General features: G+C 42.9%; 5 protein-coding genes and 1 long non-coding RNA gene across 12 annotated transcripts; 5 read left to right on the top strand and 1 right to left on the bottom strand.

Moving 5' to 3' along the window:
* Positions 1-4540: 4540 nt before the first annotated feature.
* On the top strand, positions 4541-6638 carry hoxa5a (homeobox A5a). Its single transcript, XM_026347726.1, has 2 exons — positions 4541-5244; positions 5863-6638. The coding sequence occupies exons 1-2, from the start codon at positions 4662-4664 to the stop codon at positions 6111-6113; spliced, it is 834 nt and encodes a 277-aa protein (XP_026203511.1). The 5' UTR covers positions 4541-4661; the 3' UTR covers positions 6114-6638.
* A 6688-nt stretch (positions 6639-13326) lies between these two features.
* On the top strand, positions 13327-32646 carry hoxa3a (homeobox A3a). Of its 5 annotated transcripts, none has more exons than XM_026347709.2 (4): positions 13327-13524; positions 23208-23268; positions 27116-27695; positions 29612-32646. In XM_026347709.2, exons 3-4 carry the CDS (start codon positions 27233-27235, stop codon positions 30406-30408), a joined length of 1260 nt encoding a protein of 419 aa, XP_026203494.1. In that variant the 5' UTR covers positions 13327-13524; positions 23208-23268; positions 27116-27232; the 3' UTR covers positions 30409-32646. The 5 variants fall into 5 exon arrangements, with proteins under 5 accessions (XP_026203494.1, XP_026203492.1, XP_026203491.1 ...); XM_026347707.1 differs by lacking the exon at positions 13327-13524 and adding an exon at positions 21097-21889; XM_026347706.1 differs by lacking the exon at positions 13327-13524 and having other exon boundaries at positions 22407-23268.
* Positions 14985-17095, top strand: LOC113153858 (homeobox protein Hox-A4). The gene is made up of 2 exons (XM_026347728.1): positions 14985-15463; positions 15979-17095. The coding sequence occupies exons 1-2, from the start codon at positions 15046-15048 to the stop codon at positions 16302-16304; spliced, it is 744 nt and encodes a 247-aa protein (XP_026203513.1). The 5' UTR covers positions 14985-15045; the 3' UTR covers positions 16305-17095.
* Positions 19645-27109, bottom strand: LOC113153879. 3 transcript variants are annotated; one of them, XR_003297992.1, is made up of 3 exons: positions 26189-27109; positions 24087-24260; positions 19645-20279 (listed from the first exon to the last, which is right to left on the bottom strand). It is a non-coding gene; the product is annotated as an uncharacterized LOC113153879 (long non-coding RNA). The 3 variants fall into 3 exon arrangements; XR_003297991.1 differs by lacking the exon at positions 26189-27109 and adding an exon at positions 24641-24695; XR_003297990.1 differs by lacking the exon at positions 26189-27109 and having other exon boundaries at positions 24087-24591.
* A 97-nt stretch (positions 32647-32743) lies between the features above and the next one.
* On the top strand, positions 32744-36882 carry LOC113153847 (homeobox protein Hox-A2a). The gene is made up of 2 exons (XM_026347718.1): positions 32744-35210; positions 35815-36882. Exons 1-2 carry the CDS (start codon positions 34847-34849, stop codon positions 36537-36539), a joined length of 1089 nt encoding a protein of 362 aa, XP_026203503.1. The 5' UTR covers positions 32744-34846; the 3' UTR covers positions 36540-36882.
* Positions 36883-40460: 3578 nt separating this feature from the next.
* Positions 40461-41899, top strand: hoxa1a (homeobox A1a). Its single transcript, XM_026347747.1, has 2 exons — positions 40461-41073; positions 41523-41899. Exons 1-2 carry the CDS (start codon positions 40464-40466, stop codon positions 41897-41899), a joined length of 987 nt encoding a protein of 328 aa, XP_026203532.1. The 5' UTR covers positions 40461-40463.
* Positions 41900-68890: the final 26991 nt, after the last annotated feature.

Raw genomic sequence — 68890 nt, 5'->3', positions numbered from 1 at the left:
CAGGCCAACATCTTTTTATCACCAGTGGCCACCAGAATGAAGATCTTTTTAAATTATTTTCAGATGAAAATATGTAACCTACCTCAGATTCATGCCTAATTGTACTGTAAACAGGAAGGATTTGTCTTACTCTTGTGCCGTGTAGTGAAAAATGATATGCTTTCATTTTCTTTTACTGTCTATTTGTCTCAACAACATCTGTCTAAACGTTTTACACATGTTTGTGATTACTGATAAGAAAAGAATGTACTTTTATTTTGACGACATGGTGTGTTCAAATCCACAATGTGAAAAATACTGTGATATATGCAGCTTCTATTCCCACCTCTCCAATATGAAGACACTGACATAAAAACAACAATATATGTATATTTTGTTGTAAAAAAAAAAACTGAGAATGTCTTTAAATCTTTAAATGAGCATATAATGATGGTGGTTGATTAATTTGTATCTACGATTTGCATTGAATCTTTCTGCAAACCGCAACAATCACAACAGTTCCAGTCATTTACGCGCCGGTTGACTGATCTCTTGCTCAGTCGTGAGCAGGCTGTGTGAGTGTCGCTCGCTGTCCAATGGACCTATTAGATTGCATGTAATGAGACATGTTGCAGTCCGTCATGAAGGTTAGGTAAACACTGCAGTTGGGGAATGTGAACTATGAGTATGCGAGATGGGACAGGCTGCAGATGAAGGGAAATTACTGTTCAACTCTGAATTCCCTCTCTTCCCTCGGTAAAATGGCGCCTGACGGTGACCTGCCCCTTCCTTCTGTCTCTTTCCCATCCCTCCCCCCCCCCCCCCTCCTCCCAGTCCCCACATCCAGCCCTCCAGCTCTCGCCCATAAATCCGCTGTTGTTTATGAAAATTTACAACATAGCAATACAACTTTACGACGCGGCTCGGCCTCCTATTGGCTGCAGCGCGTCACGTGGCACTGAGCCGTGAACATGAACTTTTTATATATAATTTCCAATAGAGGAATAGAGGAGCCTTTCATTTAACGCTCTCCGGCTTCCACGTTCGCTCGTTTCACCAGCGACCTTCTAGGTGTTTGTACCCCTCACATCTCCCTCCTCTGGACTTTAGAGCTTTTTTTTTATTTTCGCTCAGACAGAAGCTCGACGCGCAGGAGATATTCGTGGGATATGTCTGGATTGTTTAGCTGCCCCCGCTGTCGGTGCCCTGACACGTTTTGGAGAGATGAGTGGAAGGAGTCCCGGTGCGTCACTGACCCCCGGGAGCCACAGTTTCAGTCACTGGACTCAGCTGGAGGATTTCGTCCGTCACTGCTCGTTTGCACCTGCCAGCTCCCTCCCCTCACCTCTCCTGTTTAGAGAGCTTCCCAAGGTAAGAACACCTATCAGTTGTTTGCACTCTTTTGCTTTTGCGTATTTTACAAACCCGCACAGAAAAAAAAAACAGCTAAAACAAACAAGAAGCAGTTCATAATTTCAATGCTGCACCACCTTTGTTGTCTATGAAACTGAAATGCTGCGGGGGGAACTGTTTCACATCTCACCTTACAACGATTATGATGTGACTGGTGACATCTACACTGTAAATGTGATTAGTCTGTATACAAAAACAGAACCCTTTTTTTGTATACAGGTGTTCATATCGTCCTGCTGGGTTTTGCATGCCATCAAGACTTTGTTTGTTGTCAGGTTGGGATGGGCTTTAGGCTGCAAGAGCCGTTGGGTGAATGGTGGTCCAACGACCTGCTCTTTGACGCCCTCCTGTGGAGACACTGCAGTTGTTGGTAGTTGCAGCTCTCCATGTTCTGCTGCAAATTCCTGCGGTGCAGGCTGGACATCATGGACCAGTCGACCTCTATTTTCACCTGCGGTGTCATGCATTTGCTTGAAAGTTTTAAGTTTCAGATGCGCGCGTATAGGCGTTGTTGAGGAACTAGTCTATTAGAGAGCAAACCAAGATTACTATTTAGTCGACAAGCGGGTCTGTCAGAGTCATTTGTATTGTTAGAAAAATGTTTTATTTATATTTGTCAACTACTGCGTTGAGACAGTGTAGTTGTTTTTTTTGTGTGCACTATATTATTAGTCATAAGACCAACCAGTTCTGGGAAGATCTAAAAAACAAAGCATCCACTCATCCAGTTAAATACAAACAACGTAACGTTGATTTCCCGTTTGGCACACTTCACTGAATCCGTTTTATTCATTGAAAAAATTATTAGTTTCACACAATTGTGGGAACACGTGGCTGTCTTCATGTGCTTTGACAACTGTACCAGTCCTTTGTGTTTCAAACCCTTCAGTTGTTATGGGATTTGTCGCACTCCACCAAATGTCATCTTGAATTTGAGCACACTGGGTTTTGACCGTGCTGCCGTCGCGCGTAACGATGTTTCACAAGAAAAGAAATGTTAGTTTTTTTTTCTGGCTCAGGGCTGTTGGTGTGTGAAGCTGCCTGCAGAGTGCACTGCCCTCCTTTTTCCTGCAGCGGTGACCCCCTCGCTCCCAGCCCGACATGTTTGACAACTGTGCGCACTGGCTTCTTTCCTCTCCTTTCTTCTCGTCCTTGTTTAGTTACTGGGTGTGTCTCCAGCTCGAGTCGAAACTGTTTTCGTGGGAACTTTGTTGCCATTGGCCAGTCATAAATCAGCTGTTGGGGCATGAATGTTTAGCCAACGCAAACTCCACGTAGGTCTTCTCTTACTGTGGGCCCACTGGATTTGGGAGCACGTTATTCACCCTTCTTCACGTCGTGCCTTCTGGGGCTGTGTTACCTCAAAGGGCGCACATACCTGGAGCAGAATAAATAATCTCTATCTAGCTGTTTTTTTGTCAGTAACACAGGATTGGGCTTGTGCCGGGTATATGAAGCTGCTCTGGGGGAAAAGCATGTGGGGGGGGGGGAAACCAGAGGATAAGCGGCTGCTTTCGAGAGAGGAAGGTGCCATAAAAATTCCACAAGGAGAAAACCAAATGGAGAGCGCTGGGCCTGATGTGTGTGTCAAGCTCCTCTTGTTTTTCTGATATGACTGAGATCCCACGAGGACAGTAGCAGACAGCTTTCTCACACTTTTCAGTACATGTGGTGGTCAGTTTAAAACATTACGCAAAGCTGCATCAGGATCTGTCAAGGATTCTAAATACAGCAAAGATTTCACTGTCTTTTAAACGGCTTGCTTTAACATTTTTAACTCAGTTATTTCATGCTGCTTTTGCTTTTGTGCCCAATTATACAATGGTTTGTGGATTGTAGTCAAATACCACATTTAATATATTTAGATTTTTTTTTTTACAAAGGGAAAAAATTCGGGAAGTCACACGAACTCGTTACTTTGAATAAAAATGGCTCATGCAAAACACAAATTACATTATAAAAATCTGCATGTTTATTCTACCATAATGCAAAAATGGGAAGTGAATATCGTATGTTTTATGATGTTTGACAAAAGGCATTTTAAATGCACTAGTTTCAAACATTTCCATTTTCCGGTTATTTCATTTTTTCTTTACTTGTGTTTTTCTTGTTTCTTTTAAATTCCAACGTGAAAGCGCGCAGCTCCACGCTGGAGCTGCTCGTAAAAATGAAATGACACGCTATTCTCCATCTCGTGTTGACATCTCACAAAAAAAAAAAAAGAAAAATAGAAATGTAACTTGGTAAGAGTGAGCGTTTAAAAGTCAGCATGACAGAGGAGTCGCCCTTAAATAAGACCGAAATAGCGTCGGGTTACATGCTTGTAATTTCATCCAAATGTGTTCGGCATCGTTAAACTGTAATCAGTTTATGTAGACAGTAACGCGGGGATACGTGTGTTCATACACAGCCTATATTTACAGGCTAGTTATCAATTTCAAGTGCCATAAAGGGCAGATCTTGACTGTCAGTCTCTGTGGCATCATTCGATAAATGTGCTTTTATCTTTCCCCAAAACATTTATTCATTAGGCTTTTTCCCACATGGGTGTTTGTTCAGTTCTTTAATGATTTTAAGAAAAAAACCAAACTAAAAAGGTGCTGTGAAAACTCGGGCCCTGTTTTCAATGAGCTTTTATTCTATTAAGTGCACAGACGATTTGCACCCGTCGCCCATCATAACATGCATAAGAGATGCTGATCGAATTATTTCTGTATACTGTCCTCGGCAGAGATTGCACTCTCAGCATGTCACTTGTTGTATTGTTTAGGAGCCCGTTGGTTTTTTGCCGCAATGGTCGTTAACCTCGGAATGACCCCGTGCGGAGCCCACGCCTCAGAGAGCTCCGCAGACAGGCAGTGCAACAGTTGAGCCAGAGGATGGCGCACCACGACAATTCAAAACACCCAGAGCCCGGCTCAGAGTTTTGCCCTAGCCACGAGCGCTGGGAGGCGCGCACCCTTCACATCCCACCCAGTATTTCCTGCGTGCACGAGTTTACCTCTGGAGGTCATGAAGCAGGATTTACGACTGGTCAACAAAAGCACGTGATACTCCGCCGTACCCCATATTTGGGTGCCTACGTAAGAGAGAATCAAGTCCATGTCCCACTCATTTCCATAATTCATCATAAATTGTGCAAGGGTGCTATAGGACGCGCTAAACCATAAGAGCCACAAATCAAGTACACAGGTTTATGCTGTTTTACCTGCAAACATAAAACAACAGCAACAAAACGTGCAACGAGCAAAGGGTGGAATTGTCAACAAATGAGCTCCTATTTTGTGAACTCATTCTGCGGTCGCTATCCCAATGGCGCGGACTTCCAGTTACATAATTATGGAGACCATAGTACGGCAAACGAGCAATACAGGGACTCAACAGCCATGCATTCCAGCAGGTACGGCTATGGCTACAACGGGATGGACCTAACAGTCGGGCGGGCCGGTACCGGACACTTTGTGGGCAGCGAGCGGACACCGGGCTACTCCCCGAGTCACTCAGCGGCGTCAACACCGTCCGTGGAGCCGGTCAGGTACAACCAGTCCGCCAGCAGCACCGGCAACTCGTCTCTATCGCCTCCACCTGACCCTCTACCGTGCTCCTCGGTCGCCAGCTCGTCCCCAGTCGCGGAGTCTCAGTCTCAACACAGAGCCGCGAAAAACCCCATAACGACCCCGTGCTCCAGCTCCAACGGAGGCACGCTGCTGCTGAACCGGGACTGTGTGTCCAAAGCGTCCCCCCTTGAGGAAGAGAAGCCTGCGGGAGGCGCACCGACAACTCCTCAAAATGTCACCGACTCAACGCAGCCTCAGATCTATCCGTGGATGAGGAAACTACACATAAGTCACGGTAAACTGCTTCTTAAAAAATGCTTTTATACACTTAGCGTTGTGTTGTTGTTTGAGAAAGTAGCGATCTTGGACTTTTTAATTACAAGAAACGCAGATCTACTGCGTATTTGACGCTATTTTGCATTATTTTAACCTTTTTTTTAAAGACGCAAAATAAACCTACTTTCTATGGAGGCGTATGGCGCCTAATGCGCCCTCTCACCTGTTTGATAGTGTTGTCAACACAGACCAGGTAGCCTACGAGATCATTAACAAACATAACATATAATATTCAGCTTACTTACATGTGCTGAACATGAAGAAGGCAAATCCATTAGTTTCTTTAATAAACTGTAATTTATAACCAATCAGCGCCAGTTTAGACAGTTTTAGTGTTAATTCCTTACTCAGGGTGTAGATGAAAAGGTGTGTGTCTTACTTTGCCACGAGTTGTTTTTGATTTTGGGTTCTATAAGCGTCCTTTAAAACTTAGTCGTGTGCTAACTTCTACCTTAATTCTGCTTGCAGAAGTCATGTGGCGTATATTATAAATGCATATATTTTAAAGTTCCTAAAGTCATTTTACCATCTACCGTGCGCCTTGTTACCCTCCTCCTCTATTTTTTTTCTGTGCAAGATTTGTCTGGACCAGAGGGGAAGCGAGCCAGGACTGCATACACCCGGTATCAGACCCTCGAGCTGGAGAAGGAGTTTCACTTCAACCGGTATCTGACCCGCAGGCGGAGGATCGAGATAGCTCATGCCCTCTGCCTCTCAGAGAGACAGATCAAAATCTGGTTTCAGAACCGCAGGATGAAGTGGAAGAAAGACAACAAGCTGAAGAGCATGAGCATGGCCGCTGCAGGCGGGGGAGGCTACAGGCCTTGATATCCACTCCTCCACACCTGATAACGAGCACTATATAAGAATGAAAACAAAGATTGTCAACTTATCTTCCTATTTCAAAAAGCGCAGAGACTTTGCTAAGGGGCCGTGTGTGGGACAGGGGACACCCCCCACACAGCCCAGTGTATGTCCAACAACCGTCCCACTATATTCCTTCATATGATTTCCTTTTTATTTCCACCGTGGTAATGCTTACGTGAGTTAAAACTAAATACATAATGTACAGTCCTGTTTAGATATAGATGAGAAAAAAAAGAAACAAAATAAATGTTTGTTTAAATTATTTCTTGTTCAGAAAAAAAATATAATAATGGCGAAACGTCAAAAGCTTGCAATGCAACCTACCGCAAATAAATCCAGTAAGAAGTTGTGTGATGCACTCAAAAACAATACCAGCCTAATAAATAGAGGGTTGAGGTTCATTTGTGTTTAGCCTTCATTTTCTATGTATGTACTGTAAATGTATGTATTTATTTGTTTGATGTATTGTACCAACTGGTCAGATTACTTGCTTCCAAAAAGTAGAGCCAGCAGAGCCTTGTGTGGTTTTTCAGTTTTTGTGTGTGTGTGCGTTGTCAACACATGTATGGACAGATCTTGTATGTGCAGTAGCTGTGCCTTGTATCTATGTTATTTTTATTTTTCGTTATTACTATAATTTTGTTTTTTTTTTTTTTTTTTTTTTTTTTTTTTTTTTTTTGCAGGAGCTGCTGTTTGCGTTGTTACCTGGGCGCAAAAAAAAAAAAAAAAAAAAAAAAAAAAAAAAGTAAAAAGTGTTTCGTCTTTGTTTTCTAGCTGTTCTGACGTGGAGACTCCCACAGTAAAATCCCATTGCCTATGTGTATATCTCCATCGTGATAAGCTTTTTGTAAATGTTTTTCAAAGACTGGAAGTTAAGAATATACTATAATAATAATAATAATGATGATGATGATGATGATGATGATGATGGCCATTATAGCCTAATAAACTTTCTACTGGAACGGCAACCTCACAGTGAGTTTTTGTAAAGAGCTTTAAAGTTCATTTGCGTTTTTTGTTTTTTTTTTTGCCACGAGTTCGCTGACTGGTCTCACATCATTTAAGCCTCTTGTGTTCCGCGAGTTAAATCTCACTGAATTCAACAGGTCTCCTCGAACGAAAGCTTCTAGTTTCACTCACCTTTGCTGTGGAGCTTGGGGGGGGGGGGCTTCGGGGGGTCCTTGGCCACTAATAAGCACCGGGGCCGAGCGTCCCCTTCCGCACAGACTCCTGTGCCATTCCCGGAGAATCAGCTCGACTTTTCATGCTTTAAACTTTATTAGGGCTGATTCTGGCTCTCTGACATTTGGGTGCTAAATGAATGGGGCGTTTTGTCTATGAATTAGATCGTAAAAATCATCCGGAGCGCGGCCAGATAGGCTCACTGGCCATAAACGGTCACGTGGTAGCCATTAAAGTAAGTTTTATGGTTTTGGGGAGTTGACAGTATATTGCACATAACATATAATCGCTCTGACGGCGAGGCTTCGTCTGACTCTCTCTTTGCAGGCTGTAAGTGTTAGTTGACCAGTACAGACCGTCTCTATTGCTCAGTGTGCCTCACTGTGGACCGGACGCTTTCCAGGATGAGGACCGCGTCTCTGGGTAAGTTTCTGCAGACTAGACCGGTAGCCTGAGAACAAGCAGCCTGTGTTAAACAGCCTTATTATTGTATTCGCTCCCTCTATCCGTCCCTATTAGTCCATTACACTAATTTGTCAGTTGTGCAGTGCTGAATACTGGTCTCGGCAGATGTTGCGCAGGGTTGGGTCCGGCTCATGGCTATTTAATTGCTTCCTTCCCTGTGTAACTTGTTTCCCTCCATCTGTGGTGTAAGTCATAATCCATTTTTACATGTTGGATAATTATCTCAGTGTCCATTTCCACCCCCACAAACTTCTAGTTGTTGTCGTTTTATTACATTGGAGAATTCACAGACCGTGAGCCAGAAAGTTTCCAAAAGGGGGTGTGTGGAGTTTGTAGATTTCCTTGACAAAGTGAAGTGCTAATGTAGGCCTATGGATTTACAGCAGTTCCGTTTGATTGAGCTTTGATTGAATGTGCTGATGGGTTTTGCAAGTCGCTCAGTCCATCCCTGATAAAGTTGCAGTTTATTTATTTATTTCTTTTTCATTTTTTTTTATTTTTGCTGAGAGCTGCAGGAGCTCCAAGGCGCCGTGTATGGCTTTTCAGGACAGGCTGTAAACAGTGTCAAGTAAACACAACACGGGAACAAACAACAGCAGGGAGACATCTGAAAAGGAATTCCGTTTTGTGTCAGCCAAGACGTTTTGTGTTTGGGGTTGAAAAGTTCAGATGACCTCTCGAAAAGTCACTCTCGCTTTGTGGTGACCTCTTGTCCGAGCGCAGCCGGGGCGAAAGCGGTCACTACTGAATACTGATTCCAAAAAACATGAACTGAAAATGGGGGAAACGTGAAAAATGTTCCTGTTATCACCAAAGTGCGTTTGCTGCTGTCCTGATATGTTGCATCTGTTTTATTAAGAAGCATTGGACTCAATGCGCTGGTTTCTAAGTTGAAATATCAAGAATAAAGATGCTAGAAAATAACCAAATAACTTGATATGAGGGGAGAATTTGTGCCTCATACGTTGTGGCAGACAATATTCTTCCAAATTGCTTTGTGTGGATGCGCTCCTGCTTTGTCGGATTTGCGAAAGTTAAAAACCTAAATATTAATGTTTAATTTTTGGTGCAGAGGCCTCTAACACACAGAGGAGAACCATTCTCTTATATTTAGTCAGTATGTTGGCAGGTTATTGGAAACACGCGTATTTATCACCACAGAACTTTTAAAAACTTGTTAGAGTGAAAATGCATGTTTAATCTGGTCACGCTGGAGAGAAGGATTCTAGGAAAACAAGGTGATGTTCTCTGAAGCTGTGTCTCTATTTTCAAATCCCACAGAAAAGTTTGGTGTCTGCTTTAATCCTCGAAATCAGGGCTGCTTAACAAATGTGGCACATTGCTGCGTGGAGACGTCACCATCCCATCAACGTAGTGGTCTATTCTCTTTGCAGTTTGACATTTATTTTTTTTTTTTTTTTGCACACTGGAAATGAAATAAGACGCACATCTAGATTGCGGCTATTTGGAAATTAAAACCCCTGCCAACATTTCAATGGGAGAAAATTCGACAGGGCCCCATGTGCGGCTTACTGCCAGGCAGAGAGAAGAGCGCTGTAGGTTCATCTGGAGGTCAGCCACAGCACCAAGATAAATCTGCATCCTCTCAGAGCCACCAGCAGAGCTCGCTTTAGGCCAAGTTCACTGTCATCTTCCTGTATGGAGAGAGGAGGAAAAAAAAAAAAACACTCACACATCCACGGTGCCGCGCGCACACACACACACACACACACACACACGCCTTCACTTTAATGACGCGTTTGCTTGGTTGCCTATAAGCATAATGCGTAGAAATGAATTTTGCTAAGGACGGAGCGCCCGTGGTCACATCCTGCACTGGAGGAAAAAGACTGTGCAGCGAAGAGAGGGGGAGTCTAACCGAAAGTGTTGCCTCCAACAAAGATTTTAGCTGCTTTGGTTGCTCCATAACGCTAATGAATGATTTGCATATTTTACTACCCTATTAGTCTTGAGTGGGAGCCCGTTGGATTTATGTTTTCACTCCCTCGTTGCAAAACATCACAAAGCTACATTTGCATTTTAGGTCTTGTGCTGGCATCTTTTCTAATTATGAAATGTGTGAAAATGATCATAGCGATGGCAAAAGATATGCGCATTGTTAAAATCTTTTTTTTTTTTTTTTTACCCTTTCAAGAGATGCAGATATCTCACCGGGTTGGGACTGATGAGCTGCAGAAGAGGAGGAAAAATTGGGGTCAAAAGTTTAGGCGCTGAACAAGTCTCCGTCATCTGTTCACTCGGAGCTTGATGCCAGCCTTATAATAGCGATCTTGACTCTCCACACAAAAGACAGAATAGCTTTGAATTACATATGTTGCACGGTGCACTCCAGGTGAACCCTGGAAGCGCGGTGACCTCGCGTTTGGGACCGGGGGAGGGGACCCCCACCCGTCCCCGGCAACAAGATTGAGTGGCTGGCGTTTTATTAGGGCGGTTGATTGGTGAATTTCCTTTGAATAAATTGCATTTGATATGTTTAGGGACGAGGGCAAAATTTGCATTTTGAGGATTGATACTCTCGACCCGGTCACAGGGTAATGGGAAGGCCCACAGCCCCCAAACTGAGCCCCCGGACCCCTTAAAAAACATTTAGCCCCTCTCTTCCTGATCAGATAAATGGCACAGATGTTTTTGTGACCCATAAAGAAAAAACCTTTTAAAAATATATTGTATAAATCTATAAATATTGTTCTAACATTAGGAGTTTATGTAACTATTTTATTTTTCAACAGGCCTGTTTAAGGCCGTTTGAAAACGAACTCAGCTTTTAGTGGAAAGAAGTTGAAATAATTAACAGCTGCTTTTAAACGTGAAGGCCTAGTGGACAATAAAACAGACTCATACAAAGAACAAACTCATTTTGTCGACTTTTTGTTTAAGACGCCTAAAATTGAGTTTCGCCTAAATCGCACAACTTTGGAAACGCAAGCGACAACGAGACAAACTCAGTCCTGTGAAGTTATTGTGTAAAAAAAAAAAAAAAAAATGTTTATTTCACTTAAAACCACAGCTGAAAAACCTGCCAGCTGCAGTGCGCCTGTTGAAAAGTGCCACTAAAATCAGAATTCATTGTCACTTCTGAATTCAGAATTCACTTTTATGTTAAATGTTTTTAGTAAAAAAGACTCTTTTTTTTACCCAAACGTCAAAAAGTGAGGCTGATATATTTCCAGCATCTCCACCTGTACGTCTAACACTGTGCGCGGCTTCCGTGTGGTAGATTTTTCTTTGCTTTGCGAACGAGACAAGTGGTCAAATATAAAAAGTATACTAAAATGGAAAGAATATAAAACACATAATCAATTAATATATTTACTTTTAATGCTTTCATTTTAATTTACTTGAATATATCTAATTATAAAAATGATAAAAGCCTGAAAATGAAGAATGTACTTTTAGGTGAGGCGTTTGTTTTATATTTAACAACACTAAAGTCACTGTGTGTTCATATGTTTATATAGATTTTTTTTTAAATCTGTGAACCATTTTCCAGATGTTTTCCACCTTATTTTAATGCATGCATCGGCCGGATTGCATTAATTCCTTTACTTTACTAAATCCCTTTTAAAAACCTGCAGATGGAGGATTCTTTAACAGTATTTCTGCAGCAGACAGATGCGGACATTCACGTTTTTGTTTTTGGTTCTAGGGACATTAGCTGTGTCCCCTGTCTAAAATCTTAAATATTATGTCTCTAGACTTTGATTTGCAACAGCCTCATCACTCAGAGGCACACGGAAATTGTCCACGCACCTTTTTAAAGGATGTAGCTGCTTTTGTTCTCCCCGCAACTCAGCTATCAGCCCATTGAAGACTGGAAGGTCACAAGTGAAATCAAAGTCTGCAGCTGTAGATGGAACTCGTGTTGTCCAGTTGCGCTACAGTCTAAGTAAGTGTAGAGGACACTCAGATATGACACGCCATTAAAGAGAAAAATATTTTATTGCCAGTGCTTGCGCGTAACACAACATTTCCATAAAGGCATGAAAGGTGTTTTCAGAGAGAATTTTTTATTCCAGCTCGTCAAGCGGGGACTTTAGACAGGAGACCTTGTGAGAGCCATCTGCAATCTGTCACCATCGTCGCAGCACTTCTCTGATAATCTAAATTTACAGTAAACTGTCAGCATGATGTATATGAGTTAAATAGACCTTCACTTCACAGTATATGCTCTGAAAGGATACACCGTGATCTGAAATAAAGCCACACCGACCTCGACCCTGTAACGTTTTTTTTTTTTTCCCTTTTTGCTCACATCAAGACTAAAGGAGGTTTTTCAATTTTGTGGAAAAACGACTGAGATAGCGAAAACTGGGTCACCACCGTTTCCAAATGCTGCTTTTAAGTTCAACTACCAATTGGATGATGATCACCCCAATATAATGTGGTATAAATTGAACTGTTTGAGAGATTTCCAGTTATTATATTCCCACACACAGCAGCAGGTCCGTGCTATAGACATCACAGGTAGACTAGTGTTACCTAAAAATGCTTCTTTGGTGGTTTTGAATTGAACTGTTGATGATACGTGTTAATAAAGTTATTCACAGCTGAATATCAAAGAAAATGCGAGTCCAGCAACAAGTAGAATGACCTGTAATAAAAAGAAAAACATCACCGTTATCCATGCAGGGATAACTTCCACTAAGTGGATAATAGCCAGCTCGACCTGGCCCACATTTATACAGGACCTCCATATAATAGAATGGCAGCACACTGTAAATTTAGATATCATGTGAAGTCGTCTTACCGCTGACATGATGTTGACATACTGCCTCTCAGGTGGTCTCTTGGCCATATGGATACAGCGGATATATAGCGGAAAGTACATCAGCTGCCATTTACAATGAGTTAGGTGTGAGATGGCCTGTTAGATACACAGTGTAGCAGCGGCTCCGCCCTACAGCAACAGTGGCTGAGATGACTGAAATGGCATTTTGTGAACAGCAAAAACGGAGGCCTTCCTGTGTGGGTGTCGAGGAAAAGACGAATATACCTGTTTTAGCTCGTCCACATCAGCTCATCCAACAAATAGAGCATATACCCAAGCAAGAAGAAACGTAGCCTATTTAATAAAAATGTTTTAGACAAACCTCTGTAGCTGCAGAGACAACGCATCTCCACAGATGTGCGTTTTCACTCACAGTTCGAAGTCTGATTTTCTGCCTAGTTGCAGGTTTATGCACATTACTACAAGTCCTTTGGGGACTTTACAGAGTGTTGACCCCGCGCTAAGTGCTCCCCCAACTCCCCAGAGTTGAACAGATCCTGCAAAACTGAAGTCCAAGTCCGGGGTGAACCCCAGGTCACCGCGTCTAACAGATATGAAAATGTCGCCTCTTTGGAAAAGGGGCACGCCTTGTTGTTTAACAAAGACTGTCAATGGGTATGATTAATCAGAAACAAAATGGAAACGGTGTCACGTTGGGGTCAGGCAGAAGTTATCTCTGTTTAGGGGAGCGAATAGAATAGGGGCCACCAGGAAAAAAAAAGAAAAGCGAGAGAAAGAAAAGCTTTCAATATTTCCGAAGTTTGGCCTCTTTTTTTTTTTTTCCTCCACGCAGAGGCCTTGTTGACGTGGACAGTGGGGATCAGCTTTGTGAAGAGCTGCAGCATCTTCACGGGACACAGATACAGTGTGCCACCATCTCGGACGTGGAGAGGAGACGGGACCTGGACGTGATGGCTACTGGCGAGGAGCACGGTAAGAGACTTTAATAATTTCTAACTTAAAAAGAACGTTGTTTTAAAAAAGTAGTTTATTTTTTATTGCCTTTAAATGGATGTGAATGTGATGGTGGATGATGCTGGATTTGTGTAATTAATTCCTTAAAAAAATAATTGCATTAAATCTTCTTCTTCTGTTTATTATTATTTTACAAATATTACTATTACTATTGCAACTGAGCTTGGAAATTGTCCCTTTTAATCTGTTAGTGTCAGGTCTCCTTCACACATATTTTCACAGCTATATCGAACCTTTATTGTTTCCAGTAAAGTGAAACAACCAGGACGCGCAAGAGAGCTTCTCTCAAGCAAATACAAATACAAATACTAATTTGTAGAGAAATTCTGCAGGAATTTTGGCAAATTGCTTGTGGCAAAAGTTTTTAATTTACATAGTATATATTTTTAATCATGCTTTCTTGGGGTCCTGCGTGGAAATTCAGACTGCCATGTCTCACTGTAATTTGTGTGCTTGGGTTTAAAACCCCTCGCTATGTTTAGGCTGCTGACTCTAATGCAAGATGTGTGTCTACAAGTGTTTGGAGGAGCTTTTCAGTGGACGTTAACACAAGAGACCTGATAATACGTGATGATCGTGCATCAGTGCCAGACGCGCGTAATGTTGTATTATAAGACAAACGGGGGGATCCAGAATAGCTTGAAAATGTTGCCATGTCCCGGCAAATTGCATTAGACAGCATTTAGAAACCATGAGATGAACTAAACGGGTGCATTGTGCATGTGCATAGTGGTGCAACATGAGAAGCGAGAGTTATCTGTTGTTTGTGTGGGAGTATTGTGTGTGTGTGTGTGTGTTTCACAAACGAGCAATAACCAGGTTTTACTGATGCACAAGTCACATGCTTTACATGCAGGCTCGGATGTCCGCACAGCAGCGGTTCCTCAGCGTTTGGTCAGGAAAGCTTGTGCACAGTTTTCTCTTTCGATCACTTGAATAGATTTCTGTGCAACACGACACTTTGTGTTGTTGTGTCTTGGTTTGTCTTCTGCTGTTTGGACACTTGTTCACATTTTTATTAGGACGCAACACAATTTAAAGCCATATAACCCACGTTTCTCTCAACATGCCACAAAACAGCATTTCGTTTTGCGTGAACAGTCCGGGTTTTCTCAGGGCTGGAATTTCATATTCACTTTCAGTTTTCAGAGGATGTGGATGTGTTTCCCATGTAGTGAAGCCTCACCCACAGAAGTTTGTCCCCATGCAGTAAACAAGTTAGTTGATTGGTTTTGCTTTATATACTGGGATTTAATAAGGAAAACACCAACGTAAGCCAGTCCAAGCAGTGTTGGTGGTACCAGTGCCATGCTTTCCATTGGTTCCTGTTTACATGATGCCCACAGGACACGCGGTGATTGGTGGCGCTTCACACGTGACCAGGCAACTTTGTACATTTGACAGGGAGTAGGAGGGTTTTGTGGAGATCAGAAAAACGACAGCGCGATAAAAATTAGTATTGTTGCACTTCACAAATTAATGACCATGAGTTCCTACTTGATAAACTCCAACTATATCGAGCCTTCTTTTCCTCCATGCGACGAATATCAGCAGAGTGGATACATCCCCAACCCCGGTGATTACTACGAGCGGCCAAAAGATACGGGCTTTCCCCATCACGACGAGCCATCCTATCCGAGGTCAAACTACACAGAATCGGGCTACGATTACGGCAGTGTCCCCGCTACCGGACTCGATGATTTCAGCGATGGGCACCATGCACAGCCGCAACCGGTTCCACAGAGCCACGGTCCTCGTCTCACCGCGGCCCCAGATGGTGGCGCAGGGGCAAATGCCAGCAAAGACTGCAGCCTCGCCAGTGAGGTATATCCCGGCGTAGCGAAGGGCAAGGAGCCGGTGGTCTATCCTTGGATGAAAAAGGTCCACGTTAGCACCGGTGAGTTATCGTCACGGTTAAATAGCAGAACCACTGAGAAACAACCACTGGAACACACGCAAGCCCATTGAAGCAGCACTAGTAGCAGCCCTTACAACAGCAATTTACGACTATCGAGCAGCAGGGTTGGTAATTAAGGACCCTCGTAAATTTTATTGCCTGTGTTCGTCTGTCGGGGCCATGTGCCTTTGTTGCTTTTTAACCCAAACTACCTCCACCACTGGAGCCGAGCCAAACTGTAGAATCGAGCCCCGCTGTTTTGTTAATCATTTCTGAGCTTGATCTGTCCCTGGATGCGAGTGTTTCTGCACTCGGCATCTCCACGTTAAGGTCATGTTCGTAAAACTGAAACAGAACAGAGAGTAGACCAAATAAAGCGACTGCATTTTCTACCAAACCTAGTTTTCCATGCTTGCAATGTATTCAGTGGATAGACTATGTGGATTTGGAATAAACGCTATTAGCCTGCATGTAACACCTGCTTGCTTGCCTGTGTATGGCTTTCCCCCCTCTAGTCAATGCCAGTTACAATGGAGGAGTGCCCAAGAGGTCCCGCACTGCCTACACCCGCCAGCAGGCTCTGGAGCTGGAGAAGGAGTTCCACTTCAACCGGTATCTAACCCGGCGCAGACGGGTGGAGATTGCGCACACCATGTGCCTGTCCGAGCGCCAGGTTAAGATCTGGTTTCAGAACCGGAGGATGAAGTGGAAGAAGGAGCACAAGCTCCCCAACACCAAGATTCGCTCCTCCAGCGCGGCCTCGTCCTCAGCCTCGGGGGCCCAGCAGCAGATCAAAACAGGCCAGCAGCTTGTCCCCACGCCGTGCACCGCAGGTCTATAGTGCACGAAGATACCCCACCCCATAAAACCCAAATCCAGACTGAGATGGCAAGTGACACAAGTGGAATTTGAAGGACCGATTCTCAGTATTTTACACACATGGTGTTATCTCTTTCACCTTGCCTCTGCCATTGGGCCCCTGTCACTGTCTTTTGTACCCTTTCCCTCTCCGGTCGTCCTCACCCTCTTCATATAAGCTTGAAATTCGCCTTTAATTGCCACGGTGGCAACTGAAGTGTTATATATTTGTTTATTATTATGAAAGAAGGATTACGCACATTCAAACCTAGGACTTGGATCAAAATTTTATCATTACAGTTCAAATTTGAGTGAGGTAAAAGTAAGTTTGAAGTCGTTTTCTATGTTCTATTTGAATATTGATTTTTCAGTTTTATTATTGCTCATGGAAAAGTTCTAATATACTTGAAAGATATTTAGCGAGACTCTGTAGATGCCTGTTTAGAAACCCAGACGGCTGGATTAGAGGTATGGCATCAGTCAGAGTAACAGTGTAGTTTGTGTGTTTGAGTGGGTTGGTTTACTGTTGAATGTAGTCCAGGTGACTTTCACTTGTAATGTACATAGACAAATCATAATGAAGGCACAATAATGAAAGCATTTCGGCAAGTAGAATTATGTTTGTTGGTGTTGTGAGGTCTAGTTTTCTTTGTGCTAGTGCGTCCCATGTTGTGCTGTGTCCTAAACTGTGAATATTTGTATGTGTTGTCTCAGTAATGACCGTTGTGATGTAGGTTAGTGTAGGATCAATATGTCCCTGTGAAATAAATAAAAAACAACCTTCACTTATAAGGCTGACGTGGCTTTGGATATTTTTCTGTCATTGCAAATACTGACTTGAATCCAGTGCAGCATGTTTGGTTAAAGCCGCGCGGATGAACTTTGCCGTTTGGGTGCCTCCTTTTTCATGGATTTCTTATTTAGGGGGTGGCACTTTCACAGTCAAACATTTCCATGCTGTTTATTTTAATTTCGGCAGTTTAAGAGCTGTTCTTTGCGTTTGGAAAAGGCGTGCGTAAAACCACGAGAGCACGTCAGAGCACTGGCTGCAATTAAAATGTATTACAAAAGATCTTAAACCCTGTTCGCCACATTTTATAGTATTTGCAAATATGATTTACTGGTTAATCTGGGCGCAATGTTACGCAGTTTCATGAAGTAAGATGCGGATTGAGGTAAAACCTTTCGTGTGATTAAGTTTTTCTTTAACCAGTACATCCCCGTGTATGATACAATGCGTAAAAAATGTCCAAATGCAAGATTCTATTATGAGTTTCAGTGCTCAAGTGGCTAAAATCTAAATCCGTAAAATGTCCGTGAAAGTCACGCGCATTTCCACGGATTAAGTTATGTTAGAAATACGAGTCATGGATCAGCTGTTGTGCTGCTACTGACACGAGAATTAGACCAATCCCAAACTGTTCAATGTATCCGGCTACACATATTGTTCCTTCTTGACCATTATGAGAAGATCTCAGCCAACTTCAGTGCACCAGAGTGTGAGTGTTGGTCACTACCTGCTACATCCAAACAATAGAGAGTTCAACCAGGGGACACGGCCGGCTCTGTCCAATCACGGGCTCCGAGCACTTCTTCTGACCCCTGACCTTTCGACACACACACACACACACACAGCGTTCAGACCATACATCAGCGCTGAGACCTCCGCGAGCTTTTTCTTCTCTTTTAAGATTTACCAGGAGACAGCATGGAAACAAAAACGTTGTTTAGGTGCGAATCCGAGCCATGAATTTTCCCAAAATTATTCTAAGAGACACCTTTAGCGCAATTCATCACAGCAGCAGCCCTGTCAGCTCCGGTAGAGAGGGGCTGATATGAACAGAAACATACCGGTGTCGTGCTTGTGATTTAGGAGGATTTTCAACATATTTTGCCACTGATGCTTTCTTTAGAATATTTATGCCGGTGATCGCAGAATGAATGATAACAACAATAATAATAATGATGACAAATTTAACATCTGCTCAAATTCTCTGTTACAGACACATGCAGTAGGATTACGCATGTTTAAGGAACAGCCTCCCATCTTTTTTTTATTGTCAATTCGTCACATTTTTCATATTTCTCAACAGCATTTGTACATTTAAAGGACTCAACAGATAGGTGAAAGTCTTTTTTTTTTTTGCTATGCTCTGTGCAGTATTCACTGACGACATGGAAGTTCTGCAGGAGATGAGTTGAGGGTGATTGGCACAGATTGTGCGCAGACTCCAAAAAAGTCCCAACTAGTTAAATCAGACATTTCAAGTCATTTGATTCGCGAATAGAGGTCACTTCCAATGTACTGAAATTTTAATTCCCCCGTTCACGTGACTTGCTGAATAATGAATGCCCCAGGGTCAGAAATAGATCTGAAAATCTGCCTTATTTTCATTTGAAGTGATCCTCTGCAGAGCGCGAGTCAGATCTTACTGCTGGAAGCAAACCGTCATGACCTGTGAGTACATTTCACTGTTTCTTAAAAACTGTATTATAAAAATGTCCCGGAAGTGGAATTTATTTCATTCAAATCATAAAAATCAATGGTTATTGTAATATGTATTATAATATAATCTGCTTATTCTCATCTTGCAACGCGTGATGTGGCTTAAGCTCATTATTAAACTAAAATAATCTCTATTCTCTATTTTACTGCCATGTATTTTCATTTAAATATAAGTGTAATAGGCTACGTGGACTTAATTTGTGTTATAATATTATAACATTATGCATAGATTAACCTTGTGTTTCTGAATCTTGCACTAAATATGATGCATAAGAGCATAACAGCAGCAGGAATTTTTCATAACTACTAATATCCTCAAGATAAGACTTAATATGATACAATTCAACCTGCACTTGTTATGAGACTAGTGTGGAAATGGGTTTAAAATAAAGTGGCTACACTGTTGTAACAATACTATTACATGAGGTTGAAATGCACACGAGTAAAAAGAGCAATTTACATTTAGGTTTAGGCAAGGTTTGCTTCTGACACTGAAAATCTTATTTACCACTTCAATTAATTTAAGAATTTCTCATTTGGTACAAATGGCATGAAATCCATTTAAATGATAATGATAAAAATGAAACGGGCTCATCTGTTGCTCTTACAGTGTGTCAGGAGAACTCAGAATACAATAGTTTTTCAACAGGTTTGATCATAATGTTCAATTTAGACAGTTAAACATTAACAAAGTTATTATTATTATTACTCTATTTTGCACTTACCTTTAAAATTTAACCTCAGCTATCGCACACTTGCCTAGTATTTAAGTCCTGAGAACATTTTCACTCACAATAAAGACCCGCTAAGTTCATAATGACAATTCAAACTGCTTTATTTCGACAATCTATGAAAGCACAGTTCCCATGTCCTGGTCAGTCCCGGTGCTGGTCTGCGTCCATGAGAGATGGCCCCAATCAGCTTAAAGCGTTGAATTTCGCATTAGCCTTGAAGTTGGCCGGTGTAAACCTCGCAGAAAGAGTTATCTTCGGTTGAGTGTATCGGTAACCCAAGCCTGACTGTTAAGAGCTCCGAGTGTCAACATTGTGGGAAGATATGGAACACCGTCTGGCCAACCTCCAGAGGTCCGTGCCTCTAACTCCTCTTCGCTGACAGTGATAAGGTGCCTCGATTTGTATAAATAACACTGATTCATTTGTTTTACGCAGAAACAGATGAGATTAAAACACAATCAACTGCTACTTTTGTACAAAAGAAAAGTCTGGAATAGTGCAACACTATTTGATAATAAAAACAAACAGGATACCAGCTGGAGGCCCTTTGGGTCCCATCATCTTCTTTGTCTTCGAATCTCAAATAACTTCCCAGTCGACTCAATACGCTCAGCTCGGGTCAGGGAAAAGTTCAGGTGCAGTGACGAAAAGGCAACGTGGGATGAGCTTCCAGTGCAGTGTCATATCGAGCCAAATAATCCTGGTGACAGCTTGACAACTGTAGAGGAACAGAGAGTGAACAAAAGAACATGTTAGAGACACAAACTTTGTCCTTAACAGAAGAGAAGAGGCGTTCTTTTCAGAACTATGGGTTTTAAACGCTGTGCGTAAAAGGATCATTATAACCCCCATTATTCCTCCTTTCATCTTCAGTTTCACAAGTGTCGAAGGTAAATTAATAAAAGCTGGTCTGCTTCTGTTCCTGTCTTCAAAAGTTTACAGCTCAAGTTGTAGTTTGAGAAGACAAAGGCTCGTGTGGGAGTGGGATGCTGTCCGCGTCCGCCCCGAATGATTAATAGTTGTGGTGGGATTTTTCCACGCCCGCTGCTGGGTGTTGACGGAAAACAAGCGCCAAACGGTGCCACGAAGAGGGAAGCTCTTCCGGGCCAAGGGCTTTTGGCAGTACCTGGAGTGGCTGAAGCCACATATCTTCCGTCGTGTGCCACAGTGTTCCCGTAGAGTTCAGCTTATAATATAATAAGCAGGTTTTTTGGTCTCGCAGCATTTTTTCCTTTCCCATCCAACCCCTCTTCTCTCCAAAAACTCCAAATTTCCTCCCTTGCACAAACCTGTAATTTCTACCATCACTCAGCTGGTCATAGGAAACACATAAGTGCATGTAGGTCTGAAGGGGGTCCATGTACTGATCAGCGGGGTCGAGCAGCCAGTCTTTGGTTACCTCACCTCCACTTTCCGCCCACTGCTGACTGACACGCACCCCCCGCGACCACCAGGACGCACACACTCTTCCTGTGTAGGCCAGGTAAACTCGTGAGCTTTTGTTTCTATTTAGCCAGCAGCATGCACCAGTCTGAGTAAGTGCTACTAAAGCCTGAAGTCTGACAATGAAAACAGGGGGGCGATAGTGAGTTGGTTTCTCAGTAATGCACTATGCAACCCCGGCTGTGTTGGAAGGAGAATAGAGGATTGCTGGAGTAATGAGTAATCATCATGCCACACTTAAATTGTACTTCTGTAAGGAAAACTCTCTCCATGCCACGCTCTGGTTTCAGTGCTGGCTCGGAGTGTGGCTGCACTTGAAACTCAGCATAATGCAGCAGGATTAGCTCTTTCAGCCGCTAACAACCACCAAATATATGGCACTTTAAAACTGACAGAACAGTCTTTCCCCGTGAATGGGGCGACACGTGGAAAAGCTGCTTCTCTGCAAGAGACTTGCTCCTCTGCCAGATACATTGCAGTGTCACATACGCCTCTTTTTTCTCTCTCCAAACTGATCCGTTTCTCCTCAGGGGCAATGACTGCCTCCATTAATGATTCACGGGCTCAAATAAAAGGGATTTAAGTTGACGTTGCGTCACGTGAGCAGGGCGCATAATACTGCGCGATGTTATGGCACAGGGAAGAAAACCGGAGCCCCGGTCTGACCATATGATGCTGATTATATGCGGGTTACCCCCACTCTCCGTGAGGGGAGTTCGGGCTTTGTAGTTTGTTTATAGAGGAGAGATAAAGAAAAGCGAGGCTGACTGAAAGAGAGAGGATTCCGGGTTTGTGGATGTATTATACTGTTGTCACGGACGGATATGTTTTTCCACGCGGACAAAGTCAGAGCCCTAGCTTTGGGAGGATGGATTTTATTTTGAGGTATTTCCGCCGATTGTTCATTACTGTCGTGAGTTATTGCTACGCGAGGCAGAGGTCAGTAAAAAAATAGGGGGTCCTGGTTTTTTTCCGGGCGCGAAAACTGTGTAAAAGCTATCGATATTCACTTATTAGTTAATATCGCAGATGCATCACAGTTTATCAAACGGCCTCCAGAATGAACACACGTTTTAAAGAAAGGTAACCATTTAAGGATTTGTCCAGGCCATTAAGATGCAGGCATTGTTCCAGTTTATGCTTCCAAGGCTAAACAGTACAAATCCACCATTAGTTCCAGTCTAAACTTAGAACAGGAGAAAAAAAAAAAAAGAAATATTTTTTGATCTAATTACATATTTAATATGGTGAACATCCATCTGAATAAACAGCCCCGTATTCTGGTTTGTAAATACAGCTGCAAAATAAAGTAAGGAAAAACCCAAACAGAGCGCGCGGCCGGTGTCGGCTCAAGCTGCCCCATAAAACAAAACATCTTGTGTCTTTCTGTGAGTTGTTTTTTTTTTTTTTTTTTTTTTGTGCGTAAATGATACATCAAGATGAGCTCCATAAAAAGTAGGGGAAAAGCGGTGGGGTTGTGTCGCTCCGCCAGGGAAACGAGGATATAATGGAAGACGGAGTGCCATCCAGGACCGCGCGGCCGCGCTGAGGTCACGGCGCTCCTGCTTGATTTATGGGCACGGGGACTTGGGGAAGATGGTGCGCGAGGGCTAATGACTATTCGATCCGTTTGTGGAGAAAATGCTTACAGGCCAGCAGGGAAACAACAAACACGTCATTTGCATAGGATCATTTTGATGTTTTAGAGATATTCCGCTGATAGGCACCAATATCTGGTTGTGATGATTGTGTCCTGGAATAAGCTTTGTAGCATTTACGCATTTAGTATGTTTGATAATCCTGTGTGTTTTCTGCGGGTTCATTTAATTGTGGCTGCCTCTCATTCATTTGTGATATTGCAAAAAAAATCTAAAATAAATCTGTAGATCTGTTAATATAGATAAAACGGATCATGTTTATCTGTTCTTAGGTATAATCCACATTTTGACATAGAATAATTAAAAAAAAAAAAGCCTCGAATTTGATTTAATTGTTTAACTGGTTGCAAGACGTTTGTTTTGTGGCCATTTAAACACGGGGCCCAAGCAATGCTGCCTAAAATTTGAGCACCTTATTTCTATTTTTAACAGTAAATGCGGCATATATGAGAATAAAATTCAGTTAAGAAATGAATTACAAGCCACGTTACAATGTATTATGTTCGGGGAAGTTTCAAAAATATCTGTTCCACTCCTCATTGCAGAAATCCAGCAAAGTAAATTCAGGCCATCGCACGGTCTCGACGACACCTGGAGCTGCCTTCAGTAAGTCCATATATCTTTATTGATTTGTGTTATGAATGCTTGATGGTGATATCCTTATTCAATTTCTAATAAGTACTACACACGCCCACCAAAGCACTGGCAGGGACAGAGGAGCAGTCCATGACTTGTACATTTCCTTGTTGCAGCAATATGACCAGCCCGAGAGCAATAATTCCTTCTCTTCCACTTGTCTTTGTGGTGTAATTTGTCACTATAAAAGTGACGAGGGGAATCGCAGCTCTTGGAGCGGCGCCTTGCTCCTTTCAAAAACTCCTTTCTGCGAAAGCCATCTGCCTGTAACTACTGTAATTTACCACACTGAAGTTTTAAAAATGTTTTTTTTTTCTTTTATCAACATTTCACTTTTTTGTTTTTTGTTTTTTTTGTCTTTTACGCCTTATTATACACCGCAGCAGCCGCCCAACCGCCACCACACTGACATTTAACCCCCTGCTTTGGGGGCCAAATTAAAGAGAGAGAAGAATCAGCGTTTTTAGCAAAAGGCAAACGAGTAAATGATTATACAAAGTGGCGACTCTAGTTCGGAAAAGAAAAAGCCGAGCTGGCTAAAAAATAGAAGAAAAAAATCCTCACGCGTGAATTTTTGTCCCAGTCATCCTCCCACGCCGTCCGTGTGCTTTACCTTTTTTAATTGTGTCACTGAATTTTGTCTCAGAGCCTGAAAACCAACAGAGAAGCTGCAGCTCTGGACGTGTTTATAGCCGGGGGAAGCTGATAGGACATACATCCATTTTCCTCATTCTTTCTTTCTTTCTATTTTTTTTTTTTTTTTTTTGGCTGTAAAGAGACAGCATTACCATGCAGAGGGATTCCCCTTGCTGCCGGCTCTCTTCTCCCCTGCTCCTCGCTGCATGTTCTCCGCTTTGCCTTTTGGTGATGAAACTTCTTCCCATTTTTCACACCACGTATCCTGGTGGGGTTTCCCCTTGATATATACCGACTTTGATCAGATCAGAGGTTTGTTTGCTTTCCTAACGTTAAAGAAAAAAAAAAAAAACATTATGTTGTCTTGCTCGTGCAGTAAGACATGCAGGCGGTGGAATAGCTGACGCTGAAGTGAAAACGCATGGTGCAATTGTGGCAAAACTATTGAGGATTAAATGCAAAAAATGCGGGTTAATGATTAAGCCGTGGATAGAAGCCCTTTATGTCCCTTGGAAATGGAAATGCAGCATGGTCAGCGCCTGATTATTCCTTTGTACTCTCCAGTCTTTCCAACATCTCTTCCACCGGGCTCATAATTCCACTGCAGGACGTGGAGTAAATAAAAAAAAAAGATTTAAAATACTTCAGATTGACTCTGAAGCTATTTGTAACGATATATTATATATTTTTTTTCTAGACACACTACCTCATTTGGTTGGGGGAGGAGGAGAGACAGCCACTTGATTTGAACTGGCTTTCCAAGGCGCTACTTCATTTGCATAATTTTTCTTGTCTGTGGTGACGCTCTGGTTCGGGGCAGTTCACTGGTGTCTGCATGGTACTAGTGAAGGATCACATAGTCCAGCATAGCCTTGGCTGAGTCTAATATTGCTATGAAGCCCTGGCCATTGCTCTATAGCATGACGATAAATTCAGTCTTGGGGCCAGATAACTCTTATCTCGCTGACCTGACTGCTCACGCCTGCTTTCGTAATCTCGGCTTACCCGTCCACGTCGAGTAGGGAAAAAAAATATATAAGGAAAAAAGGAAAGGGGGTTCTCTCGGCTCTTCCCTTTTTTTTGTTTTGGCTACTAATGCCTGGTGTATGGCAGGGCGCAGTCTGCTGCTGCTTCACCCAGCCAGCCCTGCCTTTAAACTTTTCTCTGGATTACTGCTTTGATCGATTTCGTCGCTGAATGAGAAAATATTGCTTGGTGCTCTGCATTCGTCGTCACAGGATAAGGTAAGCAGGCCAGAAATAGGCTCCCTCGGTTGTAAATGGCGGAGTTTGTGTGTCGCGCGGTGATTTATCACCGTATGACTTAGATCTCGGTTCAGGAAGAGTTCACACACACACAGTCAGGCAGCCAGATTTCTCTAACGTGGAGCAGAGGGCTGCGCAGAAAGATCCAGTCTGTCTTTTGTCTATCTTTCTTCTGCCATTTATGAGTATCGCAATGGCTCGCCTGGAGATACACACCACAAAGCTTTCTGATATCTTTTCCAGGTCATCATGAGTGCAGATACAGTGAAGACACCTTCTTTCAGGCTGCGGTTTAGCTGCGTTGAGGGCAAGCTGGGGGCTCATTTTATACTGATTTGCTTCTTGTTATGCACGGCTGCACCAACCCAGAGTTTCCCTTTTACTTACATGTGCTCATTTTATGAAAATGCATTCAAATGACGTCTGCTCCAGGGCTATACTACTTCATATGGACTATGAAATTAATTTAAGTAATATTTTTACTGCAGCTTACTGTAACACCATTGCTGTTTTTGTCCGTTTTGCACCAGGCGCAACACCATGGCCCATTAGTTCCATCAGCTAAAATGTGGTATTAGATTTACAACCAAATATTTTAGATAATATAATTTTGTAATGGTTTTTCTGATTATCTGCTTTAACCGGGCACCGGTTAAAATCTATAGTGCAATAAAAGAAGTGCATGATTTTAGAAACAAATAAATGAATGAAGAGAAGATTTAATTTTGTCATTAAAAAATATTTACTGATATTTAAACTCATTATTGGTATCATTATTATTATTATCATTACTGTTAATGTTATTATTTACTTTACACTTGTACTACTTTTTACGCAATAGTTGAGATACAGAAACTCCACAAGACACTGAGCATGCTGCTGTTTAATTAGTAATGTGACATTACAAAAGATCTCCACATGTGACCTGTGGATCTGTTATGGTTTATAGTTTGCCTAACAATCTTTTGGAAGCAGATCCCCGCGGTTACCTGCGTGAATTATGGCGCCACAGCAGCATGTTCTAGCTGTGCTGTCCCCGGGTTTGTGTCCGCCAGAGTACCGAGCTTTGCTGCTCACCGGGCCGCTCATTCCGAGCAGGTCGTCCCGGCCCACTGACCCCCATATATCACCGCGACGGGCCGCGGCGCAGACAACACCAACAGCAGCCATTATTATGGGCCTTGAAGGAAAAAGTTCACACCGTGGTCATGGAGATGCACGGATGCCCGCCCGGTTTTTCAGGTTTCCTCGTGGCCCTTCCATTTGTATTGCAACATGCAAGAAAGAGAAAAAAAAAAAAGGAGAGAAAGAAAGAAAAGAAAAGAAAAACTGGAGAATGCGGTTGTTGGTGCTTTGAGCCAGGTGTCCGGGGGCAGCACAGCGCGGTGAGGTCTCTACTGTAGCTGAAGGAAGATTTTATTTTTATTAATAATGAAAGACAAAAATTGGTTTAAAGTTTGCGGGCCACGTGGAATGTTTTCACCTGCTACATAGGAAATTAGATACACTGTTGACAGCCCTGTTGGTAGAATAACATTGTAACAGAAACAGTATTTTCCTGTGTGGTAACCCGCTAATAGGCTTTTCATACAGCACGCTCTCTGTAACTCTATATTCCGTTTGATTGTTAATAGGCTCCGAGGTTTAAAATGTCACGCAGTTTCTTGTTAGGTCTTTAAAATTGATTTGCCAATCTGAAACACTTTTGAAAAAAGCTTTTTTTGTTTTGATGTTGTTTGGCATAGATGGTAATACAAGGTTAGTGCGTGCCCTTTGTAAGCCATAAGGTAAACGGTAATAGCCTACAGAACTGTTGGCCCTATCTTGCCTCTATAGTCTCTAGTGTCAGGCCTGTATTGAAAAGTAAGATGGATCGCCACCATTTCTTCTCCTCACAGTGCTTCTTGTAACCCTAGGTTCACCCGAGGAGGCCATTGGCGGAGAGGCGTCACGTGACCACGGGGTGCCAATGTTATTCTACAAGGGTGTCAAGACCCTGTCAGTTTCTGAAATAAATATTGGGAAACGGCGAGATGCAAAAGGCAACCTACTACGACAGCTCCGCAATTTACAGTGGCTACCCATATCAAAGCGCAAATGGCTTCAGTTATGATGCCAATCAGGTCCAATATCCCCGGGCCTCTCATGTGGAAAGTGAGTACCATCGACCTGCCTGTTCCCTGCAGTCTCCTGACGGCTCCGTGGCTCTACAGAAGCCGGGTGAGATGGCGGAGAGCTGCGACAGAACAGCGGCCATTCAGGCGGCGCAGTCCAAGGTTCATCCTGAAAGCAATCAAGCGCAGGTGCCGGTATCAGGCCCACCCCCGCCCTCTCAATCCCCCGGCGCTATCAGCCAAAACACAAGCAACGGGTCCAACCAGCCCAGTGCCAAGAACGGCTCACCGACCTCTACCGCTCGCAGCAAACAGATCTTCCCCTGGATGAAGGAATCTCGTCAGAACACCAAGCAGAAACCAACCAGTAGCTCCAGTTCAGGTACTCACAAAGTAAACACTGCTGCTGCTGCTGCTGCTGCTGCTGACACACACACACACACACACACACACACACACACACACACACACACACACACAAACAAACACGCAACTTGATAACGTCTGTCTACAAAGTTACATAAATGTTGTTGGGGGAAGAAACAGTGCATAGGGGGTGTGGGTAAGTGGTAAGGTAAGGGGTTAGGAAAGAGGGGGGCAAACCACAACAATACTTACAATACGTGTCAGACAGGCGATAATTGTACTCTACCATTATATGCCAGCGGTTTGTGGTACTATATTGCATTATTTTTATATTATTCATTCCCTCTGTGGGCCAAAGTTTTCCAGGAATGGAAGCCAATAAAATAAATTACCACAAAGTGCAATCAACACCCCAGAGACACAGACTACATACATATCAAATGAATGATTTAGTCAAGTCTTATTGAAAATTCGCATGATATAGCTATTATAAGGCTGTAGCCTGTGAATCATGTCGTTCAATGCTGGAAGCGGATTCCACCATTTGTTGTCACCGTGCCCTACAGCTGACCTGTCCCTACTGTAAACACGCATCTCCACTGATCACATAATGTTCCCGGGGAGACAACAAACAAACACGCACAACAGTTGTTTCAGTTTGTCCTGCTGTTTTGATTAGAGGATAGCTTGGCGAGTCGATGTGGGGGGCCTTGGGTTGGGAGGGGAGGGTATTTATTTACATAGATCCAACCTTAAAGTGTAGATATTCTTATTTTCCCATGGTCGCCTTAATGCCTGGCTTCATGTAAGTGCTCTTTCATGTTATATTAATCAGTAAGACATGCAGAAGCAATGTTCTGTGCACTCAGTTTGGTTTATGTTTAGGAAGTTGTCAGATTTAATGGGCCTTTAGACATTTTTACGCACGTAGGGAAGTCCGATCCTGCTGCTGAACAGTGGAACTTGGTGCGTAAAGGTTGGGAGTTTGGTTCTGGGAGACCTTTACATTAATCCAGCTTGATTATGTTCTTCTTATAACCTTTTATTTGTTTAATTAAGTGCGTCGTTTACTAATAAAGTAATATGTAGACTCCAATAGGAAACAATGAAAACCAAAGCGAAGAGGATTTTCACTTAATTTATTTATGTTTTCATAGTTTTACGCACGGGTACACCAGTCATCTCTGTAACAGCCTAATGGCTCAGGTTATGTCATGCAGCATTCCTTTTGCTCCGGGTTTGGGCGACAGGTAGTGAAATATATTAAGTGTTGGCCGCCTGCCACAGTGGTAAGTAGACCAACACCTTACTATGCTGCAGCCAGGCTCCAACCTATTAGAAAAAGGGGGTTTATCAGTGAGGGCAAGGCGGGCTGCTTTATACACCCATAGGAATACGTAATACTTGTGCTCGCATTGCGCGTGCGTTATGTGTGACTACGGGGAAGGATGAGGGTCAAAATGTTTTTGTGAGAAATCTGAGGTTACCTGCTTCTATATCATGTATTGACCTACTATTCCCCTGTCAATGTTTTTGCTTTGCAGTTAATGTACCTGCACAAAGGTGCAGTGCTGACTGTTAATTGTCTTAGGGAGCCCGGATGGTCACCCCTGTGCTTTACAGTAGGGAGCAGATTTATCAAAATGTTGAGATGTTTGCAGTACAAACACGCACGCACGAATACGCGCGCGTTAAGAAGAAGGGGGAGGAAGGAGTTGATGATTAAACCTCCATTTAAAACGCGGAGCAGGGCATATTTATCTAGTAAACGTTTCCCCACCCCTCTGGATGGTGGAGAGGTTTGTTATCAGCTGTGAGCGTGTTGTCATACAGCTTAGCTTTCACTCTCCCTCTCCTGTCTTTGCCTCTGTATCACTCTCTCTGTCTGTAATGGATTACTGACTGACATCTTCCTCTCCTTCTCCCTGACAGTAGACAGTTGCCCCGGAGACAAGAGTCCTCCGGGGTCAGCAGCATCGAAGAGGGCCCGGACAGCTTACACCAGCGCTCAGCTTGTGGAGCTGGAGAAGGAATTCCACTTCAACCGGTACCTCTGCAGACCCAGGAGGGTGGAGATGGCCAACCTACTCAACCTCACCGAGAGACAGATAAAAATCTGGTTCCAGAACCGCAGGATGAAATACAAGAAGGATCAGAAAGGCGTCGGGATGATGCCTTCCCCTGGCGGACAGTCACCTCGGAGTCCCGTGGGTCCTGCTTCCGGTGGTGGCGGCGGAGGAGGCGGAGGATACCTCAACTCTATGCATTCTCTAGTAAACAATGTACCTTATGAATCCCAGTCGCCGACGTCTTACAGTAAACCTCATCAAAATGCATATGGTATGGCCACGTCATATCCCCCTCCTTTGAACAGCTCCCTCAGCAACTGTCCGCCCTCCCAGAAGAGGTATCCCGGGACCGACTCGGCCACGCCCGAGTATGACGCGCACCCTCTCCAAGGCAATGGCAACTACGGGACGCACATGCAGGGTAGCCCCGTTTATGTCGGCGGAGGTTACATCGACTCAATGCCCAATTCTGGGGCTTCTGTTTTCGGTCTGACCCATCTCCCGCACCCGCCGTCCGCAAACATGGACTACAATGGAGCAATCACAATGGGCAACAGTCAGCATCACGGAGTGTGTGATCCGACACCGACATACACAGACCTAACTCCGCACTACTCTCAGGGAAGAATCCAGGAAGCGCCCAAACTGACGCATCTGTAGCCGTGGCGCAGCCTGGATCACTCCGCCCATTGTCTTATCCACCTCCAGACACATTACTGCTTTGTTTCTCATGGCTTCCACCTTCCCTCTGCTTTGTTTATGTTTTCTATAGTTTGATGTGTGAAATAGCGTAGGATAAATAATCACGATTTGCTTGGTTTTTTTTTTCTCTATTTGCTCGTGTCATTGTCTCACAGAGGCCTTTCTTTTTTTTTTCCCTGGGCTGTAGGACGTCTAGAGGGGGAGGGAGGGGGGGGGGGGGGTGCACAGTATATGCATAGACCTATTTAATCATTTTTAAACTCTTGTTTTACAATTGAAACTCAAACAGGGTATTATGAACACATGTTATTCATTTAATGTGAATTCGTCCGTCTTTTATTTATCCGCAGTTGAAGAATTGTGTTTTGCATTTTGTTGCACTTGTGAAAGGATCCTTCAAGAACCACGAGCTGGGATCATGAGGGAAACACGTTTTTGAAAAACAAGGGTCAAGAGCTTACACGCAGTCTCCCTTGCTATTTTTTTTGTTTGTTTGTTTGTTTGTTTTGATCTATTGGACTTTCGACTTGTTATTTATTTTGTTCGCTGTAAAGATAAAATGGTGCTTTAGTATTATTTGACACCCCTGCAATCTTTGTGTGGGGAGAAGGTTGGTGGAAAATTAGCGTCTCGGCCCTTTTCCAGCCCATACGTGTAGTGTGCAGCAGCAGCAGCAGCAGCAGCAGCAGCAGCAGCAGCACACCATGCTGCTAGTCTAGGCTATGTTTTCATTTTGTTTTCTTCTTTTTCTTCTTCTTCTTCTTCTTCTTCTTCGAGGAGGTGTTTCATTTTCTCAGCGAATGTAAAATCAATCAGTCATGCAATAAGGGTGGAAAGAAGGACACACGTTTTCTTTATTGGAGAGAGAGAGAAAAAAAAAAAAAAAAAAAAAAGAAACAGACATCATCATTTTTATTTCCCGATGTCACACATTCCATGCTGCTCCATTTCGAAGAAAGAAATAAAAGAATTGAAATATAATTGTAGCACATCCTCCAGTTTTAATTTAGGCACAACAGAAGCATTTCACATAGCGCCACAGAATTAAATAGGTTTCTTACTAAAATATGAAACACTTCTAATAGATTTGCTACCACTAGCCTACATATTGCTGTTAATACATTTTTAATATTGGTAAGAAATTGTCTAATTGATACGACAAAAGCAAAAATGCATTTGAGGACATGTTTTAATTGCAGTTAAATACAAAGCAATATTAAAACATTATAGGAAATAAGAAGAAACTATTTTAATTATAAAAAACATTTGATGACAATGGATAAATCTAGGTATTAGTATACTATTTATGTAATACATTGACAGAAAAGGATATAGATGCGGATAAAAAAAAACAACAACTACAGAATAAAAACAACTTGATTTTTATTTCCTCCCTCCTTTATGATTCAACGTGAAGAAAACTCTCGGGTGGCCTTTCCCCCCCCCTCCTCTCATCTGCGTGGGCACATCCATAATAATAAAAATGTCAGCCAGGCCCTTCTGGAGATTCTGCAAGAAGACAACAAGCTAAATGAGAAATCGTTTGTAAAATAATTTCCTGATATGTTCGGTCAGTCAAAATGCGGCCAGACAGGATCCACGCTGAAGTAGTAGAATCATAAAAAGGGGCTTATTTGTCTCATTATGCTGCAGATTTACAGATGCAAGAGTGAAGCTATATACGAAGGAGCTCGGTCATGATGCTGGTCCTAAAAGGAAGAAATTATTAGTGGAGAACTGAGCAGACTTTCTGTGTGTATTTTGCTAAAATGAGTGGGTTTTATAGAAGCGAATGTGTATTTCTTACTATTATTTGTGTAAATATATGTTCATAATTATTATTATGTCGTTATTTAATTTCTTTGTATTCTTAAAATATAATTAAGGCAAACACTACAGCTACAATGCTGAAATTATTTTTTTAATTTACTACAAAACTAAAAATGCAGATTTGTTTTATTTATTATTATTATTTTCAGAGTTTTCTACCTTTCTTATCAAATTAGCAAAACTCATTTGTATGCTTTTATTGTGCCCTTGTGTAGCTGCAGTATTATTCTTTGCACCAAGGAAGCATTTTCAGCACAATCTGACTGATATGAGGCCATGAACATTACCAGCCCTGACATATGGTTAGCAGGGAAACCTAGAACAATTGAACCATGATGTGTCAAAGCAAAAAAAAAAAAAAAAAAACTGATGCAGTCAGTATTTCTGCATCCAACACAGACTGACTCACACGCGCGCACACGCACGCACAGCAAGGCACTGATTTGACCCACATGCGCTATACACAGGTAGCGCACAAATAACGTTTTAACACAAACAGAAGCGTTGTATTTGTTTCGTTACATTTCCATCCGTGGGAAAGTGCTCTTAAATCAATCCTGCTGCAAAGACAAGTGTGTAGGACAGGCTGAGCTCCACCAAATGCCGCCACCCACTCTTTTCCTTGCACACAAAGCCTGTGCGTAATTCCAAAAAAGCCATCCATCTCTTCCCCTAGCAACTCTGTCCCTCGCCACACAGTCTAGTCCGCTTACAAACCTGCGCGTCCACCTAAACGACAAACACACGTCGTTGTGGAAATCGCGGCCACACAATCCAAAGATAAAAGCCAGGTGGAGAAGCTGCTTCGCGCTACTCACCGTTGGCGCATTACAGCCTTCCTCCAAAAAGGAAATGGTCGCATCTTGTGAAGCTGGATTCTTATTTATCTTCTAAAACAGCCCTCCAGCGACAGCATGGGCTATAACTGCGAACAGAAACTGGTTCTAATCTGAGTGGCCAGTGTTTCTCGCCGCTTCCTGGCTGCATTTGATCCGGGGGAGAGTTAGAAGCCTTAAATGTGTTGTGAGGGCACCGAGCTGTCAGACCTTTTGGCGAGTAAGATTGATCGCGCACAGGCTTCCAGGACTCTTTGTTTGGTGTATAAGCAACAAACTGAGAGAGGCCTACCACTTCTCTTCTTCCTCTCTCTTACTCACCAAAACCATTTTTTCTTTTTTTGAATGAAAATACAACATGCACTGCTTGATGAAAAACATCCCGAATGTGGCTTTCACAGATTATTCTGGAAGAACTACAAAACCAAACACTGCAGGGAACAGCCATTCAAAAAAACATCTGCACAATAACGCTGCAGATGAATTTCGTTGTCAATGTTCGAGTGTAACTGTGTTAGTGTTTGCTCCACTGTCATACCATGTAGAATTAATACTGGAAATACAGTGCAAAGTCTTTCTTGGCATTGTAGCAACTGCTAACCCCTGAACACTCTGGTCTTGTCTTGGGCATCCCCATTTTTTTAACATTTTAAAAGTCCTTCTTGGGATAGCAGCTATTTCAAATACAGCTTTAGTTGGACAGTTTGACAAAAAGAAGGAGTGCTTGTGTGTTTAACCCTTTGTTTATTGGTACACATGGGCGAGCTTGACCTCGTTATAAAACCGACCTTTTGTGGAATAAACGAAAAGAGCCACGATCTTCAATATCATATCTGCACATATGTTTTATTATGACATAATAAAACATTAGTGTTTGTGAGTGGGGTTCTGCACGCTATCTGTGAATGCTAAACTGCTGCTGTGTGATGAAATGGTCTGAAGGTGTCATATCTGTCAGTATTAACGTAATGAATGCTCTTTTTATTGCAACACATGTCAGTGGATGCGCTGCATATTTCATTATTACGCATCTTTGCAGAATCACATCTATTCTGGAGTCTGCACTCACTGAATTGTTGTTGGTTTGTTCCTGCCGAGGTGTCTCGATATCAGTTTTTAGGGTGGGTTTTTTTTTTTCTTTCCCCACTTCTGAAGTCTGACTCTTGCCTGCATACATAGCTACTGGCGTGAAATGTGTGTCTGTGTGTGCGTTGGTGGTGGGGGCGTTCTCGACTGACATCCTCAAACAATACGAGAAAGAGGAGTGCACGAATCCGCGCACCCTAGGCTGGGCTCCTTCCTTGTAATAGAGAGCGTCAGCCATTCTTAAAAAACACATTTTGTAGCTTAGTGGACTGGACTGGAAGGGCTAGAGGAGGATAAACTGAGCAGACAAAGATGTAAATAAAAACAGTCGTCCCCTAGCCGAGCGACGCGTTCTTCATCTGAGTTTTTGGATCAATCAGGCAGACAGTGGCTTCTTTTGATTAAACCCCAAATTGTCATTGGGCAGAGGTAATCATGTGACAGGCAATTCGGTCCAATTTCAACCTTGTCTCCATGAATTCAATAGTTTAATAGTAGCTCGGTCACCATACGGCCGTAATCAGTGAAATAGAAAAAACCCCACCAGGAGATTTTTTAAATGTTTTTTTCTTCCTCGTCCTCACTGAGCCGCAACATTTATAAAAACACGCGTGCAAACTTTCCTCGGCTCTCAGGGAGCGGAGATGAATTACGAATTCGAGCGAGAGAGCGGTTTTATCAATAGTCAGCCGTCGCTTGCTGAGTGCCTGACATCTTTCCCCCCTGTCGCTGATTCATTTCAAAGTTCATCAATCAAGAGCTCGACGCTTTCACGCCCGACACTGATTCCTCCTCCCTTTGAGCAGACCATTCCCAGCCTGAATCCGGGCAGCCATCCGCGGCACGGCCGGCCCAGACACAGCCCCGACGGATGCAGCCAGCTGCCCACCGCCTCCTTACCCCCGGAGTACCCGTGGATGCGGGAGAAGAAAGCTTCCAAGAGGAACCACCTGCCGACCTCCACCGCTACCACCATCTCCAATGGATCTGTGTGCTTCTCTCCGAAAGGTGGGTGATTACAGAAGCTGCAAAAAATAAAGTGTTCAGTGTCTGTAGTTAAACCAGAACCGAGCACACAGGCCTATTCCCAAGAAAAAGGGGCAATAATGGTTTTAATCTGACAGATTAATCGTTATTACTTTGCTGTGATTGTGAATGAACCAAGAAAAAAAAAAAAAGTTTGGGTAAAGTTTGGTGATGTAAGATGATTTATTCCCCTAGCCGTAGCATAGTTTTGATGTGTGACAGTAATGAAGAGTGATGGAGTGCCGTTGCCGAAGAGGGCAGCTGGAGCATTCATTAGTATCCCACAACAGCCTGGACCTCACTGCTTTTCCACTGCACCGTGTTTGCTTCGTGCTCACACTGGAGCTCATGTTATACCTAAAACAATCTGATGAGCATCTTTATGCAGAATTAATTTTATGTAGATGGTGCACAGGCTATGAGCTTGGGTCAGTAGCTCCAGCGGCCATTTTGCTGCAGCGTGTTCCAGGCCACTCTCTTCTTGTTTGTGACAGCCACAGCGTTAGATTCACGCACAGTGGGGTTATGTAACTGTTTTAGTGTCCCACATTTTTAATCCCATGCTACCGTGCTGCTTATTCTCCAGGCTCGCCTGAGATTGTGGAGAGCGGTGGGGGAGGAGGGGGCTCCCGTCGGCTGAGGACAGCGTACACCAACACACAGCTGCTGGAGCTGGAGAAAGAGTTCCACTTCAACAAGTATCTGTGCCGACCGAGGAGGGTGGAAATAGCGGCCCTGCTGGACCTGACCGAGAGGCAGGTCAAAGTCTGGTTCCAGAACCGGCGCATGAAGCACAAGCGGCAGACCCAGAGTAAGGAGAACCACAACGGGGAGGGGAAAGGGCCGGGAGCCGAGGACGGCATCCACAGCGAGGAAGAGGACGAGCCCCCCCTGTACGAGCGGAGCGGGGCCCTGCTTGAGAGAGATACCTGCTCCTTTCAGAACAACTCTCTCGGCTCCACGCAGCAGCTCCACAATGGAGAGACGGCGAGCTTTGCTGCTGCGCCGCTGAACAGCAATGACAAAAATCTGAAACATTTTCCCAACCCGTCACCCACTGTTCCGGGCTGCATGTCAACAATGGGCCCGGGCTCGGCATCTGGCCCGGACAATGGCGACAGTCCCCCGGCCCTGGATGTTTCTATACACGATTTTCAACCTTTCTCCTCGGATTCCTGCCTACAGCTCTCCGACGCGGCCTCGCCGAGCTTGTCAGAGTCTCTGGACAGCCCCGTGGACATTTCTACGGACAGTTTCTATTTTTTTTCAGAGTCACTAACTACAATCGACCTGCAGCATCTAAACTATTAACTGAAATCAATCAGAATAACTTTTTTTTTTCTCTCCCTGGACAATAAATATCTGGCTACGATGGTATTAACTCTGATGTTATTTGTATTTCGGCACATTTATTCTGTTGATATTTGACTTGACGATTAATTCAAGGTAAGGATGACACGAAATCACTTAAATAGCTCCACTCAAACGTGACTTGTAGTTACCATAACAAACTGATCTCTTGGAATGGAAATTATGAGTGTATGTGAATAATTATACAGTATTAGGCCTATGGAACCTGGTCATTTTTATTTTTGTATAGCTTCCAATGTCTTGGATATTTTTGTTAGAATACAATTAACTTGCTACAATCTTTCTTCTGGTGTTTGGAGTCGTTTCTTTTTTTTTTTTATTATTCTGTTAAATATGCTTGCGTGAAAGTTTAATGTAGACACTATGCAAAATAAAAGAAGCAGGGCGTCGAGAGATGTAGACGTTATGCAAATTCAACAACAGGTTGGCAATGAATATAAATGTCTGGTCCGCAGTGAGTTGTTAAAACACATGTTTGAGTTGGACTTTTATTAGAGCATTTAATTTATAAATATACATTTATAGAAGACTTTACTGGAACACTTTAAGTGTGTCATTTTCCAAAATAAACACTAAGGTAGTTTAATTTGCTGTTTAAGACTTTGGTACTAAAACTTTTTTTAATGATATAAAATGACTGCTAATTATCTGCCAATTAGCAGCTTATTCAGAAATTATACACCCAAACAGTAGCATTTGTTTAGCTGAATAACTTTTTAAACCCCTAACAGAAAGGTTGGCACTATTTTATGGTACCTTCACAAACACTAAAATAGATTATTTTAATTGCCACCTTCAAACTTCATAGTTTGTTGATAAAAAAGCAAATACGCCGGCACCAGATCTTAGCATGACAGGATTCTTAACATTGTGTGCATGTTGCAGGCGAATACCCGAGCTATGTTTGCCTTCAGGAGCTCATAAATCACTCCGTGGCATGAATGAGACGGACATTAAGGAGACCAATTGTGGCGTAATGTGCACAAATAAAACCCCACTTACATTTTCATATGGGACTCCCCAATTCCTGGGCTAAAAGGGGGCTGAGTCTCTGCATGCGTGTGGTAATAATTCATTTTTATAGCTTGTTTAAACACGGCTCTGGCTCGGCGGCAGCAGTAGCAGCCTGCTAAGGTTATGAAGCTGCACTCTTTTCCCCCCCCGTGTGCTTAAAAAGTAGTCCAAACTCAAAACAGACTACTTGTGGACTACATGTGATTTATCAGACATAGATACTAAATATAGCTCGTTTATGCAGCGAGGACTCATTGTGCAATATTTGGCTTGCTTTATCATAAGAGTGTGTGTGTTTTTCTACAACATTATCGGAGCAGCACTTAGTGTTGCATTGGTAGTAACAAGCCTGACTTCGATGCAAGGATTATGAATGGCCCCTGCTCTATTATATTGCACTTGGAGTTGGCTTATAGGAATCAGTTATTAGCTCATGCACAGCACGACTCAATAGGCTATTCCACTTTAACAGCGCTGCTCCCCAGAACAGCAAAAATAACCACCGGTTGATGCAGGCCTCCGCGGATCGATTCAGAAACTCATCTACACATGTGAAATTCATAAGCACCAGTGCTCAGCGGTTTATCGAATAATCTGGAAGCCATAAGAAGCCAATTGACTGGTTGAACATTAGCCTACTGGGTAACTGGCGTTCGTGTGTGTGTGTGTGTGTGTTTAAGGAGGGGGACAGAGGGGGGGGGGTGTCGTGCACTCCTGCACTCTGACTAACCACAGGGCCAGTATAACCAAATCATTCCGAGACAGCGCGCCTTTTCTGCGCACATGTGTTCACACAAAGAGCCAAGAGCCCTCCACGGCCTGGCGAAAGGCAGGATCCACTGCGCCCACTCACTACTGCTGCAGAGGCAGCTGGGAGGACGAGAGAAGGAAGGGGGGTGGGGGGGGTGGGGGTGTAGTATTGACCCCACTGCGCTTTTTTTTTTCTTTTTTTTTTACGCTGGTGGGAACTTGCATCACCTCTTTACTCTCGTTAATATCCCACGAGTTTGTAGTGATGAAAACTTTAACTAGGGTCTCAAATCTTACGAGAAAACTGCTTCTACTCTCTTTCTGCAGCTATATCCTTCCTAGAAAGTCCGTTCTGGTGAAGTTGCCCCTTTTATGAAAGTAGCTCACTGTAGAAATGCCCCAATGCAAATGAAGCTCTTGCATGAGAAGAGGATCGGCCGCGACATTATGTGCACCTGGTGGTTTTAATGTTGTGGCGGACAGGGCTGAGAACACACAGTGGATGACAGCCTGTTGCACATGTGCCAGTGATACTGACCTCTGTTCACCATAACATTAAAACCACCAGATGTTGTATACTGGAAACACCAAAAGTAAAACTCCCATATGTTGTCACCATATGTATTTGTTATACTAATAACATGTAAGCATTAGGTTACAACAGCTTGGTGTAAACTGCACACTCAACTCAAATACTCAAATATAGTACAAGCACCTCAATAAAACATACTGCATTGTACGTGAATGAACGTTCATAGTTACTTTCTACTTCTTGGGTGCCACAGTGTAAATATTTTTCCGTGTTAGACCGTTGGGGGCGCTCGTCTCTCCATCTCCATCTGATCCTCTCCTTTTCCTCTTCCTTCTTCCCTTCCTCCTCCTCAGCCCTCCCCCTCTCTCTTCTCCCTTCCTGAGTCCCGCACACAGCTTTTCGCTGCCGCAGCTCTCCCACGCACACAAACCCCTCTCCCCTTCTCGACGCCGCTTCTCGTTGCCATTAATTTCTCCAGCAGCTTTATTTGATGAACTTAACAGGATAATCAGCCCACGTTCTCACCTCAGGCTACGGGCACATTAAGAGCTCTACGATGGGCCCCCACATTATGGAATCATTTGATCACTATACGTGCATAATGAATACATTGTGGGATGAGAGCAGGGTTGATAGCAGACCCCATGACCCTGAGTGAAAAAAAAAAAAAAATTAATACCACATCATCTTGGTGTTTAATATGTTGCACTTGTCGGCACATCACCTGTGACCTCCCCACAAGAAGTGAAAAGCAGCCGAACATTTCTAATGCGACCTTGATGGGGGTGACAAAGTTATGAAAGAGCTCTCTTTGACTGAACAAAAGTACTTTCTGTGTGTGTCAGTCAAACTGTGGCAATATTTGCTGAGTAAATCCCTCCCAGTGTTAAAGCGTGAAACACTTCGCATCGGAATGGGACACTGATAGCCTGTGGCAGTGACACTGAGCCATACATCTGTCTAGGAGACAATGACACTATTACACATATGACATCACGGCTCTACAGGCACGCACAGCCGCGTGCCCGCCAACACACATGCGCACACACGTCCGTTCTCCTGTCTATTCCAAAAATACAGTACCTGAGGTCAAAGTGCTAGGTGGTCCTCGTGGAGAGGTCGCCCAGGGGGTGAGACGTTAATCTTTTCCCCGGGTTGGAGAGTGCACAGCCAGGGTTAGAAGACGCCGTGTTCTCGGTTCCCGGCTCCTCATGCGACCCCCGAGCTGTCCACCGCCGTCTGCCTCCCAGCTCATTGTTTGCTTGGCCAATACATTAGTGGCGACGCGCGTCACCTTGATCGACGAGCGCCTGGAATTTAAATAGCCACTCAAACACCAATCTGTCACCGGCTAAGGGGATAAGGACAAGTACCTGACTGGCTGACCCGGGCTCACGTGACAACGCCCGTTCATTGATATCGGGCCGTGCGCCCCCCTCCTTCCTCTGATAAGACCAGAGTATAGGTAAAGGTTGGCACGGTCACTCGGGGTAAGAGGGGAGAGAGTGAGAGATCAGAGGGTGTCTGTAGAGCGGACGGTCCCTCGGCCCCGGTAGAGCAATGCTACAATGAGCAGCTTCTTCGACTATTCGGTGATGAGCGGTGAAGGTGGTTCATGCTCGGTCAGGGCTTTCCACTCGGACCACGGGATTACAACTTTCCAGTCCTGCGCGCTCACTGTCAACAACTGCGGGGCGGATGACCGCTTTATTGAAAGCAGGGCGTCCCCTGACGGCATCTCTCACCAGCCCGGGTCGTCATACCAGTCCACAGTGAGCTCTCTAGGTCTCGCCTATGGGCCCCACCCGGCCTGCAGCTCCAGCTATGGACCCCAAAGTTTCTGTGCTACGTATAACCACTACACTCTGAACCAGGAAGTAGACTCCACACCAGGATTCCCCCAGTGCGGCCCACTGATGTACTCGGGTAACATCTCCTCTTCCGTGGTCTCTCAGCATCGCCAAGGTTACAGTGCCGCCCCCCTGGGTCAGCTGCAGTATGCCCATGCTGCCTATGGCGGCGGGCACGAGCAAACAACCCCTTTTCCCGGGTGCTCAAACCCGCTGTCACCTCTGCATGCGGCTCACCTGGAGTCGTGTTGTTCACCTCTATCAGAGGGCGCATCTTCTGCACAGACCTTCGACTGGATGAAAGTCAAGAGGAACCCACCAAAAACAGGTGGGTACTATGTCAGTGGCAAGAGTGTCTATATATTATGTCTGCAATCAGGTCTGGATTATAACTGATCCAAACTCTTTAAGCTTTAACATGTTTTCCATGTGAGTGAGTGTGAATAGCTCGAGGGTATCAAAGCTGCATAAGTCACGCTGTTAGGTTCAGATTTGACACTTCATGACTGATTGCGCCAACTTCATAATTAATATGCTATAAGCGTTGACATAAAGCTGACAATACATCTCATTTTATAGTGAAGCATTATATTGCACACAGTAGCAGAGTTCCTTTAGACCTAATATAGATCAGATCATGTTTCAGAGTTATTGACATTAAATGACTGCTGCGTAAAAGTCGCTCCCAGCCACAAGCGGTTGTCTAATGACTCGTGTGTTGGGTGCAGAAACATGTTAAATATAAAATTTCACCGTGATTTGTTTCTCTGTCTGTAGGAAGGTCGGGGGAATACGGCTATGGGGGTCAGCCGAACACAGTCCGGACCAACTTCACCACCAAGCAGCTAACGGAGTTGGAGAAAGAGTTCCACTTTAACAAGTACCTGACCCGAGCTCGACGTGTAGAGATTGCCGCTGCGCTGCAGCTGAATGAGACTCAGGTGAAAATCTGGTTCCAGAACCGGAGGATGAAGCAGAAGAAGCGGGAGAAGGAGGGGCTACTGCCGACCAAAGCTGAAACCTCTGACCTGGGAGAGCTCACTCAAGAAAAAATGGACGATGCAGCATCAGAGAAATCTGTCTCGGCTCCCTCTACTCCTTCTCCCGCATCCACGGTGTCACCCAACGGGGCTGATCCTTACTCCTCCAATTAAGAATCAACTGTCTCTATACCTCTCTGGGCCACAGGCGCCCTAACTATACCTACGCTCACAGCGGGGTGCATTGAAGCCAAAGTTCTGAATGATGGATAGCTTATGTGAACACTTATGATGACTTAATGCACTATGCGGAACTTTGGACAATTAGTATTTCTGGGTTTTATATTGTGTGTTACGTTCAAAGGAACAAGAGACTTGCAGTCAAAACAAATATAGGTAATGGTTTTAAAAAGCGCCCACATACTTTTAAAACTTCACTAAGGTAGGCACTGCACCAGAATTACAAAAGAAATGAACTCCATCCACACACACACACACACACAGACACACACACCTGACTACTGCTTCTGAATTTCCCAATGTAACGTCACAAGCTGCACACACGAATACCTCAACCGTGCCCAACTTGTGCCCAGTTTGATTGCACTGGATGTCGCCAATTAGGCATCACCCAATCAACGAGATGACCTCGTGTATTAATTGTTATAGAGTGAATTGTTATAGTTGCGCCTTAATCACTGTCACTTCTGTGCTGTAGGCCCTCGTGTTTGTGTGTCACCATTGTCTGAATGTCTACTGTATGAGATTTCCATGATGCTTTATGCTCTCATGTGTTATTTACGGGGCGCTGAGTTTTATCAGTTGGTGGACCGGTCATTTATGACCATGTACAGTTTGTCCCAGGCTGTTATCTATTTAATCCAGAGGAGCACATGCACAATGTTTTAGGCCAGGGAGACGTTTACTGGTTAATCATTATAGTGTATTAAAGTGCGTTTACATTTAAAAACGCTTTGTGTCATTGATGAGGGTGAAGTGTTGGGGAAAGACAGACGTAGAAGCTCGTTTCAAAGGATTTTAAAGCAAACCCATCAGATTTATGTTGTCCCCGACAGACAGAAAAGCAAAGCCCCGTCCACGTTCCCGGCGTCTGAGAAGCTACACGTGTTTCAGAGTCTCTCAATGTATGCGGCCGTGCGCGCTCCCGTCCCTGGGGGCAAAGAGATATTGGCATTATAAAGGCACGTTTATCCACGGAGGAGATGAGGGCGCGGACGTCAGCGTCGTTTGTGATGACAACCTTATCGAGCTCTCGGCTTATTGAGAGGGGCAAAAAAAAAAAAAGAAACTCTTATTGATTAAAACATCGAGGTTGGACTATCGACAAGGATGAGGCCCCACTGCTCATATCAGCGTCAGCTCCTTAGTTCTCCAAGTTTCACGGAGGTGTCATCATCCCCACCTGATGATAAGCTGAACAGTGAAAGCTTGCAGCACTGAATAGCACATAGGCTCCGTCATATTTCTTCAACAGAAGCTATTATTTCAATCTCTACTATAAATGCTACATTTAGGAACAAAGACTATTAAGAGAGTACCAAATATTTAAATCAGCTTCTAAGCAAAAATAAATATAGTGATAGTTCTCCAGCTTCTTAACCTACGTGACTCTAATCTGGACACTCAGTGTTGTTGTAGATTTTTCACGTTTACTTATATTTAACTCTTTCTCCTTTGCAAATAAAAACAAAATTGTTCCCATGTGAGAGGGAAACTGCTTAAGACTCATGATGAGGGACAATCACCTTTAAGTTGAATCAACCTGCAGGACCTGCTCGGTGGGAGCTGAGGCTGCAGCACAGCGGCTCAGTCTAATTAATAAAAACTAACATGGAGATGGAAAAATAAGTTATAGATAAACTTTTTAAAAATGAATTTCACCTCTATTACATTTGATATTGTTAATTCTTTGCGCTGTGTGATTTCATGCCTTCAGATTGAATGAACCAGTAACAAGATTAGTTCAGTTACTGCAAACTCCCTCATTTTGTTATCAGGAGTGTTTCGGTACAAATAGTGAAGTAGGTCGGTAACACGGACTTGTTCCTCATGGGTCTGTTTGTGAGAGATCTGTATTTTGGAACAAAATAAAATCCAAAATATTTAAATCAATATTAAAATGTTTTTTTCTTTTGGCACAGAAACTACTACAATCTTAATTTTAACAAGTCGTCGGTAGTGTGCTAATTTAATGTGTCTGTGACATTTTATTTTATGTTGTCATTAAATAATGACACACTTCATTATTTTTAATTGGATAAATTGTTTGAGTGTTTGAACATTTTAGGGAAAATCTTGTTGCTGTGCTCGATTCTTTTTATTTAAGTCGGAACAATAATGCATGTTTTAGATTAGGAAGGAGAGCTCCATCCCAATAACGTAAATAAAACCTATGGTTCCAAGTCATTTGGAACACAGATGAATATACTAAATGTTGTTTTTAAGTTTGTGTAAAAGTCAAATAACCAGTTTTAACACTTTGTTTAAATTCAAACAACACATTACATTATTTGACAAATTATTTTCTCATGAAAGTTTATTATAATTTATTTAAACATGTGGTTTGGAAAACGTTAATTTCTCTGTCGGATCCGCAGAACACGTTTTTTTTTAAAAGTCAACAAGGTCCCCGAAGCCCAGTTCTAAGAAGTTGAAGCTCCACATTCTCCCTCCACAGGCCCCTGTGCGCTATGCTGGAGCCACGCAGAGCGCATTAGAATCGCAGCCGACCCACAAAAGAAACCCTGGGGTCATCTCTCGGTCACTGTTTGAGTTTGTTGTCACAGGCACATTCAAACCTAAACAGCAGTTTACAGACCACAGTGGGCAAACAACCCCTTCAACAGCGCCGTCACAGGCCAGCTCCGAGGATCCTGTCCGACTGAAACACTTTTAGACTCCGTGTTAAACGTTAAAAAGGATCTGAGGCTTGTTAAATTAGGACGTTTCTACCGGTGCCACTGTCGAAATGTGGTCCAACGCGGCTGATGGTTCCCATTAAGGCCCTGAGATAAACACATGGGCGATGACAGATGTGTGACGCAAACCATTAAGGCTTTGTGAAGGAGGAATACACGTTTAAAACATCTGACCTAAGAAGGTGACACAGTGTGATGGAGATGTGCGTCCTTGATGTGGCTTAAAATACACGTGCGCTTTGTGCCAACCACACATTTCAAATAAATTGTATAGAAATAAGGATTTTTATTCATATTTTTTAGGTCACATTAAACTTTTCATTATCTTTTCACATGAAAGTTGACAGTGAAGCTCAATTACACTACCCTGAATTTTCATCAGGAAAACTGGGTGAACTAAACGGCAAAATGAATAAATAAATAAAATCTGTTTTTGAAACTCAAAATATTCATGTAGCTTACTTCATAGAAAAATTGACCATGTAATTTAAACGGTTTTCGCATTTTCAAGCATAGATATAATTTAATAATTTACTAAATGCCACAGCATTACAGGAGAGAACTCCTTATTTAAAACACATTTTTTTAAATACTGAAAAGAAAATTACGGTTGGGCAAAAATATATATATATTTTTGCACTTTCTATTTAGATTTTATATTTATGGTATTGTCATTTATTTTGAAATGTTAAATTCGGACCCATACGGACCTGACTTTAAAAATTAAAATGGGCTTTTCATTTAGAAAGCAATGGAATCTCAATGCTAACAATACTCCTCTATGTTTAACACATCTCAGACTTAACTTTGATTTAATATTATGTTTTCTTTTCTGCGCAATAACAACATTGAGGAGCTTCTATTATAGTAATAAATAACATCTAATAATGACTTTATTACTTAGCCTGTCAGGGCCCATTTAACCTCTTCAAATTCCTTTTATACATCTACAGCCGAGCTTCAGTTGGTTAAAGCTTAAGATTACTGTCTACAGCAACATGACAAAAAAACTTGGAAAATCCTCTGCAAATCCTTCTCTAACACTTTTCACAATGCCTGTTCACTCTAAGACTGTGTGAAAGCACTTATGGCATAAGCAGCTTGCGACAATGTGACTTATTTCAACAGAAGTTACCACTGGATACAGATGATTAGTGGGACATGATGCAAAGTTGACAACAAGATTCCACCAGCACCTGAGAGTGTGCAGGTATTTGTCTATGAAACACACACGCACGCACTTTCAGGCACAGACATGAACAGGGGGGGAAAACATTTGAGGTTGTACATAAACAAATACAAATACAGGTGCTTGAAGATATTAAGGTCAGGAACAAGATGGCACATGCATGCACAGGCACACAAACACACGCGCACAGACAGAGACGCAGAGTCTCTCAACCTCTAAAGCCTCTCAGCCCGCCTTGTTTATTTTATTTTCTCAAAGACTCTGTGTGTTTGCCTGTGTGCAAATAACACACACACGTGCGCACACACACACACACACACACACACACAACCACCTAGGTTGAGGAATACAGGCAGTAAATGTTTTTACAGAGAGATAGGCCAAGCCATGTCAATATATGTATCAAACCTTATGGCTTTATGGGTTATGCATCAATTCTCCAGTATAAAAGAAAATCATAGGTCACCAAAGGCCAATAAAGATGATCACGAAAGTAGTCAGTCTTTATAGGCCTCTGCAGGGTGCACCTTCACAGTTCGTACTGTGCTTTTATCGATAAAACTTAGGTGTTGTTTGTTTATGGTCAGCTATGGTTCTCTGTCCTACGTCGACGCAGTTTGAACATGGAACAAAAATCAAACCAAGAAAGTGAGACACACCGTTCCTACTCTCACACAGACGGACTCTGTCTACATACACACAGCAGCAGACAGAAAGTCCTAGTTGTCCAGAGAAGCAGAGGCGGACAGACAGAAGTCACTCATCAGGCTAGCTGAGGTATTGGCACGTCTGTGCTCATTGACCACTCCCCTGTTGTGATTGGCAGCCAAAATGAATTCCTCCATCGACAGACATGCGTCTCTATGTGCCAATAAAGGCGCAGAGCCGATGGAGGGATTGACAGTATGATGGAGGAAGTGAAGGAGAGAAAGGAAAGGAGAGATGACATCATGTGGTCAGTGGTTCTCTGTCCTGCTGCTTCTACGTACAGGTATGCGACGCTGGTTCGGAGATGGTAGCTGGGATATGAGAGAGTTCCAAAGACGAGGAAAGCAGGGTCAAAGGCTGACTGGAGCGCTGGTCATCCACAGCTGTACAACAGAACTCACCTCAAGGAGTTGTCTGCAGTTGTCTTTAAGCTCCCTTTTGTCTTTTGAAGCAGTCCTGCTTTGGAGTGACACAAAGATGCGAAAGAGGAGAGCACAGCCAGGAAGCCTGAGCAGGTCTGAGGCCCAGAAGAGGATGAGGACAGGGTGAAGCGCAGCAGTCTAGAGACATGGGTCCATCCATCACATATGTCCTGACCTCAGCTTGACCCCAGCATGGCAGCCAATGAGGCGCCCTCATCCCCTAAAGAAAGAAACCCCCCCACCACACATGCACAGACACCCACACACACTTATCTACCCACACACACACATGCAGAAGGGATCGGGTGACACTTAGTGGAGTCTGGGTGCTCTTTGTGTTAGCCATCGTTGCTTCCCAGAATCCTTTGTTTTTAAGTGACTAATGTGAGTACCAACACCTGACAGACAAGCTGTTGATCCTGTCTCTCTTTCTCTACCTCACACACACACACACACACACACACACACACACACACACACACACACACACCGGACAGGAATAACCACCATGGAATCCTGGTTAAAAATATACACGGGTCAGAGCATCGTGAAATGAATTAGACAGACAACAATTGTCTTTAACCTGAGTTTTATCTGCACTGAACGTGATCAGCTGCTTACACTAGCATTCCCTGCAAATACAAATACAGGGTTCTGGCTTTTCAGTATTTTGGAAATACAACTTAATGTGCTTAAGATTTGCTTAAATACCCCGATGAAAAATTGGCTAAGCAATACTATTATACTTTTCTTCTCTGAATATACGTCACGTGCATGTATGTCACTCTGTAGAAAGATGAGGGCATAGAGTTAGATGTCAGTTTCACATATAGAACCCCCTAATACAATTGAGGAGGTCTTTGTCTCAGTCTTCGGAGGGAAAAAGAACCCACAGTCAAGTCCCAGAGACTTAGTAGGAAGGAGTCTTATTTGAAAGGAGAAACCTCATGCTCAGGGCAGAGTCAGAACGCACAACATTCAGTGGAGTTGTTGCCGGCCTGTACGAGCTTAAAGCGACACACTGAAGAGCTGATAAAATCCATCACTGGTAAAGGATGTGCTCTGGATGGTTGGAAGGATGCTGCCACTCTGCACCTGCATGCAGCACCTTCACCACTAACTATGTGTGCTTATGTTTTGTCCTTCTTTCTTTTCCTGTTCACTTATTTTTATTGTATTTTTATTTAATAACCTACACCATTGACTAGTGATTTTAGACTTAATACAGTAATCTAAATGCACTTACAGTAATACTGAATGTAGAACTTTATACAGTCTTTACTTCATAGTCTATACTGATAAAAGTGAGGGGGTTCCCAAATAATGGATGACATCATGCAAATTATATGAAAAATGATATTTAGTCATTCCACTGTCATTTAGAAATAGATAATCTTACACCTTTAACAAGCTGACAGCCTGTGATTGCTGGCCATCAACATCTAACAAATGTTTAGCTCCAGTGACCGACCACATGCAGCGCTCTAGAGGTCACATTATCCGCTGAAGGCTAACCATGCAAATTTAAGCACATCTACAGTTACTGTGTTAGAAAACACAACATGTTGTAACAGAGTTTTTACTGGGAAAAAAAAATTGTCCCAGAGACTGTCAATCCCCACTTAAAGCTCCTTGACAACTTTAACGCGTCCCGCAGTAGTCTGTCCAATGAACAAGCATGAAATAAATTCACAGTATGTTAACCCTTAATCATCAATTTAAGTTTGGTGTTGTGGCCAAACTCCTTTACTTCATCGTCAGTGTTCGTGCCGCACTAGCGGTTTAGGCCACAAATGTACTGTCTGGATCTTTTATTGTCCGAATTTGATCTATTCAGTCCAATACCATTTGCAAAATCTTACTGAGCGTCATATTTTTTTTAATTGATCTCATTCATGTATAGAGAGAGCCAACAGGAAGTCAGCTGGCTCCGTGCTAGTATGAAAGCTCCATCAGCCCAAAAATGTGGAAGTCTGCAGAACAGTATGGGCTCATCTGAAGATTAATAGGGTGCCTAGTCTCAGAAGTACAGATAATACAGTTTTATAGTTTTTTTCGTCAAGCCAAGCAAATTGAGTTGCTTTGTACTGTATCAAATTTCATAGTGGGACCTTTTGTTATGCTTGTTGTATTTTTCCTATTGATCCAAAGATGTGAGATTAACACACAAAGCCAAAGCATAATCCCAAACCCTAAACTGCACAGGCAGCAATACACCCAGTCTTTCCTGAGTACATGCCAATAAGTGAGTAGAGTCAAGTCTTTGATAACAAGGGCCGGCCTTTGGTCTCATGAATAGGTGAAGTAGCATGTGTTAAAATGGCCTCAAGGAGATTGCTAACACATCACAAAAAAGAAAGACAGAACCACAGTCACCGCTTTCACACACTAATACGTACACACACAGCCCCGGGGCAGAAGAAACTTTTCAACACCTCAGATTAAACATCTACGTGTCAGAGTGAGTTTGGAGATACGTGAGCTTTGCAGTCTGCTGGGGGCGACGTGCAGCGATTGTCAGGATGTTTGAGATTACCCGACACCGTTTTACCTGAGAACCACCTGTCAGTTATCCCCAGAAGAAGAGCAATGGCGCTCACGTGCGTTGTGACAGAAGACCACTGGAAACATAATATGGGAGGGATTAGGGACCAATTTGTGTGTTAACTGACACAAAATGGAGCGCTTAGCCTCTTTGATGGTTGCTGACACACCAGGTCACACCAGCAAATTTAGATACTTTTCAGCAAAAGTTGACACAAGTTGCGCTTCCTAGGTCTCATTTTCTACCAGTTGTTTGACGTATTAGGACATTTAAGTTAATACTAGCACTAACTGAAATATTTCACCATAGTCATCACATGAGCAGTCCCATCAGAAGCAAAGTCAAGTTTACTGATCCCCATTACTTGACTGCTTCAGTGCTTTTTATAAGTGTTTTGATGTCACAAACTTTACACACACAGCTGTAAAGCCAGCATGGATGTTAAAACAAGCTGCGTTAATACTGCGGCTTGTTATTGTAGAGAATGACGAGGATGTTTCAGTGACAGATGTAAGGCTTAGTGTAACTCTGAGCCTCTCATTTGTATGTGCCCTGAGGCGCATCACACTGTGGGAGTCTGAGGCGGAGTGAAACTATGCATTGATAGGCTGCCTGTCCCCTTTAGGCAAAGAGCAGTGTAGATTTGAATATCCAACGCCCCTAATGGTAAGCTTAGCAAGACTAATTGACAATAAGCCAAATCTGTGAGATACTGTATGTTTATGGTTGTGTAAACATACTGTAGATAGATAAAGCTTCTTATCACACTTTTAGAGCTAAGATGCTGACTCAGCAACAGTAGCCATAAAAACCCTCTGAAAACTGTGAAAGTGGAAGTTCTCCTATTTTTTCTGCATCATTAATGGTGATCATGAGCCTCATACTGTCATACTGACCACCCAAAGTACAGGTAGTCCTGAGCAGAGCGGTGGAAAAACACCACTGCTAACCTGAGCAGGTAAGTGCAACTGTACCCTACTTGGTGCAGAAATGGAGGTCCACTAATGAACTTGAGGTGGTCATGGTCGTATGTATCTCCCAGGGGAAGTGCTGTGACAGTCTAGACAGAGCGGAAAGATATTTTCTCCATACAATCAACTCCTATTTTAGAACAATGGCATTGTTTAATGTGGATTTCCATCATCACTACAGTGAAGATACTAAACCATGAATACAAAACACAGTTATATGACCCCTTTAATAACACACAAATAAAATGTTAAAGGCCTAGTGAGATCGCACCCTAACTTTATTCTTGAGACTAGATACTTGTGTCTGTTCCAGGCAGATTTGTGCCTTAAATATATATTTCTTAAAAGTAGTATCCCTGTACTGTGTTAGAGACCTTTTTGAGAAGTTTCATGTGTGTGTTCTTGTGCTTAATGATTTAGTTTTTGGCTAGGAACCCAGTAATTGGACTTTCCGCAGTAACTACAGGTGCATAGTAATTTACCGAATGACAGATACAACATGTGCATGGAATGTTGATGTCACACACTTATATAGAAAGTTAACGTGAACAGTCAGTGCTAAGGCTACTAATTAACTTGTGCTTAAGGGCAATATTTGTGTCAAGAAGCACCACAACTTGATCAGAATACACAGTGTTTACTTTCCTACGCCCACTTTTATCCAGTAACAAAGTGATATGATATGGTAAAAATGTTTTTTATAATAAAATGTTTTTATCATAGGAATTGAAGTACAATAAATCCTACAGTCAGATCTGTTCAATTCAATGCTGACCGGTGTAGCAGCTCTAGAAGTGTTGACACTGATCCTCTGTGGTCATTTATTGTTTTGTGTGCGGAAATACATCATTATTAAAAGTTGCTGACAACAGCGGACAGATGTAAATGTAGCAATGTACCTTGGCCCCACAATGACAAGCTCTGATTTAATAAGAAATGTAGAGAGAGTTTTACTAATTTATTACAGATAACAACACACTGACCTAACCAAGGTTCAACTCAGCCTTTAATTTAGGAGTGTGAGTACAGATGGAAGAGGTAAGTAGATACAAGATTGTAACACTTAGAAAGGAAAGTGTCCCAGCTCTCCCAAACCCAACCCACTGTCAGCCAGCAAAGCAGAATAAATTCAAACCAAAACGTGCCTGGAGTGTGTACTTAGTGTCCGTAGTGTATGAAAGTACTTTGTGTTTGTGTTAAAGTGAGCTGACCTCCCTAACACCACATGCTCACCTCCAGACAGCTGGACAGTCACCCTCGTCAGCACCTCCTCCTCTTCCTCCCTCTTGCTCGTTATAATTTGAGCTCCACAGAGACTCTTCCAATGACAGCCCCTTGTCTATAATGTCGTTGTCATGGCTTGTGTACGTGTGTGTGTGTGGATTGCGCTGAGTGTGCGCGCCTCTCCACTCAAACTAGTGCATGTTTGCCCTGTAATGACAGCGGCTGTCTATAACAGCTCGTCCTGGCAGGGATCATTCGATCCTCCCTCTCTCCCTGTCCGCTGTCCGGTGTCACCCGTGTCCGGGTGGACGATGATGTGATCTTTAGTCCCCTCTGCGATCTATAGACTGGCATTTGGCTCTGGGAGTGTCCCCTGGCCCTGACATGCATGCTAAAGCCTGCCGTTCTTCTGCCGATATCCCCCCTGCCCGCCTGAACTCCCCCAATAGGAAGTTAATGCCAGCCAGCGCAATATTCCAACAGGCAGCATTAGATAGTAGAGTGGCAGTTAACCACTGAAGTTTGAGCCCCTGTAGGGAAAATGTAGACACTTGCATGTATGTGTGGTGCAGTGTGTCTTTTGTCAATATGCATTAAGCAGTTTGATGTCAAGAAGCCATTTGGTTCCATGTCATTTACATATTATTAAGGAGGAATGTTACTTAGAGCCATTTTGCAATATTTTCATAATAATAACTGACACTTTGTTAATCCCCTTGGGGAAATTCTTGTAGACAGACAAGGTTCAGGGTTCAGTGTCTTGTCCAGGGACACTTTGACATGTTGCCAGGAGTCAGACCACCAACTCTGGGGTTCTTGTTTACTGCCTTACTAACTGAGCCACTGTAGCCCCTACTATTGCCATGTGAACCATGTCTCATAAAGAAGAGATACCAACAGTTGAGAGTTGCATAGAGCTATTAAAAGCTACAAAATGCCAGTAAATGTGGATACTTATCAGTACACTCTTCCTAAAAGTGGCTGTTTTGTGCATTCCCAAGTTGATTAACATATCTTAAGTTGTTTTCTCATGTGATCTGAACAATGTCTGGAAAATCAGGGTAGGTCTGCAGAAAACTAGGCAGTTTTGAAGGATCCACATATTTTCTTGTCTCTGTATCTGTAATGGATAGCTTGTTGAACGCCGAAGGCTCCAAAAACCTCTTTCTTCAACAAATCACATTATAATCATGCATGTCTCAAAATAAGCTCAGTCCTCCACAACACTGGAAACAAGTCTCATTCAGGAACCAGGGGATGGTCTCTAACTGAGAAAGGAGTTAATGAATTTTGGTAACAGTGAAAAGTGATTGACAGTTTGCTCCACATAGAGTTTCTCTGTGTGATGAGTTTTGACTTTAGATGTGTAAATGTATACCACTTTAAATGTTTATAGCTTTACCCGCAAAAGTAGCTGCTGTCTGATCTTTTAGTCCTAAGTCAGGTTAACTCAAAGAAAATGCTTTTGTTAACTGTTGCTCTGGATCTTTGTTAGCAATAAAACAGAATAAAATAATACAGAAAAGGTGGATTGGTTTGATGGTTAACTTATTTTAGCCTCCAATGATAATATTAATGATAATAATAATCCAATGCTTCATTTGAGATAACTGAACTTAATTAAATTAAGCTACCATTGTGTACCTATATCTTTCACAGTTTAGACAACTCAGAATAGGATGAATGTGGCTGATGATACAAACACAACACAAACTATAGAGAACCACCTAATAAGTTATTACCTACTGGTCCAACAACAAAAACCTTTACGTCCTCTTACCTCTTTTAGCTCTAGCTGATGAGTAAAGGCCAGTGTGATATTTACTCTTGTCTGACCTCTTGCCCAGTCACTCTCTTTTTCCCAGCCTCTCTCACCTTCTTGGGTCTCTTCACTGCAGGTGCCTGTGACATGTTGAGTCATAACTTACTATGAATTAATGAGGTAGATTAATCTCATAGGTATACGGCCTATTAGTGTGACTTGTAGGTTTGTGTGACATGGCGATGTAAAGCGTCACACAGGTCTTGTGAGAGGTCTCTAAGATTGTTTGGCTATTTACAAGTCAGCTTCAAATGACTTTGAAACTGTTTAATTTAAAAGTGTTAGATAAGATGGAAAAAAAGCGTTGGGGCTGAGATCATCACTTTAAATGTAACTATATGCTTCTAAAAGTACTTATCAGGTTTCCATCAGCTTCATACACGTTTCCCCACAGAAAGTCTCTATCTTGACCCTTACTAGCTTATTGTATTGATGTGTTTTGTTTATACATACGTGTCCTCTATCTCTAATGTAGGCTTAGATGCACTGCTGTGTGTGTGTGTGTGTGTGTGTGTGTGTTCTGGCTGGTGTGAGTGGTCCTGAGGGACGGATTGTGTCCACCCCTGCATTGATGTCACCACTCGCCCATCTGCATACCTGACAGCACAGACCTTCTTCTTTTTTTCCCACCCCCTTTCATCCATCTGTGTCTATCTGTGTGCTCCTTCCACTGTAACATGTTGTCTGCTGTCATTTCTTGTTTCCCACAGAATTTTCTAAATGACTTTATTCGCTGCTCTTAGATGTCCTCTGTTACTCTCTTTCTTTCGTTCTTTGCATTTTCATGCCCTTGCTATTTCTCTCTCTGGGTCAATACTGTGTGTTTTGGGGATTGGGCGGTTGCACTTTCTAGATAAACACCCTGTTAGCAGGATTATCCCTGTTGTCCTAACAGTGTAAACCTGGGATTAGGCCTGACTCTCAAGGGATGTATATGTGTGTGCTAATTTGTGTGTGTGTGTGTGTTTTACCCTAATTGTGTAAGCATGCCACCTGAAAAGACTACCTTCCATAGTGTGCAAGGTCCTAGTAGCTCACTGGACATAGGAAGCACAAGTCAATGGACAATTAGTGTTAACTGTTTTGCATTTTGATTGAAATACTTTTATTGTGTCCATGTTATTGCCTTTATCTACTGCTGTATTTTTATTCACTGTAAAAAAAAAATGCACAAAATACTGAAATATTTTTTCAAAAGCTACTTGAAAAACTAGAACCCCAATTCCAAAAATATTTCAGATGTTTAAACTAAGAGAGTAATGTTGTCCCATTCTTGCCTGATATAGGATACTACTTGCTCAACACACCTGGGTCTCTGGACTACAGGCAGACCAGTTCCACACTCTTCTACTACGAAGCCATGCTGTTGCCATAGATGCAATATGTAGTTTAGCATTGCCCTGATTAAACATGCAATGGCACTGTCTTTCCAGATGTGCAAGCTGCCCATTCCATAGACACTAATGTTCCCCCATACCATCAGAGAATCAGGCCTTCTCCTCTTTAGTCTGGGGATGTTACAGATTGTTACAGAATCATCACAGTTTTTAATTTGCCTCTTTTTTTAAATTTAATTCAAGCCTTGAGGATCACAAGCATCCAATATTGTGTTTCATCCCTCGCATAGCCATATCTCCAGATTCTCTGAATCATTTGATGATATTATGTAGAGTAGATAAATGTAGATTTAAAGTCTTTACAATTTTACATTGGGGTTATATTATTGTGACAGTTTGTAGAGATTGTTTTTTGCAGAATGGTAAACCTCTGCCCATCTTTACGTGTCACAGACTTTCCAATGTGCTCTTTGTATACCTAATGTTACTGCTTATTGCCTGATGCTAAACTACTTAGTTGCAAAATGTTCTTCCAGCTCTTCATATCACCACTTACTTTTCCAGCCCTTTGTTGCCTCCATTCCAACTTTTTTGAGACTTGTTTCTGACATCAGTTTTTTATAATCTAAAAAACATTTGATATACTATATATATATATATATATATATATATATATATATATATATATATACATACTATATATACTATATAAAAGACATATTAGGTTAATAAAGGAATAAAAGGTTTACAACATTTGAAGGTCATTGCATTATTTTTATGTAGATTTTTATCCCAACTATTTTGGAAATGGAATTTTACATTTCAGAGAAAAAAAGACTTCCTAGCACTCATTTCTACTCAGTAGAGGCAAACTACGTTAAAAAATATGTGAAGAAGTCCTAGAATATGAAATGATTCCCTAACTACTAGGCTCCATCTTGTTGCCCAATATTGTTACCTGACGATAGATGCACAGATACAGGTTAGGGTCAATAAAGGATCTGAGCAATGTTCTTTGGGCAAGCAAACTGCTGGCCAAGGGGAAGAGAGGAAAAGCTCAAAAGAAATGTAGGCAGCGAAGTGAGGGGGTGCTTGAGAAGGCGAGGCAAGGGCTGTGGTGGTGAGAGGTCAAAGGTGAGCCCTCCTAGTGATATCTCCTGTGCCAGAGAGGCAGTCATGGCCCGGTCAGCGGAGGTTCAGGTGTCAGAGAGAGATGACTGACTGACGAGACCAAGCAGGACTTCTCCTGTGCTGCGTCCTGGTTGGACCTTTCATCCTTTCTTCCCTCCCTCTCCCCCTCACTTCTCTATGACCCATCGCTTGCAACCCTCTTCACTCTCGCTTCTCGCCTCTCGCTGTCTACCCACAGATCTCCTAACCCTGTCAGCCTCTTATCCTTCCCTCCTTCCATTACCCCCACTCACCTTCTTTTTCACCCCTTAAGCTAAACATTACCACAGGGTTTCACTCAGCGGGCTAGGCTGACTGGGGCAGCTCTCAGTGGGGTTGTATGTCTTCAATCCTCCATCACATTGTCACATGTGCACATCCTGCACATATATGCACAGACTGTTGGGGACACATTAGCTATGATGCACCGCCAGTCCTACATAGTACAAGTTTTAGCCTTTGAATTCGAAGGTTCCAGTTTTGACACGCTGGGTCTTATTTTTCCAGCTGTTGCTATCATGCATGTCAGTTATGAAAAGATTTACTTCCCTGTGTTCATTGTCAGGTGATGTTAACATATGCAACATGTTAACATCACATATGTTCAGACACAAGAACATGATCCTGACTATAAAAGAACATTTGTAGTCAAACTGCATTTTTGAAATTGTATTTATATTTATGGTTTTTTTGTGCTGTGGCACTATAACATGTTATTTATTGCACCCTTAAGACATACAAGATACTCATTTACATTTTGTGATGTGTCCAATAAATCAGCATAATACACCTATTGTAAATTAATAATGATAATAATAACATACTTTATTGATCCCCTTGGGGAAATTGTGATTGGACAGTTGCAGTAGATGACAGTGCTACTGTGGGGGTCTTGTCCAAGGACACCTCAACAGGTAGACAGGGGGAACTGGGAATTGAAACACTAACCCTGGAGTTCAGAGACGACTGCTCTACATGGAGTGTTTGCACACTCAATACCTACAACTAAATTGTCCATTTTATTATCAGTTACAACATGACATGATATGCTATGTCATAACAGTGCATTATATTCACTCAAGCTGACGTAGTAACCCAAAGATGATATATTAACCATCTAATTTTATCTAACCCATAAGTAATTCAAATGTACGTCATCACTGCTGCAATCCATGGCAATACTGAGCTGAGTCTTACAGCCATTTGACCCCAAGGAGATTCTTACAGAAATTAGCATGAAACAAAGTAGCTTACCTTATTGTTTTACAATGCATTTGCACATACAGACACAAAGCAATCAAAGATAGTATCTGGCCTCATGAATGTGTATTTCTTCTGATGTGTTGCACTGAGGCCTAAATTTACATACTCTGCTTTCATGTATTGGATTATAAGCATAAGTAATAAGCTGTTTTCATGAAAACCAAGACATTTTGTTTATAAAGTCAAGACTTTATCAGCATGCCACTGTGATGTAAAAGTTGAGCTCAGTTGGGGGACATACTGCAGCTACAAAACCAGTTTTCACTCACAAAAACAGCAGTTGCTGTTCCGGCTTTTTGAATCCGCCCCCTGTAAATAACCTGTAGGATCCCTTTGAAGCAGTCTGTTTGAGTTTCATTTTCTGTATAAGAGTAGCTGCTAGCCAACGGTGTTTAATGCACCTGCTGATCTACCAAACCCTCAAACAGTGTAAACCTTATGATGCATTGTTGTGCCATCAACAAGTCTCATTAAAATACATTAAGAATTGTCAGGGGTTTTTTTTGTGTGTGTGTGTGTGTGTGTGTGTGTACGGATCATGACAATATGGTCTCATAACACTTCACAACATTTTTATTTATTTGCATGCTATTTTTCCCCCAGCATTCTCAATGTGTCTAGTGTGGGAACAGTAGCTGATATTCATAATCATTTCACATCTGCAGAACGGACCCCACCCCGAAGGTATGGATGAGCTTCTCATCACTCTCTTACTGTCTCATCATCATGTTGACTGGCTGCCATGCCCGAGGACATGAGACAGCCAGACATAGGCACTGGTAGGTATGCGCACGCATACATACACTGTGCAGCAGGTGCAGGCTGCATGAGGGGCTGCCAGTCGCTGCTTCCATGTTTCTATTCATTAACTTGTCTAATACAATCAAAGACTGTCAGCAAGAGTGACAGAAGGAGAAAGAAAGGAAAGAAAAGGAAGAAAGAGAGAGTGCCTCCTTCGTTTCACTGATATGACTCTTTTCATGCAGCTGCACCTAAAATTAAACTTCCTTTTTCTCTCTGGTAACATCGCCTTTGATGCTCTTGAAATGCCCTTGGGCATTTTGTGCACAGAGATGAATCACACACACAGGTGAGAAAATCATGACCGCTCAGGGCAGCATACATTCTACTATGTCAGCTTATCATATTGTATCTCCAGAAGCGCACACCTGCATGTATAGAAAGACCCCCACCCCACACACACACACACACACACACACACACACACACACAGAAAAAAAACAGGTAGTATTGTTGAAAAGTGACATTTTCAACAAAGCAGTCGGGATGTTTAGTGAAATGCCACAGCTTAATGAAATAACGACAGAATACATTTACCTCTCTGCATAAACTGATGGCTTATTTCTTTCATTTCAAGAGGCGCTTCACTCTGCTAAAGGTTAAAGGGAAGATATTCTAATCAGGGACTCTTTACACAACAGCAGCTCAATAAGGTCAACTGGTGTCACAACATTCACGTTGGAGGGAGGAGTGTGTGTGTGTGTGTGTGTGCAAGCATGTGTGTAGTTACTTTGCAGTCATCCTCTGTGTACCTTTCTGTTGCTTGTGCAGTCACTCCACACTCGGTCTCTTGTTCTGTTTTGTTGCTTTTTTTCTTGCCAGTTTCTTATGAAAATGTCATCACTACATCACTGCAACACGTACATACACACACACATACATACATACATACACACACAGACCAAGTCACAATGAAGGCGCTGGTGTCTGATGGGGTGATCCGCCGGCCAATTGGCTGTATTGATTATTGGGCTAAGGGAGGTTGGTGGAGCGGCAGCAGTAATTAGGGCTTTTTGGTGTGGATTAGTCGAGAGAAAAGGTCACCCGCTCAACATCACTGGCAGGACCACAGGGAGGGAGAGGAGGGGCGACTCTGTGATGGGACTGTCCCCGAACATGATGATCGCGATTGGCAGGCCCGTGGACATATAGAGAGATACACACAATGCAGAGACAGAGTGAAAGGGAGCTTAAGAAATAATTCTGAAATTCAATTTTTAGTCTTCATTTTGGTTGTGATGTTCAACAAAGTAAATTAAATCCGCAAATTCAAAGAAAATAAACTTCATATTTCAGACAAGCTATGATTATTACTATTATTCAGACACACACAGATTATCTAAACTACTATTTAGCTTCCAACTAAATGTAAAGCTAAAGGGTTATGGGGTGATTGAAGGGAAAGAAAGTAAAAGAACATTTTTTTTTACATTGTAAAGATGCAATTTTATAAGAAACAAGAAACTAGTAAACAGCTGCTAGTTAAATGAAATAAAAAGTAAAATTTCTGAGGTTGAAGTATGAAGTATAATGAAGAACAGACTTTTCAAAATTGTTGAGATTGAGACTTTTAACGTTGTTACAACTTTTCTTCTGCTTCCCTCTTTCTCACTTCCTCCATCTTTCTCCAAACCTGCACGTCTACTTCACAGCGAGATGACACGTCTGAAACTATCTTAGGAGGTCACGACCCCTGAAAACTGTGACCTGGACAAACAGGACGGGGGAGCCGCAACAGGACATGGAATGTCACTTTTGTTTTGGTTTTGTTTCACTTTTTCGTTAAAAAGGTGGAAAATTCTTTGCCCTCCACTTGCGGCAGCACATGAAAACATTCCCTTGGCGACAAATGAAGCAAAGGCGTTTACATAAAAAACACGTGAGGGGCAAAAAAATGTATAAACTCTCAGGCAGTGCTCTGTTATAACTGGATGAAGTATTCTTTAGTTTCTTTTTGTGATTGTTACATTCTAAGCTGCTGAAAATGTGATTTATTTTAAGGCTAACACATTTTTTTGTGAACATATTTTCGGTGTTAGCATAGCAACTTGTCTGAATTATCTGTATGTCCCACATTATATATGTTCACTGTGTGCCTGGTTCCATGTGGAACCAATTGTTTCTTAATAAAAAAAAAGCCAGTGTGTGAATGATTAAGAGGGTGTCTGCTTGTCTGCATTTACTGGGTGTCAGCAGCCCTTCTCCTGCTCCAGTGTGAGGCTCAGAGTGCAGCAGCGACTGTGAGCTGGTTTTGTGCAAAGCTGCAGCACACCTAGTGGTGGATACACAGAACAGACGCCACAATTCTGCAAATCCAACCAGACAGGAGGAGACAAGTGCTGATTGACTGAGCTTGTGTACAAGGGCATCGCTTTGTATTGCACGGCCTTGCTTTTGTACGGTTGCGGTTTGTGTTTATGTCTGATGGTGCAGGGCGGTAAGAGGGACTTTTGCTGTGTCTGTCTGTCTCGTTACACAACAATGCACGTGTTCCTGAATATGTGTATGTGCATCACTGGCAAAAAATGTGTTACACTGTGTGTATGTGTGTTTGCTTGCTCATGCGGGCTTGGGCTGTGTGCATTTGACGCCTTATGTGTTTGAAACAGTGTGTATGTGGAAATGTAAGTGGAAATGTCAGTGGAAATTGCATGCCAACACAAGGAGTGTTGTGTGACAATGAAGGACACATAAGAGAAAGGCAAGTCAGACACAAGCACTTGAGGACCAAACAAACCTTGGATAGTAACTCTACTGATTTATGTGAAGACAGGCAATGTGACATCGGCATTTGACACCTTTATTCTCTATTGCTGTTGCAGTGATTGAGAAAGATAAAAAGGATTGTACAGTAAACTGCAATAGAAAGCCTTATATAGCAAAATGTCTTATCCCAAAACATACAATCCCTGTATTCCTGTTGTCACAGCAAACTGGTGTTGATTAAGACTTTGTGGATTTTATTTGGTTTCCATAACAAAATATGCTGCCTGGTCTTGTGTGACTGGGTCAGAATCTGTTGTCATGGTACCCACGGTGCATATAAAACTAACAGGAACTACTGTAAATGTGTGGTGGCAGCACAGGCAGAGCAGTCAGGGTTTATCTGGACTCTGCACAGCTCCTGCATTGCAGAGTTCACCACAGGGTCAAAAGTGTCACCACATACATCACAGCTGTAGCAGAACGACACACACCGTTGCCATGGTGATCAGCCATTTTTTCCCCCTGCTGTGCAAAGCCAAACAGTGGTGGGTGTGTGCTGAGGTAGTAGAAGAGACAAAGGAGACTGCGTGCACAGTCTTCTGTATGTTTCAGAGTGTGCGTATGTAAAGTGTTTATTTGTCCAGGCGTATGTCAGTGTCTGCTGAAGAGACGTGGGTGCCCTCCTTGTTTGGTCTGACTATCTGTGGTCTCAGCTGTGCTCATCAGGATCACTGTGCAACAATAGCTAAGGTGGCCGCGGTGGGAGCTGCACAGTGTGATAAAACTGGCAAAACGAGGGTGTCAGAAGCTCCATTGAACATAATCAGGCTGTGGTGGATGGGCTCGGCTGTTAGGTTTGGGACCATAAGTCTGGCGATTAAACATGCATGGGGAGAATCCTTCATCACGGGCGAAACAAAGCCGCCCTGCCCTTCTCACGTGTTCCAACATCGCCATGGAAAATGCCTGTTTCCTTGGCAACCAAACTGGCTCTCTTTGTCATAGGAATGGGGAAGGAGGAGGTGAAAGAGGGAGAGGAGGGGGAGTTGAGTGGAGGTATGACACTCACACTGACCTCCACCTGACCTCCAGATGAACATGTTCTTTTCCTCGAGCTTTCCTAGAGGAAAAAATGTGATTGTTCATTTTAGGTAAAACAAAGACAAGTTCTTTCACCTGAGTTACAGATCCTACAGTAAAATGTCTCTTTTTCAATGTGAAAGCTACTACGAGTTTCCACATCACAGACACAATGTTTCCGATCAAAATTCCATACAGCTGCATAAAGTAAAGAAGACAAGCAAATGGTGTAGGCAAGCGTGAGGGAGGATATTTGCACAGGCTGTCATTATTCCATGCTGACAGACAGTACTAGTACTGCCTAAATGCTTTCCTGCTTGCCCACATCTTTTCTTCTACTGCCCCAAGTGGCAGAGCGTAGTGCCAGTGAAGGTGAAACGGGGAGAAGCTGAAAAAGTGAAATAGTGGAAGAGAAATGACTCAACGCAAGGAAATGGAGGATACAGTTCAGAAAGTGTAGTGGTGAGAAAATGACAATGGCTTGTTATAGTGAATAGTGGCGGCCAGACAAAGAGAGGAAGGGAGACAAAGTGAGACGCCGCTTTTATGTCAGTCCATGGCTGCTCCCATAGCAAAGGCTTTTACTCTGGCTGCAATGTTAACCTAGTGTTTCCCTAATGGGCTTAATGACATATGGAGCACAGATTGCAGCAGAAGCCGGCTCACTTTGAAACCACTGTCGCCTCCCTCAGGGCTTCGCAAGCTGCACATTATGAAGACGCGGTGACTAAGGACGCAGGTCAAATCTGGTGAACTGTAATGGTTTTCAGATTAGAATTTATAGGGTCGTTTCCTGACCTTGAACATCTTTACATCTGACTGTAAAAGGCTCTCTCTCAACAGGTGCATTGCTTATTTTCTTTATATCTGTTCCCCAAAACACTAGGAATAAAATGCAGAGGATCACTTCTTTAGACGATCACTATCATTTAAAGAAGTCATTAGACACCTCATGATAATATGCCTCTTTTCTAAAACTCTCACCAACGGCCTGTATGACATCTCCTTAAGCATCTCCCAGCAGCATATCACCCGCCATTTTGTTTCAATTTGTTCCCATCACCGTTATCTCTTACTCCTTTCAGCTTCTTTAGTCTGTCCACATCTTGCTTGTCGTCTGGCCGTCATCATCTCGCTGACTGTTACTGATGATATCAGATTGCTGTTGGCTTTGCGCTGCTGGAAAGTGGAGCTAATGGCCTTTCAAATGCTTTATTGTGAATGCAACCTGTCAAGAGAAGAGAGACAGAATCAGATTTGACTGGGTGGGACCGGAGGCCAAATCAAATGTATTTAAAAACAGAAGATATTGTTTGTTTTTTTTGCACATTTGGGAGAGACAGAAGAAGAAAACTCCATAAAGTATATTAACTACAATTTCCTACTTGCATTAACCTTATTAGATGCCCTTGGATCATCCTTATCTCTGCAAGTCTTTTCATCCCTGCTCTGATTCTCCTTTCCAGTTTCCCTTTTGCCATATGGATCCCTCCCCAGCGAAGGAGAGAGTAACACTGCCTCTTTTGGCTGGATGCGGTAAATGTGTTTCTCCCTGGCAGATGAATGATGTCAAACAGACATATTTATATTCATTTAGGTCTGAGGAGGAGGAGAACCCATCTGTAACGGATGTGATAGGAAACGCTATGTGTGAGTGTGCGTGCATTTAGGTGTGTGTCAATGTGTGTGTGTACGTACAAGCGTGTTTGAGCATGTGTTCCAAGGTATCCATCGTTTGTGATAAATGAACGGTGCTTTTGTGTGAGTTGATAGCGTGTTTGTGGGCTTGTGTGTGTGTGTGTGTACAACATATGTGTGTGTGTGTGTGTGTGTGCGTGCGTGTCTGCGTGCAAGCGAGGTCATTCCCCGGTCACTCGTTCAGGCTGTGTGATGAATGAAGAGGAGAGGTGCCTGCAAAGCCAGGGAGATTTGGGAGAAACATTGTTCTACAGGGTTAAAAATGGTCTTGTGTTGTGCCAGAGGCTGAGGGAACGTTGCTAAGGAAAAACAAGACTGCGATTTAAGTGGATGTTCATCATATCTGATGTTTAAAATCAAGCACGGCAAAGTAATAAACTAATAAAATATTAATATTTGCTATTTGATCGCGCTGATTTGCTCTGTGAAAGATTTTGCAAGTAAATGAAGTTTCTAAAATTTGCTCTCCCTTCTTCTTTCCTACAGGAGAAGCGAGCTGGAAGTGGCTGTGTTTGGTTTGGGCAGCAGGCCGGTGGGGTCAAAGACATCTGACTCGACCAGGACGTATCATGTTGCAGTAGACAGGAAGTCAGCGGACCAAACAGGAAGAAGTTTGCATCGAGAAAGCTACTGAAAGCCAGCAGCACTGACTGCCATCGGTGTTTCTCAACAGATGGCCAAAACATAGATTGTGTGTTAATAAAAAAAAGGCACTTTCAAGCTACTGATGATGATGATGGTGTTGATGGAAGTTAAGTCTAATCTGAGGAGCTGCTGAAGATTCCTTTGGTGCGTGTATACCTGCAAATATGTGCTTGTGACAGTGTGGTCAGGCAGAAGTGCATTGTGGGATCGATGTCCACACCTTGTCCTAAATTATTCATCCTGTCATCGGGCCGGTTCACAATCGCTGTGGAAACCGCTGACCAAGAGGTTTACCCCCGTCCCTATGGATTCACCTCTTCATCCCCGCCTTGGCCCTCACTTCCTCATCTCTCGCTCTCTCATTATCTCCTCCCCGATTCGTTCATCCCTCTCACTCCTCACTCCACTTCAAGTCTACCTTCTTCCTTTTCTTTTTTTTTCATCTGTCTTTCTTCTGCTCCCATTATTCAGTCTATCTGTCTCGCTCATTAGTCCTGAACTCCCACTGACTCACTACACTTTCTATTTCTTTCTCTCCCTGTCTTTCCCCCTTGCTTACATTCTCTCCTCTGCTACCCCTCTGTTGCTGACTAAGATTATAATGCGTTGGCTTTGTAGGATGTTTATGTTTGTGTCTTTGAAGCCTGCCCCAGTGGCCTTTTGGAAGACAGCCATAATCCTGGTGAGCCGCCAGAGGTTGCTCAGCGTGCCGTGCGCGCGTGTTTCCATTCATCCTCATACATGTGTGAACGCATGTGTGCACTTGATCAGCTCTGAGTGCTGTGTGTGAGTGCGCGAGTGTGGGAGTGTGAGTCAGTAATTGTGACATGGCTCATACATCATGGCCAGAGCCCGTTTGATTACAAGCGGAGGGGCCGGGTGATTAATTGTTGGATTCAGCTTCCTGGCCCGAGCTGTGACGCCCGGTCACAGAGCATCTGTACTGACACACCCCCCTAACCCCTCTGCCCTGCGTACCTCTATACCTCCTACACCCATATACACACACCCAAGTACCCCCTGCCCTCATCTCACTTCCTCCCCGGCACTCCATTACATTCTGCCCTTCTCCAGCTTCCACCAACACACACCTTACCGTTTAATTTCCTTCCCCACCAGTGTCCCTACCTCTCTTGTACTCCACTACCTCCTGCTTTATCTTAACCCCACCCCCCTCCTACTCTATTTCCCCCTCTCCTCTTCACCTTATCCCCACTGTATATCTTGTCTTTACAGCTTTGCACTCCAAACCTCTGCACTCCCTCAACTTGTTTCTCTTCCATAACCTTCCCCTTTTAAGCCTTTTTTGTGCACACAGCTTCATATTAACTAAATAGCCTCACCATATTGTTGTTATCACCTTTATCCTCCTTCCCTTTACCCTTCCATTTCCTTTTTTATATGTACAGTATATGAGCTACACTTCCCCCTTCCCCCAATCTGTATCTTAACTCTATCATGCAAGCACACAAGCAATTACACATGAACAATATTCATCCCTGCTTGTGCGTCCACAAAATGAACACGCACACACATTTTGCTGCGTCGCCAAAAGCCTCTGCTGTACATCAGTCTGTACCAGCAGCTAAAGGCACCTCCAACCCTCTCCAGCTGTTGGTAAAGGTCATAAGATTCAGGTTTTTGTAGCACAATGCTGCCATTCAGCCAAGAATTAGGCAGCTTTGAGGCCCAGCAACATGTGCAACATAGGAATTTGGTACCATAGGTCCTTTTTGTGCCTAGGAAATAAAATACCTGGAGTTTTAAAATAAATGTAAATGTAATATAAACATCTTTATAGCCAGTCCGGCTTTGACAGCTCTAGTCAGGTCAGATCGCAAAAACAATAACTAAACCATGTCAAGCTCTAGCTACACAGATTATTCTAGGATAGGATAAATTTGCTGTTCGTTTGTCTTTGAATGGGATCGACAAGAAGAAAACATATCAAATTTAATCATTCTCTGTACTTAGAGCGCAGGGCACATTATTTGAGAAAGCAACAAAGGATGAGAATCACCGAGTGTTCACCAGCAAGCTAGTGAGAAGCAGAGACAGTGTGTGTCTGTGTGTGTGTGTGTGTGTGTGTGTGTGTGTGTGTGTGTGTGTGTGTGTGTGTGTGTGTGTGCCGTAATGGTGTTTAATGCCCAGACTAATGGTTTCAGCAGGGAATCCTTGTGCCGAGCTTGAGTCCAGGCCTGGGCTGATCGCTGGCAGGACCATCCCTCATCCTGATACCGCATGGAGGTGAGAGCCAGGGGAACACACACACACACACACACACACACACACACACACACACACACACACATTCAGGCTGAAAGTACTGTACCGCAACTCTACACTCACAAACATACACACATGGTATTGCTGAATGTGTAGTTCAGTTCATACACACACGTTCACATACCCATGAGGTATACACAGACACACACGCGCACCATTAGAACAGAGAGTGGAGGAGAGTGATTGCCGGACAGGTTGGTTGAAGCTGAAGGGAAAAGAGCGATAGGATTGGAGAAAGAGAATGATGAAGAAGAGAAGAAGAGATGGGAGAGGCAGAGTGGTGGCTGGACGGGCATTTAGAAGCCACTTTTCCCTTCATATGCAATTCCTCTCGCCATCATCTACTCTATTTGCCTTTTCTAATGCATAATTAATTAACGGCGAGAAAAGAAAATGAATTTCCTGGATGTCATAGCTTACACTGCACATGAATGTTTTCTTTCATATCTGCAGGTGTATTTATTGCCCATCTGTTTCTGTATGCATGCGTGTTGCTATGTGTGTCTGTCCTCTTGTGTTGTGCACTGGACTGAGTGTGTCCCCGGCGATCCAGGTGTAATTGGGTTAGTGACAACCAGGACAATGTGACACCTGCAGGTCTCAGCTGTGCATCTCCCTGCTGAACTGGCCTGGAGTCAGCTGGAGCTCTGTCATCTGGACCGGCCTCAGCTGAAATGGCCATTTTGGGGCTGATCCAGGGTTAGAGGCTCTGCTGGGCACAACACACATTTCACTCTAAATCCTAACCATTTGTCTTCCAGTTTGACAGAAAGAACAGAGAAAGGGATTATGTAGCATCCATTAAAACATTTGTGGGAATTAAGAGCAGCCGCTCTTCAGAGACAACACTTACCTGCAGGTTTGAATAATAAACTAGTTTATCAGGGAGTAGTTTTATAGATGCTTAGTTTTAACTTCACTGTGATGATGGTGAGGGTCAATATTAATTAATTATGTAGAAAAATGAGGCAAAAACGAATCATAGCGTCTCTGTCTGCTCTGTCCTCTATGTCAAAATGCGTTCCACCAGTCTACTCGGCACTGGCCATACAGCTTAAACAGTTTTTGAATGACGTACAAGTGAAACTGTATTTAGTCCTTCATTCTGGATTCAGCAATAGGTTGGCCCACTGTCGAGGGAGCAGGAGCTAAAAAGAACCAGTTCAGACAGGAGATCAGAAGAGGTTTTGCACAAAGGCAGATTATTATAAGAAAAATAAAACGTTTCTGTGGGTTACATTTAGAGATGATCATGTATAGGCCACTAGGGGCATGGTGGCATTTAGCAAACCACATTTTACTGAAGACATTAAATAAACCTTACTTTATTATTCTTTGTAACGTTGGTTAAATGGATCATACAAATGTTGCAACTTAAAAAGTTTACAGCATAGTTTAGGATTTAGATATATGACTTGTCTTCAGATTCACATAAAAAACCATATTTGTTGCATGATTTTATTGACATTAGAGACAGCCGGATACCTTATACTGAAGATTTGCTGAATTTACTGTTAAATTTGTGTGTGTAATAACTCAGTTATTAGGCAGCAGTCATAAAAAACAACCTATATCGTCTTCTTTTAATTCATTGACTGCCACCACCACAAGTAGAATCCAATTCTGTGAGAGCCACTGTAATATATCATCACCTAAACATTGCTTAAACTTAAACATTTCCCTCTAAATGAAAACATATGTGTATGTATTCAAGAATCACTAAGACAATACACAGTTATGCTCAAACAAAATATGTATTTGGCATTAAATCATACAGCAGCAATATGTGTACTGACAGACTTGTGTTCTTCTCAGAAAGGCACCTTGTGGCCTGAGCATTACTGACAAATATCACACTCACATGCAGCAAATAAACACTGTTGGTGTGTGACAGTATCCAGGATGCCCTCTTCCTCTCATCAGGCAGAACTTGTGATCACAGACTGATATCATCACACAAACGTCTCCTTGTCACATTGGATTTCTGCTGCTCATGTCTGAGATCCGTCTCTCTAGGCCCAAGTGGCGGCAGACCATGCTAACCAGCGCGACACCATCAGGAGCTAATAAATCATCTGTGGTTTTATTTCAGATTTATTTGAACCGTAATGAAGACGCGACGAGCCCCGGGCTGTAACCGACGGAGACAGGGTGACACTGATGAATGGCTGAAGGTGCGTTCTCTACAGTCGGAAGGAGAGAGAGGACTGTCAGGCTATGACAGTGTGCTGTGTATGTGTGTATGTGTGTGAGAGAGATCACACAGGCCTGTGCTGTAGGTAGGCCTAGCATTCAGTAATACTGTACTAAACATCCACATTGCCATAATGACTGTTAACATCCAAATCCTTGCACCCAT

The sequence above is a fragment of the Anabas testudineus genome, chromosome 11, assembly GCF_900324465.2.
Source record: "Anabas testudineus chromosome 11, fAnaTes1.2, whole genome shotgun sequence".
In the NCBI taxonomy this organism is placed as follows: domain Eukaryota; kingdom Metazoa; phylum Chordata; class Actinopteri; order Anabantiformes; family Anabantidae; genus Anabas; species Anabas testudineus.
Note: the sequence above shows the minus strand (reverse complement) of the source record. Positions and strands in the feature narration are given on the sequence as shown.

What these genes read in the sequence shown, in the direction of transcription:
- hoxa5a (XM_026347726.1), top strand. Translation starts at nt 4,662, where the DNA reads ATGAGCTCCTATTTTGTGAACTCATTCTGCGGTCGCTATCCCAATGGC. An exon ending in GAAACTACACATAAGTCACG is followed by an intron (nt 5,245 to 5,862) that starts GTAAACTGCTTC and finishes TTTCTGTGCAAG; the next exon opens with ATTTGTCTGGACCAGAGGGG.
- LOC113153858 (XM_026347728.1), top strand. Translation starts at nt 15,046, where the DNA reads ATGACCATGAGTTCCTACTTGATAAACTCCAACTATATCGAGCCTTCT. An exon ending in AAAGGTCCACGTTAGCACCG is followed by an intron (nt 15,464 to 15,978) that starts GTGAGTTATCGT and finishes TCCCCCCTCTAG; the next exon opens with TCAATGCCAGTTACAATGGA.
- hoxa3a (XM_026347709.2), top strand. Translation starts at nt 27,233, where the DNA reads ATGCAAAAGGCAACCTACTACGACAGCTCCGCAATTTACAGTGGCTAC. An exon ending in AACCAGTAGCTCCAGTTCAG is followed by an intron (nt 27,696 to 29,611) that starts GTACTCACAAAG and finishes TCTCCCTGACAG; the next exon opens with TAGACAGTTGCCCCGGAGAC.
- LOC113153847 (XM_026347718.1), top strand. Translation starts at nt 34,847, where the DNA reads ATGAATTACGAATTCGAGCGAGAGAGCGGTTTTATCAATAGTCAGCCG. An exon ending in TGTGTGCTTCTCTCCGAAAG is followed by an intron (nt 35,211 to 35,814) that starts GTGGGTGATTAC and finishes CTTATTCTCCAG; the next exon opens with GCTCGCCTGAGATTGTGGAG.
- hoxa1a (XM_026347747.1), top strand. Translation starts at nt 40,464, where the DNA reads ATGAGCAGCTTCTTCGACTATTCGGTGATGAGCGGTGAAGGTGGTTCA. An exon ending in GAGGAACCCACCAAAAACAG is followed by an intron (nt 41,074 to 41,522) that starts GTGGGTACTATG and finishes CTCTGTCTGTAG; the next exon opens with GAAGGTCGGGGGAATACGGC.